This window comes from Cicer arietinum, chromosome 6, assembly GCF_000331145.2.
Source record: "Cicer arietinum cultivar CDC Frontier isolate Library 1 chromosome 6, Cicar.CDCFrontier_v2.0, whole genome shotgun sequence".
Lineage (NCBI taxonomy): Eukaryota > Viridiplantae > Streptophyta > Magnoliopsida > Fabales > Fabaceae > Cicer > Cicer arietinum.
Genome location: NC_021165.2, coordinates 25,177,521 through 25,231,800, shown reverse-complemented (window position 1 = coordinate 25,231,800; position 54,280 = coordinate 25,177,521). Strand labels below are relative to the sequence as shown.

Below are 54,280 nucleotides of genomic sequence, written 5' to 3'. Positions count from 1 at the left end.
TCCCTACACAACCAAGTACAAAAGGTATGTTTTGCTTGGTTTGTCTAAAACAAGAAAAAGACGTGCCCTTAGCATTACGAAACTAGAAAGGATTAACATGAAAAGTAGAAAATAAATTTAAAAATAAAATTTCCTAAACATATATCTAATCATTATTTCTTTAATTTTTTTTACTTTATTCATTCTGAACTGGATACCTCACTCCAGCTGCCAAAGCACGTTGCTGTTCAATCTGCCATCAACAAATATTATTAAAAATATAATGAGAGGATGTATCATAAATTGACTCAATTAATAGTTAGTAATAATATTAATAGTATATGATATATAGGTTGCTAGCTAGCTTAATTAGGTTGAGTGCAACTTTACTTGAAACAGTTCGTGCAATTTGTTCTTGAGATAGCAATATTCATGTTCCAGCATTTCCAACGCTCGAAAGCATCTGCAATTGGTTGGGCACAGATTAACAATAGTTAGAGCTCATTTTTTCTGTGCACCACTTTATAAATAGTTTAGTATGGTCGAATATTTTAAAATCATCACAAAGTTTAATAATAATTAATAATATTTTTTAAATGTAAAAATTTATTATTTTTTTATTTTTATGAATAAAATTATAATTTAAATTACTATGTGATATTTGTTTTTATTTTATTTTAATAAAATCGATACTATTTAAGTTACTATCGTAATTATAAAAATAAAAATAAAAATAATAATTTACATCTACTTTGAGAAACAACGTTTATAATCGTTAAAATTTTAAATATTTTTTAAAATTAATATACAATAGAGTATAATCTATCTTAGAATATGCAGTAGTTAAAATATTATTATTTTTACATTATTTTTAATATGTTCCTAGTGATGCACATCCAAACAAAGAATATTCTTTTAACTGAAGGAACACTATTTTTAAATGAAATTCTGACACTTTTTTAAGATTGAGTAAAATAAATCTGAATCTAAGTATTTGAAGTAGTGGTAAATTATACACTAAACCATATATATTTACTTTTCAAAAATAAACAGGACTATCACACATGCATTTTTTCATGCTACAAGAGTAGAAGTACTTCTAGATTTCTTATCAATTAAGTATGCATATCGACAACGAAACGAAAGGTAAACTCATGCTCCCATGAAATATGATTCACTTTCCTTCCTACAACAATTAACCTATTTGTGAAAAAAAATTAAAATAATTTATCATTTCAATTTACAAAATAATATCAATTACATTTTTATAATTGTACCTCTACTTAACAATCCATAAATAATAAATAGAACAGTAAAACTATATTATTTCGTCTACTTCATTTAAACATGCCTAAATTCATTTAGAGGACGGTGATTAACTGCACAAAATTTAAAATAAATAAAAAATAAAAAAAGATTTACTTATGTGATTAATAGATATAGTAAAAAAAAATTAAAAAAAAAAAAGCACGAAAATAGAGAGAGGTAGGCACCCACCCGGCACGGTTGTTCTGTTCAGTAGCGACACGAAAAGCAACGCAAACGTTACTCATTCTCTTTGCACCAATGCTTGAGCTGCTTCCCATAAACTGATTCAAATGTATCCCCATTTTCTTATAATCCAAATATTCCCTCTCCATTCTTTATCTCCAAAAATATTAATCCATCATTTTCATTAGACAAAAAAAAAAATGTAAGAAAATTAATTGATTCAACTATTATTACTTACAGCAATGTTCTTAGATTCCTAAGAAGCTTCTCGGATTCGTGGAAATAAATGTTGACAACCTCGGAAACAAAGTTTGGTGATGTTTCATCTTGTAGTTGCTGGAGATGCAAGAATTGCTCATCCAACACTCCCTATATCAACAAATTAAAAAAAAAACTATATATTATAATAAATATAAATATAAAAATAAAAATATTATACATTTTTTAATAAATTATATCTATACATATAACTAACCAACATTTGTTCGCCAAAAATGTTTCTTTTTTCCTTTTGTTTCTGCCCATGTAGTTTTTTAAGAATACATACAATTTTTCCTCTTATCTTACATTTAGAACCATTCTTTGTTCTTTTTTTTTCTTTTTTTTTTTAGTCATTATAAACGAAAAAAAAACATCGGTTCACTACTTTATTTTAGTATGATAGATTGAAGAAATTTAATTTAATGAGAAAAAAAATGTACCTGGTGGAAGAGGAAGGAGAGGAGGTGGTTCATATCGGCCCACAAGAGGTCTGGACCCAAACCAAGTAACCAAAGAGGGAGACCCGTTTTGGCTGAGTAAGTTAAAAATGAATGTAACTAAGTTTGAGAGTTAGAAATAAAAGTGTGAAAGATTTATTGATTAAGAAGCAAGAACTATTGTATAATGTATAGTAGTGGTGGTGATGGAAATGGGACCACGAATGAACTAGAACTACAGTGTGTGTACTTAATACAACTGTGGAAACTCAAACTCAAACTCAATCGCTTACACTACAAACTTTCGTTGTCATTACTATTTACTAGTAGTGTACTTTTTTTGTGTTGTCGCGGGAATATCACTAGTATTTAAAGGATTGGACCATTCATTATTCTTCTTCCTTTTCTATTCAATGTATAGTCCCACACCCCGTCTTCTAGCTCACCCTAGACTATGATTTTGGTAAAAAGTAGCCAATGGGAAATACATTTAAAATTTTGTTTTTTTTTGTTTGAAAAAAAAAATTATATATTAAACATGGATGAATTCTAGACAAAAATACATGTTTAACTCTTTAGGTTTAACTCAATTTTTATTTACGATATTTAAGTTTTTTTTTTTTATTTAGTTATTTAAGTTACATTCAATTTGCACTATTTGTCATTAAGATTTATTACATTACGTCTGTGATTCTTTAAATTTGAAAATTTTCTCGAATTACTATCATGAAATGTTAAGATCTAATTGAAATATCGGAACAAATTAATTATCCAAGTTACTTTGCACGTGAAGAAAATTACATCCATTAATTATGTTGATCGACCTTTATTACATTGTTTTTAAGATTATATATGTGTTTAAATTGGTGTAGATAAAATCAAGAAATATAGACAATTTATAAGACTTGGTGAATGTTTTCTAATGATTAGTATGAAAGACATATTGTTGCAGTATTTAGTAGAGTTTCTAATGACTAGAATATTTCAATTGAGATAAAAGACTAATGGTGTAAACATAATGTAACTTAAAAGACTAATTCGGAAAAGAAAAAAAAACTTAAAGGACATAAGTGAAAATTGAGTAAAACTTAAAGGACTATAGGTGTATTTTTGCCTAAATTCTAACATGGACTATATTCCACCATGGATCAACTTTAAAAAATGTTTAAAACTTCAACAATCACAAACATCGTCTCTTAGAAAAAGACATCAATGGTCGCCTTTATTTTTTATGACTGAGTTAGTAACTTAAATAATACTCGTTTGATAAAATACAAAAAAACAAATATGTATTTCATATTAAATCGACATTAGTTAAGTCACCGTCTTATTCATAAAGACGATGAGGCTCACAAAGTATTATTTTTGAATAATATTGTCAATTGTCGTTAGAATTTTCGATGATTTTGAAGTACTGGTCTACGACAGACCATTTATAAAGGTGATCCACCAAAGGATCGCCTTAAACATAACTCATTCTTGTAAAATTGGCTTAAAATGAGAGAGGTGTTTCTCTTTATAAACATCTTTCATACTTAATCTTTATTTAGTGTAAGATTTGATTTTTTTTTTCAATACACTATCTCACGCCCACGACTTATACTTTTGGTGTGTAGATATAAATGATGGGCAACATAATGATTAGACTTTGATAATATATTAGAGTTTTTTTTTATATTCAATCTAACCCATTCCAACAAAATTGACTGGTGAGGTGAATGATGTTTATCTTCATAAATATATTTTTCCAATAAAAGATGTTAGTAAACAATATATAATATCAATTTGACAAATGTGTTAAACAATACCCAGTAATAATGGAATATGGTTGTCTTGACGGAAATTATATCTTAATTTACCATGAACAAAGTTAATTTTACATAGATGAATAATCGGATGGAGTAATTTTTACAACACAAAATAAATTACAAAAGTTAATTAATTAACAATTATAAAAGACAACAAAGACTTAAATCATCTCATCTACATTATCATGATCTCGAATTCTCTAATATACAACTAAGTTTATTCATCATAACATTAAAATTACATAAGAGATTTAACACAATTTCTTAACTCAAAACTCCTTTTACCCTGTAAAATCTCTAAGCAATTCCTTAAATGGTTAATTTATTAGTTAAAACATGAAAAACAACTATTTATAATGAAACAATAATTATATTTCAATATTCTAAAAGTAAACATGTATGCTTATAACTAAAAGTCTCAATTTCAGCTATTACTACTCATCTCTCAATAGTGAAGCAATTCCAAAATTAGATCTATAATAATCATTAAATTTAAGAAGAGTACTAAACAAATAGTTAAGTTAAAATAAACATCAATTGAATAAATCAAATGAGAGTTGAATAACATAATAGATTTAAAGAGGTTCATTTAATCCTAATTTAAGGAATCATCTACTCATATTAAACGAAATAGAAATATTGATAAAGAAAATATTACACAAATGAAGACCCATTGAATCTTCAATCACTTGTTTCCAAAGATGAATCTTCAAATGTTGATGTTTCACAATGTTTTTGTTGACTTTACCAAAAAGGGACGTATAAATAACACTTATTGCCTTACGAGGCAGTCTAATTGTCAGACGTGCTCCGGTAGAACATCTGTGTAGTTTTGTATTTCATAGTTTGGCGATCCAACTCTCACATCAGAAAATGTTAAGAAACATGACATCAATGGATGAAAAAGACATAAATTCTAGGCTTAATTGCAGTTTTGGTCTCCCTATTTTAGCTGAATCGCGAAAGTAGTCCCCCCATTTTGTTTCTCTCCAGTTCTGGTCCCACAAACATAATTTTGGTCAAAAACTTGATGAAATTTCATTTTTTAAAGTTGTACTACACCATTTATAATCATAGATTTCAGGTACAATTGTTGCAAATGAGATTTTGAGGCATGATGTGACTTAAATAAATGCAAAAAAAATGAAATTTCATCAAGTTTTGAACCAAAATTATGTTTGAGGGACCAAAACTAGGGAGAAACAAAATGGGGGGACTACTTTCGCGAATCAGCTAAAATAGGGGGACCAAAACTGTAATTAAGCCTAAATTCTAAAAGTGTATTATAGTTATCATAGTAAAATAATACAATGGGTAAAAATGATACAAAGTGATTACATCAAGCCTATTTATAAGCATTCTTAAACTAGAAACTAAACATTTATTTCTAACAAACTTCTATCTTTCTAATACTTTATCGCACACGTCACTTCCTACTTGAAACGAGCAATAGAAAAATATACCAAATAAATAGGATACAATGAGAAATATCGAAATACATCAACCAAAGACAACTATTAGTGCTTTAAAATCAATAAACACAAATTATCAAAACCAATAAAGCCTCCAATCATTTACATTCTTATTAACCTTTAAGTTTTGTTGTTCATTTTCATGCAATTTCTCTGCTTTCAGGTATTTAATTTGTATACTTTTTAGTCTTTAATTTGTATACTTTTCAATTCATTTACATTTTCAAGTCATTTAGAGTTATTTACTCTTCAAGTCTGTAATTTTCAACATTTACTTTTGTTGCAATCTTATCAATTCATGTCCATTCAAAGTTTCTTGCAATATATTTTCAGCAATTTAAGATTCTCACCTTTATGATTCTTGCATTTAAATCATGTTTCATTTTACTCATAAATATCTTTTATATATATATATATATATATATATATATATATATATATTAATTTAAGCTCATATCATTTCATTAATAATAAATTGTTCAATACATGTAGAGAAATCAATAAAAATTTGTATACTAGCTAAAGATGGGACCACCCTTACTAGTGGATAAGCTACATCATTTGCTTGTCTTCAAACAAACTCAACATGAGAGTTTGGAAAATAATTGGCGAATAAATAACAACAGTCATGAAATATGGTGTCAAGCTCTGAAAGATCGTAGTTGCTACTATGAAACTTATCTACAACCAATTTGGAGTCCATCTCAAAATCGACATTCTCTAGTTGTAGCTCATAGACTCAATGCAAATCCGTCAAAAGACCAACCGCTACTGCTATTTCATAAACACAAAAAGGAGACAACCATTATGTATTGGTAAACTCAAAATGTCCATCTTTGTCACGAATACAAAGGTCAATTCCTACCATGTTAAGATTAGATGAAAACACAACATCAACATTACATTTCAGTCTCCCTATTAGCAAATGGTACCAATGAGCAGTCAGGTTTGAGATATGCACTTGAACTAGTCCGGTGTAGATTTGTTGCACATGCTTCCATTCATACAACATATTGTTATTTTCATATGCTAGTTCTCAATTAGACTATTGTGTTGCTTCTGCTTCCACAAACTCTTGAGCATGGGAGCGAAGCTAGAAGCAACATTTGTACTTATTTTTGTAGCACTGTAAAAATTACAACAAGTGTATTTTTTGTGCACGACGCGACATAAATGATAACAGTCCACAACTTGATTTTCCGCCAACATCAAATGCTATTAGGACCCTAAAAAAATAAGTAATAAATATGCTCTGCAGAACTATCACAAGAGTTGTAGTTGGCTACACAACCAACACCACACTCATTCAACTGGACCTTCGACCTTTAAGTGAGAAATATCAATCTCCTTATTTACACATAAATAGTAGGCACTCTACACCAAATACAAATCATTTTGCTTCGGTTTCCAAACTTATGTCCTCCTTCATAGAAGCAAACAGAGGAGTATTAGTAATGCGATTAGTTATGACATCATCAAGCAGAGAATACACAACATGGTGATCCCATTGTTTTGAATTGGGTAGCATTATTTTGGATTACCTACAAATTGGCTATATGGGTTGAGACATGGTATGACTTTGATAATAAAGACTCGTCACTAAGTTAATTTTCCTCCAAAATCGGAATTGTAGTTGTATCTTTTGTAACATATGTTTGTATCTTTTGCGTTTTTAGCTAATTATTTTCATGTGTGTGACATGTTGTCGAGAAATGAAAAATTAAGCAATTTTCAAATTACTTTATACAACAAATAAAACTAATAATAAGATGTATATTCCACCAACCAATGGTGGTCTGAGTGTTGCAAACATCACGACAATGCCAATTTTCAGTAATGTTGACCATGCAGTTGCAAATGCGCCAACAACTGGAACATTGTTATCAATATGTCATTTTCTTCTGGGACGATGAATTCAACCAATGACAAAGATAACAGTCAACTTCAAAGCATATCGGCACAAAGAATGGCCAAGAAAATTATGATCATCCAGCAAACTGTAATACAACAAGGGACACCAAGTATGCCTTTTGCCGCTAATACCTCTTGGACAACTCATGCAAACCAAATGCACATCTACTTGTAAATAGGACAATACCTCTTGGATTGCTCATGGAAAGTTATTTTTAAACTAACACAATTTTATTACCATCATTCATATTATTATTATTAGTATTAATTATTATATTGTGTACCTTGCCAATTGTCATTCTCAATTCTTTTTAATTTCCATCCATGTTGCATGCTGCAATTATAAGTGTACACTGGATTGATTTTATTTTTTTAAAGCCAATACTATTTATTTATTACCTTTATATATATTATTAGTATATAAGACTTATAAATCCTAATTGTTTATTGTATTCAATTATAATTTATACTTCTTTCTTTGTAAATAACAAGAATGTTGACTGAAGTAAGCATAAAAAACAAAAGTCTTATTGAATTTGTTCCAGACTTCAAGTTGTGGTAGAAGTAAGACTTCAATATTTACTACTTCGAAACCATAATTTTTTGGCTTTTATATTTGTATTACTTTAGTAAAGCCTTTCTTAAAACTCTTCAAAATCTTTTAGAAACTCAATTGAAAATGCTCAAATTTTAGGTTTTGTAAGTTAAAATAAATATAATATCACAACAGTATATGTGAATTTGCAATAAACTAGTAAAGAAATGCATAAAATAGGTGTAGTCCATTTACAAGTGTTTCAAAGTTAGTAATAATATTATCACTTAATTTGTTCAAGATGGTTTAAGGGGATTTGGTTGAAAAAACATGATGCCAGCACAATGGAGTGAGCAACATGATTTCATCTTAATTTGTTTGGGTTTGTCTATGTAAGACTTCTATTACAAGGCTTTGAGGAGGTTGATGTCATGATTGGATGAATTTAAGAAGTGTTCCAACATTAAACTGCTTATTATTATTACGTTATTTTTATATTTTTTTATTATTATTAATTTTTTTTTAATGTTATTTTTTAAAAGCATTATTTTGTATTTCCTTTATTTTCATTATTCTACTTAGTATAAGTGTAATATATTTTACTTATCATTTTTATTTTGTCGAGCAAATGTTTTCTTCCTAAGAAAGAACTGAACCCATTTCATCTACTCATATGACTAATAATGAGGCCAACGAACATGTGCCTATAGATTCAACTCAATTAGAAGTTAACACACAAGCAAATGAAAATGACAACGCTCCAGAAAAATAAGGTCCAATTGTTGGGAGACAGAGAAAAAAAAACATCACTTGTTTGGAATAATTTTGATGAAGTTGAAATCCCTAAAGGTGTAAAGAAAGTTGTTTGCAGATACTATAAACTAAAGGTGTCTATTGGAGGACCAAGAGCTACCATAAGTCATTTGCAAAGACACACTAGAGGTTTGCGATCAAAATAAATTGCAAACGGCTGCTGAAACAAGACAAGTCATCATTCCATTTCAGCCATCGAAGTTAAGTAACCTTTTTATTAGTCCTAGTGTTAGATATTCTAATGAAAAGATTATATAAATAATTGCAGCTGTTATCATGGTTCACAAATATCCTTTCATTGATGTCAAGGACAACATTTGGATGTATGCAAACCTAGGGTTTTCATAAGGTTATTCATAAAAATGCAAGAAGGGATTGTTTGGCATTATTTGAGATTGAGAAGAAAATTTTGAAGAAACTTTTAAAAAGTGTGAGCAATATTAGTTTAACTATAGATATGTGGAAATCTAGCCATCAAGTAGTTGAATATATGATTATCACATGATATTTCATTGATGTAGGATAAAATCTTCAAATAAGAGTTTTGAGTTTTGTGAAAGTATCTCCTCTAAGGTGTGGTATTGATGTGGATGATGCTATATACAAATGTTTGAAAGCTTAGGGGATTGAAAATAAAGTTTATCCGTATTTGTTGATAAAACTTCTTACAATGATTCATGTTTAAGATGTCTCAAAGATAATTTATCTCTAAGCAGTAAATTAATCTTTGGTGGCTCTTTTTTTCATGTTCAATGTTGTGCACATATTGAATTTGTTAGTGCAAGACGGACTTAGTAAAATTAAGGATATCAGTTTCAATATTCGTGAAAGTGGCAAAAATGTTAACTACAACGATGCAAGATTAAAGGCATTTTGTAACGTGGTTGAGCAGAAGCGCTTGAAAGAAAGGAAACTCGTCATTGATTGTCCAACAATATGGAATTCAACCTTTAATATGTTGTCAACTTCTTTGAAATTTAAGATTGCCGTTGAAACCTACAAAGAAAGAAAGCCTCATTATGATCATGTCCTTTCACTTGAAGAATGGAACAAAATTGAGAAAGTTTGTAAGTTATTAGAAGTAGTTAATCATGCAACTCATTTGATCTCAAGTAGTTTATCAACTATTAATTTTTATACTTTATTAGATCACTTTATTTCTCTTTGAAGTGTTTAATATCACTACTATTTTAAATGTAGGTAGTAAGTATTCGACTGCAAATTTGTATTTAACAGAAGTTTGGAAGGTTAAACAAATACTTGATAAGGTTGTTGAAGATGAAGATCTCTTTATGAAAGAAATGGTAGGTCCGATGAAAATAAAGTTTGACAAATATTGAGGGAAGTGTAAGTTGTTCATGAGAATATAAAGAAGGTCAGAAATTCATTGGAAGAATTATATGATGAGTATGTAGTTCTATGTTTCGAAGGGTCTCTGTCTCGTAATGTTAATTTGGATAGTAGTAACTTATCATCGTCCCAAGAGAATGCAACAATCATCACTGAATTTGACGAAATTATAAGCATTTCACGTAAAAATGAAATTGTTCCTCTAATAAAATTATAATTACAAAATTATCTTGATGAAGATATTTACGTTCCTAACACTAAATCTTTTAGTGCTTTGGGCTGGTGGTGGAACAACAACATGAAATATAAGATCTTGGCTAAGATGGCTACTGATGTACTAGCTATTCCAATCTCAATGGTGACATCTAAGTCCACATTTAGTGCTGAAGGTAGAGTTATTGATGAATTTAGTTCTAAATTAAATGAAGAATCTGTTGAAGCTCTCATTTGTGGTGGTGATTGGTTCTGTCATAAGTATAATGTGAAGAAAAAAATCAAAGGTAAATATTTTTTATTTGATATGATATTTTATCAAGTAGTATTTATTCTTTTTTTTTTTTTTAGAATTTGTTCATCTAATTATGTAGTATGTTTTAGTCGAATGTCTAACATATATATATATATATATATATATATATAAATAAGAGATACAAATTATTTTGTACATTTGATATCATTTGTTTTCCTTCCATGGACTCTGAATGTATTTTGTTGGTTGATTTGTGTACAAGGAGTTGTTCAAATTTCGTTATAGAGGATGACAACATATTTTGTTTATTGTTAATTATGGAGTTTATTTTGTTTTATTTGTAATTTTTTGAATGACTTTTTGCAATATGCTAATTATGAGGTTCATTTTATTTCTTTGTTATTTTTTGAAGGTTGTTGAAGACTTGCTGGTTATAATTTTATTAGTTTTCTTTATATTTATTATTTTATTAGTTTTTCTTATATATAAAGGTTTAGTTTAAACTATTTAAAAAAATGTAAAATATTACTATTTAAATGTTTTAACGTAAAATATACTTTTATATATGCTTTCAAACCGGACATACTTTTAAAAAAAGTCAGGCAAAATATATATATATATATATATATATATATATATATATATATATATGTGATAAATTGCAACTCAAACTCAAACTTAAAAATTAATCGTAGACGAGACTCAAACTTTTCAAACTCTAATCTATTTTTACCCCTAATGATAACACGACCGACATATGTGGGTATCCACCCAAACGAGTCTCGATTTGAGTCGAAAAAATTCGTTTTGATTGAATGCAAGTTTTTTCAAATCCGTCAAGGATTGAGACAAATTTGGAGATGTTCAAATTACTAGATACATTTATTATTTTTTTATTAATACTATTAATTTATTTTGATAAGAAATATTTTTTAAATGTCTACACATAAAATTGATAAATTAAATTCTTTACCAATTTTTTTAATACATGTGATAAAAACAATAAAAAACTTATAATTAAGAAGAGAAGCAGCTAGTACATTGCATTTCTTAATTTGTAACTCTTTTTTTAGTCTTTCTTTTCCTTGTTGCGTTTTCAGGTTCCATTAGTGCGACAAAACATTAATACTAAGCAAATAAATTAACATAGGGCGTGCGAGGGTTTTGAATTATCGAGGTGAGTTGTGGGTTATCTACCGGACCATCCTACATGGCCCCCACAGGCGTATTGAAATTGTAGGTGTACCTGCTGTTCCAGTTCCCGGTTACTTAGCATGCGCCTGCTCTTTGCAGGTTGGTGCGGCGTTACATCGTACCACCATCCGACAGCCTCCTGCAGCCGGTAACCTGTCAGTCACCACCACCCTCTCCCCCATTAAAAATTGAAATGCACATCACTACACTGATGTAAAGGTAAGTTTAATTAAATGTTCAATTTTTACATTCTACTCCTAATTATGTCTCCAAATATAATATTTCAGGGGATCTTGAATCCATGGAATGCACGAGAAGATAATTACTTATATTTTTAAATGTAAAATTGTGAGATCTTTTATTATTTATTTATTATAAAAACAATTAAGCAAAAACGAAAATATTCACGAACAAAAGGGATTAAAACGAACAAATAAAAACCACATAATCAAGACATACACAAAAATGAGTAACATGCATCAACCAAATAAATAAACATGTATTAAACACAATTAATTGATGATTTTTCTTTCTTGAAGTTTCAAATGAAAAAGATCATAGAGTAAGCAAATTGTTTGCAAGAGCTAAAAGAAGAAAAAAAACGGAAATTGCCAAATAGGAAATACGATAATATTGATTACTTTGAAAGTAAATGAATGGAATAAGTAGAAATTGAGAATATAACTGACATATTAAATTGATTTGCAATATGGAAACGTACATTGGCCAATATTACATGTATTTAGTGGAATAATGTGAAACGATAAATAAATTTAAAAAAAAAAATCATTTTAATTGAAAAACTAACTAGAAGAATTCGAAAAGACAAAAATATTAATTTATTTTGAAATTAAATTAATAGTTAAATTACAATATTTAATTTTTTAACAAATATAGTTAAATATAGTTGATTAAATTAATTATATTTTTGGAGCAAAAACAATTATATATATATATTATATTATATAAATAAAGAACTTTTAAAATTATATATATACTTTTTAAAAAACAATTATCAACTTCATTTATTAAAGTATCTTTATTAATAGTTGTAATTGTAAGATTATCTGAGATCTAATCGATTCACTCCCACTTTAATTTGATTCACACAACTTATGGAGTTAGTTTTTGACAATTAAAAAACAATTATTTGAATTAAGATGTATTATTTTTTGACCAACTAACTCATGTGTTCTTTATATATTGATCTAAATCTTCATTATAATTAAGAACACTTTTACATATATACCATTTTAATGAGTCAATGTCAAAATATAGATTAAAAACTTTTTCTAATTGAAGTCTTGTTTGTGTGTGAATTTTTGAGTGAGAAGCAACAAGAATGAAGTGTCTCTTATTGGAGTGATTGTTCTGGACATGAGCGATCGAAGAGATATTGTTTGACGTCGCATTGCAGGTATGAAGAGTGATATTCTTCATTGTCTAGAGTTGGATTTACTTTAGGTGCCATCTTACAAGATTTGAAGAAATTGTCTCCATCTTGAAAATATTGGTTAAAATTTTATTTGAAGAGTGTTTCAAGAAATTTGCTTCTAGGTGTTTACAAAAGAAGTTGGTGTACAAGTTTTGTAACGATTTCTAACAAATCTCATAAATATTCTATTAAATAAAGAAATAAACCCACATTTGTTTGAATAAGGATTAGATGTACTCTACATGTAACGACAAAGTAGAAAAACTAATAAAAAAGAATTATGGTGTGATTTTCTCTTTCTCTTAACTCTTTATATTGTGTTTTATGTTCTTTATAATTTTAATTTTTCAAAAGCGTAAAATCTGTTTTCTGATTTTTGAATTATATAAATGTTAATGACTTCCAAAATTCTATTATATGACATTTCCTTGATTTGATTAATTGAATTAGAAAAAACTATTTTGAACTCAACAGTTGTGAATTATGCCCAATATTGAACTTTTTGTTTACTTTGATCTTATATCGTTAGTAATATCAATTAAGTCATTCTAGTTCATATTTGATTTAATCATTTTCATTATAATTGATTCAATCAAAGTTTTTTTTTTTTTTATAAAATTTTCTTTTCAATTTAGATCAGTTTTTATTTTATTTTATAAATAATCATAATGCAAAAGCATCACATGTTAGAAATGACATCCTAGCTATGTTAAATTTGGAAGGGTTAATTGCAATACCAAATTGATTTTAAAAGGCCGTGTTTTCATTATTCAAATTAACAATTTATTCTATGACGTTTCATATATTCCATTCTTCTTTTAGAGTCCATTGAGACATTTCGACTATCAATAGTAGTTACTAGAGTAGTTAACAACACATTTGTTAACTTATATAATTTAGCTAATAAATATTCTATATTCAAGGGAGAAAAAGGTAGTAAATGAAGTTTATGTTATTTACAAGTTTGGTAGAAAGAAGTATGTGCAATTTAATTTTCATATTATATTAAAGTAAAAATACTTAAAAAAATCATTTCATGATATATTGTCACATTGTTAATGAGATATGTATGACTTATCATACTTATTAATAAAGTAGTATTCATGAATTAATACAAATTCGTTTCGGTAAAATAAAATCGACTCATAAGTCTGATACATAAACTCATACGATTTTATTTCATATTAAAATAATATTAAAAGTAATATATACATAACATGTATACTTATATATTAATAAGAAAGTAAATCAGTTTAATATTCTCGATACATAATTGATTTAACACAAAACTGCTTAGTGTTAATAATAGATGAAGATATAAAAATAGGTTAAATTACATTCGTGGTCCCTTAACTTAATTTCAGGTAACGTTTTAGTCTTTTATCTTTTTTTTTTTTTTTTCTTCCGACTTGGTCCTTTATTTTAATTTTAAGTGACAATTTGATATTTTATGTTTTAAAATTTCAACAATGTTATCCTTTTTTATACAAAAATACAAAAAAAAAATCAATCAAAACTCATAAAATTAATTATATTCTTCAATATAATACAAATTTCATCAAATTCGTAAAGCAAATTTTCAAATAAACTCATATTTTCATACTTTATTTGATATTTTTAAGAATAAAGGACTAAATCGGGAAAAAAAAAAGATAAATGACTAAAATATTACCTAAAATTAAGTTAAGGACCACGAATATAATTTAGTTTATACAAATAATTAGAAGATTATAATCAAGATTAAGTAATTACTATAAAAAAAATATAAGAAAAAGAAAACTTAACTGGTTCCACACTCCAGCTAGCAAATGAGTGTGATGATGCATCAAAGTCAGGGCTGAGAACAGACGTAAGGTAACAATCCGTTGAACTGAACAACGCTCTGTCTTTCGTCACTGAATGGTGTGGGGGTGCTGAAAAAGTTTAGACCACGGTTGCCACGTGCTGGATTATGGGTAATTATAACCTCTTTGAGCAACTCATTTTAAATTATTTAATCAATTATAAATATATTTTAAAATTTTATAAAAGTTTGTAAAATTAATCTATTCAATTATTATTTTTTATTTGTTTAATTATTTATAATAAGTTATTAAATATAATAATTCATATTAGACTTATTTTTAAGAGCCTACAAACTCTCACCTATATAAGGGAACACATAAAATAAAAGGGTGAGAGTACTAAATGTTGATTATATAATTATACAATAATAAATATTAAAAATAAAATGAAATGTGACTTTTTTAGGAGATCATATTTATTTTAATAACTTTTAATTATGACTATTCATGTATAATTAATATTTATTCCTTTCACTCTTTATTTATTTAAAATGTAATATTTAGAATTTAAGAAAAAAATATCTTACATATATACTCTCATTTAACTGTAAATATTATATAAAAAAATATTTGGTTTAACTGTAAATATTCTCATTTATACTCTCATTTAACTGTAAATATTAACTGTAAACATTATTGGTCAAATTTGGTTGAATATAAAAAAATTATAATAGTTAAAAATAATTCTCTTTTATAAATTAAGTTTTTAAATTTTTGTAAATATTAATCACATTAATCCAATTCAAAACAATTATTATACATTAGTTTGATTCAGTTAGTATTGCTTAGAAAATATTGAAAAAACAAAATCTAACCATATAGTTTTGAATTGATTTTTATTTTTATTTTTCATTCTAAAAGCTGAATCACGTTTACCCAATCGATTAAATTGATGAATAGTTTTAAAATTTTAATTAATTAAATCATGTTACCTCATACGCCAAACCAATTAAAATTGATAAATAATTTTAAAATTTTAATCAATTAAATTTAGTTAATTAATTAAATATATTATAATTCAAATCAAATTATTTGAATTCACCATAATCATGCACAATAGTATATATGTTAATACAGTAAATAAGAAACGCATTATATTAAAAAATATATATAAGAAAACAATATTGAAATAATAGAAGAGAAAAGGAATGCAAATTGACATTTTAAACTTGAAAGTTAGACATATAAAATTTTGAAGGAATTATATTTCATAGTATATAAATAGTAGATGAAAATGATGATAAAAATTGGACAAAAATAAAGAGAGAAAATAAAAGAGGATCAACAAGCATGTCGCTTCAACGAGTTCCCTTAGTCTTATCAAAATGTTGTTGCTAATGCTATAAGTAGACAACCATTTTCTACTAGATAAGTGGGTTATTCCAATTTGGTTCTATGAAATAATTTCATTCCTTATTCCTCGCACGATTTCATGAGGTGGCTTGCTCCATGGTACTGATAATATCAAAATGTAATTAAACTATAGAAGACTCTTGGTTGACTTTCTAGATCGGATTACTACTAAACTAAAAACTTACAGTTCAATTTTAAATCGATCAACTTTGATATCAAAAATTTAACGCCTAAAGTTTAACCATGAATCTTGAAAATAAATTGTACACAATGCAGATGAAACTGAAACTTTCAATTTAAATTTTATAAGTGAAACTGAAAATAAGTTTAACTTAAAATACTAAAATAGCAACAAACTTTTAAACAACTTTAAAGTGAGACTTAAACAAACTATAAATTTTAATTTAGACTAAGACGTGACCTGGTTACAACTCATGACATTAAAAGACTGGTGTACAATCTAGATACTACTTAGAATTTCATTTTTACTTGTTACCTAAAAAATATCACCCTAACATAATGAACATAAAAATCATTAACATAGATTGAACACACAAAAAATTACATATGTTTTGCAGCAATGCTGTTGCGCTAAGCATAAAAAATGCTATCGACAAACAATACTTCAATTTAATAAAATATTCATTCTTTGTAAGCTATACTCAAATACCTATTCTACCTCTAGCCTCAATTCTTTCAAATAATTTAAACCACTAGATGTAAGTAATTTAATGACTTAAACTCTAACTAACAAATAAGTCATAAAGACGACATTGATTTTATCCAATGTCCTCTACTTGAGTAATCTCTTTTGATAAGATTAGACATATATAAGTCTGTAAATGGTGTCTCACTCACCTTCGCTTACACTCGCTCCTCGTGTTTAGACATATATATAATCACATTTATTAATGGTCACCCTCTAGCTAAGAATGAATACATTTAATACTCTAGCATACATTCAACCTTGCAAAACCTTATAATTGTCCGCCATATAACATAAAACATATCTCAATCATGTAAAAAAATGCACTCTTAAGTACAAGACACTATAGTAACCATACAATATAAAAAGGAATACCAAAGAAAATGATTAGAAGAGATTTTATCCAAAATAGCCTTAAATTCATGTTATCAGCAAACATGCATCAATTTGACAATTTAATTAAAACATCAAACGATGTTCGATTTGAGTAATTGACCATCCGTTGGAATGCCAAAGTTGTCTACTTTACAAATATAATTTGATTTTTTTAAGGTAAATATACATTAAGTTCAATTTATTAAAAGAAGACATGAATATGCAAAAGCACGAAAAACAAATATTACATAACTTCTTGCTTGAATTTCTCTGAATATAATTAGTGAAATTCAATTATCTAAATATCTATTATGAAGAGAATTTTATTTACTTTTTAATGATTTGAGAATAATTGCAATACAATACCAGTGAAAAAAATTATAAACAAAATACTAACAAAGTGTCTATGTAGGATTTAAGGATTAAATTTTCCTCTTATCTCTTTTATCCAAATTAGTTACTTATCATTGCATACAAAACTCATTCATATCAAATTTTAAATTCAATATTATATACTTATCACTATATCAAATATGACCAAGACTAATATACTCAAAAGTTACACACAAGCATCAAATCAAATAGAAACTACTCATGATATATATTTTTCCAAAATTAAAATCGATTTTCTTTTCATGCCACAAAATAAAAAATTTATCCTAACATGCAAGAAAAGGAAAAAAAATAAATAACTCATACTACTCAAACATTCAATTAATTTAAACCCCTAAAATAACGTAGAGAGATTTTAAGAAATTTTTTATGTTAACTTAAAGAAATTAGAAGGAGATAAGAGTGTGATAAATTATCTTGAGTTTTTCTCCTTTATCTTTCTCTTATTAGAACTCTAACTTATACTCTTTCATATTCATCTTGGTCATCCACCTATGAACTATTTCTTCTTCCTCTCTATCTCAATGCTCTCCCCTGGCTCTCTCACCCTTCATCTTTTCTCCTTCCTTCCTTTTTTTTTTTTTTTTTTTTATCTCATGCTCTCCTCTTCTCTCTTCCTTTTCTCACTTTTTCTTTTCTTTCCTTTGTCGTCTTCTTCTGTTTTCACATGTTTGCTACACACACTCACTAAGAATTTTCTTGTTTCTATTTTTAATTTCCATTTATATTCTATTTTCTTTTAATTCATTTATTGGAAGGTTGATAAGCACACCCCTCCTCCTAAGTGAATTGCACCTCTTATTAAGTCATCAAAAATATTTTAGTAGTTACTAGTCACTCAAGCTTCTACTCATTTAAATCAATTATACCTTATCCTAAATTATATAAGATATAAAACTAGTTATTTATATTAGTATAATTATTCTACTAACTATAAAAGTAGTCCTAAGGAGCATAAAAAAAATATACTAGAGTTTATTAAACATTTACCATTCAAATTTTCAATGAGTTATGTTATCACTAAATTACTGTTGAATGTAATGTTATAAGGAATTAGTACATTCATCTAATTTTAATAATAATAATAATAATAATAGTAATAATAATAAAAATATATTGATAATAATTTAGACATAAAAACTTGATTGGACTAACTGATTCGATCGGTTTAACCAAGAATCGGATATGTGTCTAGTCATTCTACTTTATAACTGAATAGTTCTAGAAATCGAGAAGAAAACCATTAAATTGGGTAAAAAACAAACAAAATCGGCAGTTTAGCCGGTTACGCAGGTTAGACCGGATTTTTCTATATTTTCACTTTTTTAATAAAAAATTTAAACTAATTTAAAAATAAGAGAATTGTACTGGGCACCCCCCACTTTTACCTCCCACCCTCCCAACCATAAGTAAAAGACCATACTGCCCCTTATTTCAACTATAAAACCCTAAAAAAAATACACTTTCCTTTTTTCACCCATTTATTCGAAACTCTGAAAAATCCGATTCTCCCACCCTACCAAAAATTCGAACCTTTCACACATCCGAAGTGAAAAAGTAAGGAGATTTCGAACCTTTCGTTGAATGTCAAAGCTTCGAAGCATGTTTTTTTTCAGAACTTTCCAGACCTTCGAAACTTTCGTTGAATATGAAAGTTTTGAAACATGTTTTTTTTCCAGAAATATTCAACCTTTCGAAACTTTCGTTGAACTTGAAACTTTCGAAGTACAAAAGTTTCGAAGGTTTCGTTGAACATGAAATTTTCGAAATGTAAAAGGTTCGAACATTCTGAAAGATTCGAAAAAACACATTTCGGAACTTTGAGATTCATGCAAAGTTTCGAAAATATTTGAAAGTTTGGTTTCCAGTGAAAGTTTCGAAATGCTTTTTTGGGTTTTTTTAAAATTTTTTTCATTTGTATTTAATATTGGTATATTGATATATTGCAGTGCCTTTGGTCAAATTATTCGTAACTTCATAGGTGACAGAGGTGATGGTGTAGAGAGAATTCCACCAACAACATCAAACAGACGACGCAAATCATCCAATTAGGCAGCGTCGTCGAAGACAACGGGAGGTCCAGGACGATGATGTTGACTCCACCGAGCATGCACATATGGAGGAGGATGTCCCTCAGCCGCCACAGATGGAGCAGGCCGCTGATGATATTCATGATACTTCTGCACATCCTGATGCTGATGAATCGGATGATGCTGATGAGTCGGATGATGCTGCTGATAATGATGATCAGGATCAGCAGACCGGATTTCCCGAAGGACCGACGGTGACATCTCTGTTGACACAGTACAAGCATCACGTGGCTCGGAGGTTATAGGAAGGAGAGGTATTAAATTAATTTATTTTATATTTAATTATTTGTGTTTAAGTTTATTAAATTAAATGAGTGTTTATATAAATGTTTAATTATATTTATTTTACATTTATAATTAATTATATATTAATATAAATGTTTAATTATATATATTTTTAAGTTTAAGTTTATTTAATTAATTATATATTAATATAAATGTTTAATTATATTTATTTTTAAGTTTAAGTTTATTTAATTAATTGTTTATTTATGTTTAAGTTTATTAAATTAATTGTATGTTTATATGAATGTTTAATTATATTTATTTTACATTTGTAATTAATTATATATTAATATAAATGTTTAATTATATATATTTTTAAGTTTAAGTTTATTTAATTATTTATATATTAATATAAATGTTTAATTATATTTATTTTTATGTTTAAGTTTAATTAATCTCAATTGTTCTGTAATTACTCGCAGGATCGTGGATCACTAAAGGTAATTACTCACGGATTGAAACTGAAGAAGTTTGCGGAAGTTCCTATGCCAGCTCCTGTAGAGCATTGGATTCAGGAATTTGGGCTGATGCATCTATCTTTAGGCTACCTCACAATGGCTGATGCTGGTCTGATATCTGCATTTGTTGAAAGATGGCACAGAGAGACCAGCTCATTTCATCTGTCATTTGGAGAGATGACTATCACCTTAGACGATGTCGCGACTCTCCTACACATCTCACCGCATGATAAATTTTTTGATGCACCTTTGAATATGAATACTAATAATGTTGCAAGAGCTGCACATGAGTACTTAGGTGCAACATGAGAGGAAGCATGTGCTGAGATTAGTTATAACAAATGTGCCCAATATAGATTGCAATGGTGGCGTGATTTGTATAGCCGTCTCATTCAAACTAACCAGTTTGAGTGTGCGGCTAGAACGTATTTGTTGCATTTAGTTGGCTACACTATTTTCGCCGATAAAACACATACGTGTGTTGAGGCGAAATACATTACTCTTTTTATTGATTTACATCGTTGTCGAGACTACTCGTGGGCTTCCGCGGCATTGGTTTTCCTTTAGAACGTATTTGTTGCATTTAGTTGGCTGCACTATTTTCGCCGATAAAACACATACGCGTGTTGAGGCGAAATACATTACTCTTTTTATTGATTTATATCATTGTCGAGACTACTCGTGGGCTTCAACGGCATTAGTTTTCCTTTATGACAACTTGGGAGATGGAGCTGTCCACGACACTCGACAGCTAGGAGGTTACATGAGCCTACTACAGGTATATCATTTATATTAAGTTGTGTCATTTATTTATTTAATTATTAATTTAATTATTATGTTGTTATTTTATTATGTTAATTATGTTGCAGTGTTGGATTTACGAGCACTTCCCTAGGATCTGTAAGCGGGGTGATAGAGGAGTGGTTCCTGCGCATCTTCCAAGAGCATGTAGGTGGACTGCAAAACATGTTGTTGAAGGTGGATTGATGGCATATCGTCGGAGACTTGATGGGTTGTTGCTCGAGGGTGTAGTGTTTAAACCATATGATGATGATCGAGCTAATCATCCGTTTGTAACGATGTCGATGTTTTCTGGATATCTTCGATGTGGTGGAGTCTCAGTCCCATATTTTCCAGAGCGATGTCTTCGACAGTTTGGTCGTATTCAGTGCATTCCGCGTGACGTTCCTCCGATGCCGGACAGTATAGATTGGGTCTGGCAGATTACTATGAGATCATCTGTAGAGACCTTTCGGAGACTATATCATGTTGCGACTTTTCCTGGAGAGGTCACTGCAGACTACTATGCATGGTACATTAGTGTTTTACATCCTCTGATTCTCCCTCCATCCACTGTTGCACCTTCGAGTCCACATACTACTGTTGCTGGCCATGCTGGTCCATCATCGTCTGCACATGCTGGTAGAGACCGTAGAGATTGTAGAGACCGTAGAGCAGTTGAGCTTGCACATAGGGCCTTAGATATGGTAAGACCATTTAGTGAGATTCATGAAATATTGAGTGAATTATGTCGCTTGTATGACGATTAGTTATTGTGTTATGTATGACTGAATATTTAATCATTATGTTTTATATTGAGATATTTTGAGTTTATCGAATGTGTTATTTTGAGATTATCGTAAATGACAACGTAAATGATCGAATCGTATATTGAGAATTGTGTTTTTATATTTTGAAACGTAAATGACAACGTAAATGATAACACGTAATGATAACGTAAATGATAACATGTAATGAAATACAATATATTAAATTATAATATTCATTTCATGAAATACAAAATATATTCTAATCTTCATTTAATGAAATACAAGATGATTTGCTAAATGATGGATCAATGTGTTCCCATTGTTTCATACGTGCTGCACAAGCTATTTCTCATGTCTTTGCATATTTTATTTCTCAAGTTCATGGAATTTCTACCAAACAAAAAGAAGAAGAAGGATGATGTGTTCTTCCTGTCATATATACCACCTTGACAGTAGTTGAGACGTCAAGCTAATGACTTTAAAGAAGCGCTTATTGGGAGGCAACCCAATTTTATATCCTTTGCACCGTATTTATTTATTGCATTTCAGATTTATTTTACTCCATTTAGTTCCAATTTTAGTCTCTAATTGCTAGTTCTCTTAGTTTTGATGTTTGGTATGAGCAAGGAATCAAAAAGATGCGTTCAGAAGCGATCGTACGACTCCAAGTGACACAAGGCACGCCCGAGCGCGCCCAAGCGCAAGCCAAGCGCGTTTTTTAGGATTTACTACTGTCAACGCGCGCCCGAGCGCGCCCAAGCGCAAGCCAAGCGCTTTTTCCCAGCATTTGTCACTGTCAATACGCGCCCAAGCGCTCCCAAGCACGCCCAAGCGCTTTGCACGGCTAAAAGTCCTTCAAAACCCCTATCTTCTCATTCAACACTCCCCTTCTTCAGTATCACTCTCCAAACCCTCCTCCATCATCATCAAAGGTCAGTGTCCACTTCTTCATTATCACCATCCAAACCCTCCTCCATTATCTCAAGTAAGTTTTCCTCCCCTATCCAACATTCATTCATCCTCAAGACCTAATGGCAACCCAACAAAAAAACAAAACAAACTAAGGTCGCAAGTACATCCTTCGCTCAACAGACACCAGGAGGCATGTTTTATGATGATCTATTTGCACATCACCAGTATACTGGCGACCATAGCGGAACAGGAGCGAATGATCTAAACGAGAATCCTTGAACTACTAAACTAAAAGAAGTTTTCTTTCCTTTTTTTTCTTTCTGTTGATTGTCATGTTTCTTTCTGTTTTCTCGTTTTCTTTGTTTAATGTCAGTGTACGTTGACTTTCTTTTCTTCATGTTTTTTTCCTTTCACTAAATGTGTACTATGATGAAACAGTCGTACTGACTTGCACTTAATCTTAAAATTTCAGTTTGTGATTTCGCAAGTTAAATTTTATTTCTTAGATTATGTTATTGCTCAAGTCGACAAGCCTTCCTAATGCATGCGTTCTTGATTACTAAATGGTTGTAGAAGGCTAATATGCCATCAATTTTTCAAAAATACAATTTTAACTTTTCAGAAGCATGTTGTCTTTATTTTGATTGTTCATACTCTCTCTTATTATCCTAGCTGTGAGCTTTTGAGCCTGAACACTTAAATTATTTGTTGTGTGATTATCCAGACATGTGTTATCCCTCTAGAACTTGCACTAATTCTGACTTGCATCACATGTAATTTATGCATACATTGAGGCAATTTTATTGGTCGTTTGAGCCTTTCTAACTACCCGATGAAAATTTTACCCTTTGCTAGCCCTTTTGAGCCTTGCCCTTTTATTTCGGTTACTAGCCACATTATAAGCCAAACACCTGACTTTAATTAAATGACCTTACTTGGAGTTTGGTAGAAAAAAATTCTTGTCATGATAAAATTCTATGTTTGGAGTTGCTCATGGGATAACAACTTTTTAAGTTTGGGGTGGTGATTCTCACAAAAATAAATAAATAAATAAAAAAGAAAAAAAAAAGAAGAAGAAAAAAAAAAGAAAGAAAAAAAATCAGTTTGTGTACTTTGGAAAATAATATATTCGTGGTTGTTTTGTCATTGTTTGAGAATCTCCATAATGAAAAGGTGAAAAAAAAAATGGTAGAATAAGGTGGAAATGTATACCTAACTCCAAGTAGTAAAGCCTATTATCCTAAAATGTCCTACCCCTACCTAAGCCCCATTACAACCCGAAATTCCTCTAAAAATGTATGTGTTTACTGCATTGTGATTGCTAACTAGAATTTTTTCAAGTTTATGGTAGCGTGATGCATGTTCTAGGATTTGAGTGATAAATTCATAAACCTTTCTAAACACTTGAGAGAAATTTTGGTGAGATTGTGTGAAGAAAGAGTTGAATTTGATGAATGAATGCCAATGTGTACAAATCTTGTTATCTGTATTTTTGAAAACAACCATAGAGCAAGATGAATGTTTTGCAGTAGCAAGAATTTTGAAATTTGAGTTTGATGTAATTTGAGAAATTGAATTTAAGTGTGCATTTAACAGAACCAAATATGAAATTAATTGTTGCTTGGGGACAAGCAATAGATTAAGTTTGGAGTTGTGATGACTCTTCATCATATGCATATTTTCCCACTATTTTAGTCTTATTTATCCTCAATCATTAGTTAAATTAAGGATTTATTTGATATATTTTGTTGATTTTTGTTCTTTGAGTTGATAAAATGTTTTGTGTTTTTATTTTTTTGATTAAGTAGGAATTTATCGTAATTTTACATTGCGTTTTGTTTTAGTGCAGTGCTGAATTTTGGTGAGAAATCAACATGACATATGTAGAGTATTTCATCCATATCTGGAGTTGTAGATGTTCCATTGGAGTCAAACCAAGTGCAAATGAAAGCTAAGATGCATAGCTACCACTTTTATGAAGACACCAGAACCAAATTCAGACTCGAAAGAGGATAAAAATGCAATATACGCCGGACAATAGATGCTGAGTGCCCGAGCGCGCCCAAGCGCAAGCCAAGCGCTTTTTCCATCATCTACTACTGCCCAAACGCGCTGGAGCGCGTTTTTCCGCGCCTGGGCGCGCGACCCGTACCAGCAACCATAAAAACACAGATTTTTACTGTTTTAGGGATCTTTTTCACAATTGGGAAGTTGGGAGACTTGTGCCCTAGCATAGAAACTCAAAGACGGTCGTTTCTAACATCATTGGAGCAGTTTTATCAAGAATCATTCATGAATCCTTCTTGTAATTCTTCTCTAATCTCTATCTCTTTTATTTCTGTCATGAGTAACTAAACCCTATTTGTTAGGGATGAGTGTAACAAGATGAAACCCTTATTTTCATGATTTGATTTCTAGTTATATGAATGAGTTTATTGAATTATTTTTCTCATCTCTGTGCTTAATGCTTTTTATTGCTTGATCAACATTAAAATGTTCTACGCTTTGTATTTTGAAACGGAAGTGGACTTTACGAATGCTTGAGATGAGCAATTCATGAATTTGTAGTCTAGACATAGGGGCAGGTCATGAAACCAATTAAATTAGTTGCAAAACAATAATTTACAAGAGAATTTCTATACGGTAATGCTTAATTCTAATCTTAAAACTACTAAGGAATTAGGGGTTACTTTGGAATTAAAGGTTCTGCCACTAAGACATTAGGGCAAGAATAATAAAGAGAATTCGGTAATAATTCAATAAAGGAATTCAATAACTAGGATCAAATTAGACACCAAGGTTGGATTCGAAGTGAAACTCATCCCTGACATTTTTCTCATTACAAAGGATCAATTTTATTATTGTTGTTAATTTTAAATATTATCTCAATCAACTTGGAAACTTTTTGTTCAATTTTAGTAATTAAATATAATTCAATAGTAAAACGCAATCCTTGAGTTCGACACTCGGTATTACCGTTTTAATATTACTTGCAACGACTCAGTACACTTGCTGAAACGCTATCAAAGAGATACCACACAACGATATATCCTGGTTCACCCAACCCGGGTTACGTCTAGTCCTCACAACTGTGAGATTTTCCACTAAGTGTTTAAAACAAAGAACCTTATTGGTTTTACAACACCTAGTTCAGATCAACCTTGATCTGCTACAAAGTTAGAACATTTCTACCTAGAAAGGAGTTCAATCAAGTCACCTATCAACCTTGATAGAATTTCTTACAATCTACCCAAACTATAATAAACTCTTATAGTTTGAGTTTTACAATAATGATGAGATTGCTTTGTTAGAATCTAAGAAGCCTCAACACTTGTTTGAGTTCTGATTCTTTGATAGAAAAATACACGAGAATGATTCTAGGAATCGAATGGGAAAAATCAGAATTGATTCAATGTATGTGTGTGAGAAAAATTCAAGTATGATTGAAATGAGTAATGAATTTTCTTAGTACTTGAAGCTCTAATTTTTCCTTGAGCTTGGCCTTCCTTTTATAGACTTTTTAGAGCATTTAATATTGGTCAAAAGATCTGTTGGTAGTGCTCTGTTAGATTTGACCAAAACCAATAAATTTGAATAAAAATATTTGAGCCTTTAAACATAATTTGAAGTTTGTTGACTGGGCTGGTTTCTTTGTTCTTGATCAGATTTATCTTGTGTTTAATGATCCTTGAAGCTTCATATGTAATTATTGATGTTACAACTTCATTTGGAGCCTTGATTCTATCCAAAACAGTTTGGTGAATGATTATAAATATCTACAGAAGTAAGGAGATCAATGCTGAAATTCTATAGAAACGAAGATTGATAATCAATCTGGAGACTGGTATGACCATTCTGGAGAAAGATGTTTGCTGCTGAAGAGCAAGTATAACAAGCTGGAGAATATTTATCAGTCTACAGGCTGATGTTGGGCTGATGTTGCAGTGTTGTCCATATTAATCAGAATGTTGTCAAGAATGTTCAGAACTGTCTGATCTTGCTAATTTGTGATCTTCTCTCTTTGTGATTCGAATGCCTTCTTTGCCTAGAATGGTTCCTACTTGTTCCTTGCCAAGTACTGATAACATTATCATGAAATTCAGAGGCATAATCTTCTTTGAACTAATGGAGATTGATTGATTTTGAAGCTGTGACGATCATTCCACTGCTATCCAGATTGATGAGAATGTTGTCAAGAATGTTCAAAGCTATCTGGTCTTGCTAATCTGTGATCTTCTCTCTTTCTGATTCGAGTAGTTTCTTTGAATCTACTCATCTCAATTTGTTCCTTGTCAAGTGCTGATGATATAGATGTAAAATCTAGAAGCTAAAACTTCTTTTAACTAGTGGAGATTGATTGGTTTTGGAGCTGTGATGATCATTCTGAAACTGGAGAACATTCTCCGTTTTCCAGATTTTGTTAAGAATGTTCTCAATTCTTGTTTGTTCAGTTTCTTGCATTTTTATGTTGATTTCTTTGCTTTGTTTAAATCCTATCTTTGAATTAATACACTCAAAAGCAAAAGTTAAATTAACATAACATTTAGAATCATAATTAACATTTTTAATTAACTTTTTGTTTGTTTTCATCAAAACATTAAATTGATATTTTGTCTCAACATGATGTCCTTTACATATATTAGTTTCAATTCAGTTTAATTTATGTTTTCAAGCTAACTATTGATTTAAACTATAAACTGATTTTTAGTAAAAATTCTTGCAATCTTCAGGATTCACATATCCTGAAGTTGATTGGGTTTGTGGAGCATCTTAACAATCTTTATATTCTCAAAAGAGTTCTTATTGTTCTATCAATTGATGTTTCTTTATATAACATTACTGCTTCTTTATATAACATTACTGTTTCTTGTTATTCCTTTGATATATAGCACTAAAGATTAGGTCATCGCTCTGTTTCTGTATTTCAATAAATAAGAATTTCATTTAGGTATATTTTCTATGCTTCCTTTTCCCTTAAGTTCTAGTCAATCTTTACACGCTTTTGATTTAATCCATACTGAAATTTGGGGTCCTATAAGTGACATTTCAATTGATGGTTATAAATATTTTTTAACAATTGTTGATGATCACACAAGGTTTACTTGTATTTTTCTTATGCAATCCAAGCCAAAAGCTAGGCCTAAACTGCAAAACTTCTTAAATTTTGCTTCAACACAATTTTATGCAAAAGTAAAAATCATACGAAGTAATAATGGTGCTGAGTCTAATATGTCTCAGTTGTATTCTGACTTGGGAATCTTGTATCAAACTTCTTCTGTCGAGATTTCTCAACAAAATTGCATTGTTAAGAGAAAACATAGACATTAATTGAATGTAACTAGAACTTTACTTTTTCATTCAAAACTTCCTAATTCTTTTTTGTCTTTTTCATTATTCTATGTTGCTTTTCTCATTAATAGATTAATTACCCATGTTTTGAAATTTAAAACACCTTTTGAATTGTTTTATAACATGCCACCCACTTTTATTGATTTAAAGGTTTTTGGTTGTGTATCTTTTGCCTCTACCTTACTTAATCAAAAGATTCAAACTAGACTCTCGTGCTCAAAAATGTATTTTCTTGGTTTTAAGTTAGGTACTAAAGGCTCTATTTTATTTGATTTGCATACTCGTGATGTTTTTACTTCAAGAAATGATGTTTTTTATGCACATATATTTCCTTATACCTATTTTCATTCTTCTACTACTAATATTTCTTCTTATGATTTTAATGATTATGATTCTTTGAGTTTTGATGATGCTTTCCTTTATAGGAATGCTAGTCATCATGCAAGACACTCATGTGTTCCACATTCTTCTATCCATAATAATGTTAGTCTTAGTGATTCTCCTATCCACAATAATATGGACATTTTATCTTCCACCAACCATGTCTTCTCCAGTGCAAACCCTTCTCACATAAGAAAATATTCAAGACCTAAAAAACACCCTGCTTACTTGTAGGATTTTCAATGCAATGTTGTTGTAATAGATACAATTCTCAACCCCTTAATTCAATTTCTTTTGTTTTGTCTTACAATAATTTATCTGCTTCACAATTTACCTTTGTTGATTCCATTTCCTCTGTTCAAGAACCTACTACTTATAAGTAGGCTTCTAAACATCCATGTTGGGTTATTACAATGGAATCTAAAATTGCAGTACTCAATCATAATAAAACTTAGATTTTAACACATCTCCCTCATGGTAAGAAACCCATTAGATGCAAATGAGTATATAAGGTAAAGTATAAGTCGATGGTTCCATAGAACGATATAAAGCGTGTTTAGTAGCTAAGGGTTTTAATCAAATCAAATGTATTGATTATTTTGACACATATACTCATGTTGCAAAACTCATTACGGTAAGATTACTCATCTTTATTGCATCATCTCAACATTGGTATATTCATCAACTAGATGTTTATAATCCATTCTTACATGGTAATTTAGATGAAAATTTTACATGCAATTACCTCAAGTATCTCTAACTCTAATCCTAACCATGTATGCAAATTATTAAAATCTTTGTATGGTTTAAAATAGTCTAGTCATCAGTGGTTTGTCAAATTATCCTCTACTTTACATTTTGTAGTCAATTGTCAGTCTACATCTAATCATTCATTTTTTTATTAAGGCATACAATAATACATTTACCGCCTTATTGATTTATGTTGATGACATTATTGTTGTAGGTAATGATGTTGCAGAAATTCAATTAATAAAAGATTTCCTTCACAAATATTTCAAAATCAAGGACTATTGCATATTTCACAAAGAAAATGCACTTTAGATATCCTACACGAAGCTAGCCTCCTTGCTTCCAAACCAACAAACATTCTAATGCAGAAAAATATAAAGTTTTCAAAGGATGCATGCCAATTACTCCCAAGCCGACTGCATATAGGAGACTTGTTGGAAAACTAATCTACCTCACCAACACTCGTCATGATATAAGTTTTTCAGTTCAACAACTAAGTCAATGTATGACAACTCCTACTTCTCAGCATCATCAGGCTACCATCCAAGTTCTTCGATACCTCAAATTATCTTCAGCACAAGGCATATTATATCCTTCTTCTTCTCCACTTCAATTCGAGACTTTATTTGATTCAGATTGGGCAAGCTGTCCAAATACACATAAGTCAATTTCAAGTTTTTGTATCTTCTTAGGTGACTCTCTTATTTCGTGGAAATCAAAGAAACGAGCAACCTGTAGTACCCTAATTTTGTCCAATTTATTTAAAAATAAATAAAAAAGGAAATATATATTAAAAAAGGAAGTAAATATATTTACAATAAGTAGGCTCATCAATTTACAATGCCAAATCAAGTTATAATTTTTAAATTACAATTACAATCAAATTGCAACCATAAATATGAAATCAAATTAAATTACAATAATTTTTAATTTGTTGCTGTTGTTGCCTCTCTGTTTCTGATGCAGTGTTTGGCTATGTTTTGTTGCTGCCTTTCTGTTTCAAATGCAGTGTCATTGACATTTGCTTTGTAACTAATTAGAGAAACATAAAAACATAATTTATAAGTCAGTATTTGTACACATTATGCAGAACTAAATGACAAATTTTTGAGTTTAAAAAAAAGAAACTAAAAGACAAATGAATAAGCTCAGCAAATCAACAGATCAAAACAAATAATCTAAATTTATGAAGGCATCAGTGGTGCAGGAAAATACAGACGATGACCAAAGAAATTAAAACATCAAACAAGGATTTGGAAAGCTCAAACTCAAACAGTGGCACAGACCAGAAAACAACTAAACAAATAAAAAAAACTCTATAAATACATCCCCATTTTGTTTATAAAGGAGGATCCGAGATTAACTCTACTAAAAAAAATATACATACAAAGAAGGAGAAAGAAAGAAATTAGAGAGGACAATAACATACAGAAAACAACACACAACAAACGCAAATGTATTTTTTAGATAATAAATATGTTTCTTCATCTTCACTGTACAATAATTTTTTTAGTTCAAAAAGGGTTAGATTTTTTTCATTTGCAAAATCAAACATAATGGGAAAAACATAGAAAATATAAAATCAAAGATTAGAACCTGTGACATGTTGCCGTTGTCAAAACCATCGACGTTGTGGTCGCTGTGGCCGCCATCCCCGTTGGCGCGGTGGCCGCCGTTTGCACCAAGGTCATCGTCGGCGTTGTGGTTGTCGTTACAACTTTCTTGTTCCTCTTCTTTTTCCTCTGTTTTTTAGCTGATGCGTACATTCATATTTCCTCCTTCTTTCAAAATAGAGATTGGAACAAGGAAAGAGAAAGATGTTGCTTTGCTTTGAAAACCCATGCGGCTGCCCCTCCTTCTAACTAGGGTTTCATTTTGTTTGTTTTGGACCTTTTTTTTAAGTTAGTTTGGGCTTGGGTTCTAAACAAAAAAAAACAAGAATTTGTTCAAACTCAACCCATTTAAAACTATTTATTTTTTACAAAAATGGCTAGTTTTCCTTCATAACTAAATGTTAATTTTATCATAAAAAATCCAGATAAATATTATGTTGACGATTAATTAGATGTGAATTTTTTTCTTTTTAATTTTTGAGTTATTAGAACACAAGTAGTACAATTTGATAGTTCTAAAACTCTCTTTATTTTATTTTATTTTATTTTATTCTACTTATTTAGTTATTCACTCATTTATTTTAATGAACTAATCTAAAATCGACTTATTTATTAGATGTAACTCTTTTTTAATCTTTGAGTTGTTATGACACAAGTGGTACAACTTGATAGCTTTAAAACTCTCTTTATTTATTTATTTATTTATTTTATTTTATTTTATTTTATTTTATTTTATTCTACTTATTTAGTCATTCACTCATTTATTTTAATGAACTAATCTAAAATCGACTTATTTATTAGATGCAACTCTTTTTTAATCTTTGAGTTGTTATGACACAAGTGGTACAACTTGATAGCTTTAAAACTCTCTTTATTTATTTATTTTATTTTATTTTATTCTACTTATTTAGTCTTTCACTCATTTATTTTAATGAACTAATCTAAAATCGACTTATTTATTAGATGTAACTCTTTTTTAATCTTTGAGTTGTTATGACACAAGTGGTACAACTTGATAGCTCTAAAACTCTCTTTATTTTATTTATTTATTTATTTATTTTATTTTATTTTACTTATTTTATTCTATTTATTTATTCATTCATTTATTTACTTTAATTAACTAATTTAAAATCGATTTATTTATTAGATGTAACTCTTTTTTATCTTTGAATTGTTAAAACACAAGTTGTACTATTTGGTGATTTTGAAACTCAATTTAAAAATCAAGAGTAATAAAATATATTTTTTTAGAGGATTAAATTAGATGTGATATCTTCTTTATTCCTTGAGTTTTGGGACACAAATTGTACAACTTGATCGTCCTAAAACTCATATTATAAAATATTTACTCAAATTAAACTCTTATTTTTTCTATTTTTGTCAAAACATATTTTTATCACAAAATAAATTTTCTTTAAAACACACTCAACACATCCGTATTTTTTTTAATCAAGAACTACGTAGCTTTGATTTCTCCATCGCACCGGGAGATACGTAGGAGCAAGATCACATTCTTGTCAAGCACATAAATAAAAATTTCTTTTTTTGTCCTTTATTTGTTAAGTACATATTTATTTCGAAATCATATTTTAAATATAGTAATAATTGTTATTTATATTTAATAATAAAGAAAAATAAATATACTTAAGTTAATATTAATTTTGCACAATTAATTATAGGTAACCGTATTTTAACGGATGTCGTAGGGTGCTAGTACATTCCCTACGCATAATCGACTCCCGAACTCAAAATTTGGTTTCAAAGACCACATTTTTTTTATTTTTACTATTTAAGGGTTTCCCAATATTTCCCCCTATTTTAAAATAAATTTTGGTGGCGACTCCATCTCAAGATCTTCGAACAAAGCTGAATATATGGCCATGGCCTCCACTGTTTGTGAGATTAAATGACTTACATATCTTCTCAATGATCTTCAAGTTCCGTACATCAAATCAGCTTTTCTATATTGTGATAGTCAATCAACAAGATATATTGCCTCCAATTCTTCATTCCACGATGGCACAAAATACATTGAGTTCGACTGCCCCATCGTTCGCAAGAAACTTCAGCATCAACTATTTCATCTCCTTCCAATATCTTTTTCTCTTCAATTGACATATTTATTTACCAAAACTTTGGATCCAAAACCATTTCACACTTTTTTTCCTAGTATTAGTCACTATAGGTTATCATTAGTTTGTTAATTGTTAGCTATATTTCATTATAGTTAGCTATATATTGTACCTTACTCTCAGTTTGAATTCTATAAATATAAATTCACTCTCTTGTATTTTGATTCATTCCAATAATAATAATCTAGAAGTTATTCAATAAACTCTTGTCTTGATTACCAAGTAATACACATAGTTGACACCTCATGACCTTAAATAAAAAAGTTAAAATTAAAGACAATTATTAAGGAGAAGCTTATAACATTCTCTTGTCCTTTCAATTAGCCATCAATTGTACTTTACGTGAGTGCAGTTTGAATCAACAATGAAGTCGTTGTGCAAGCCATCAATATGGGTCAATGCATTATACCAATGAATTATTCACAATGTGGTGCCATTAACAAGCCGACCATAAAGAGGTGTATGTGGCAGAGAAGTTTAGACGAGGTATGGGGGAGGGTGGACAAAGATGAATTTGGAGGAGAAAATTGTTTTAATGGGGGAGGAGATGACAAGGAAATGTAAGGATCTTTTGACATTGTTTTGCAGAAAAATACTTTAGACACTTGTACTTGGTTTCATTTGAATCGCATAAGTTATTCGGTTAAAGAAACATAATATTTTACATCAAGAAGATATTCTTGGAGATTGTCCAACATAAAACTTATCATTTGTAATAAATTAGTCATGTTGAAGGATTTTTATTTGTGTGACGTTTACTTGTGGTTGCATGGTAGAGGAATGGATTCAACATTTATTTTTTTAATGTGCGTAAAAGGATCAAAACTTATACAATGGTTGAGAGTTTAGTAATTAGTAGTACATAGATACATTTTTCAATGGACCATGCATTGCAATTAGCTGATTTTGTTATATGAAAATTGTTTGGTTAACAATTGTGTGGTTAAAATGAAAATTTCAAAATAACGTTATATTGGAATTGTTAAAAAAATTAAATATTTAATTTAGTTTTGATTCAAATGTAAACCGGCAAATTTAGTTATGATAGTTATAAATTGTATAGGTGCTTTTTTATTTGATTTTTTGAAAAAAAAAATGACGTGGTGCCAATTCAATTATGTAAGAAGATAAATTAATTGTTGGCTTAAATGTATTTTTATATATTTATTTTGTTCAAAATGAATTTTAGTCCATTCATTTACAAAGCATTTTTTTTTAATTTTTTCTATTAACTAATTTTTTGAAAATCTACACCTAATTGCTCCAATTAAAAAAAAATTACTAAAAGATTCAACTTTTCAAACTTAATAGACGATCTTAAGGTCAATATGCAATGTGCTGAAGGAAAAAATTGATTTAGGTAATCCTTTTAAGTTACAATTGATTTTAGGTTAAAATCCTAATATTTCACATCTTATTGAATTTTTTATGTGTTGCGTATATTCCAATTGCTCCAATATATATATAAGGAGCATCACACACACACAATTTTCACATGATGTTTATGTGTTTATCTCTTCAATCCAAAATCTTAAACCCTAAACACAACACCCTACCCTATACCGAATACCCAATTACCCTAACCATAACCATAACCATAACCATAACCCTAAACCATGTAAAAATAACCCTAAACCCTAAACCTAACAATAAACCATAAACCCTAACCCTAACTTAAACCATAAACCCTAACCCTAACCTAAACCATAAACTCCATATACATGTTATATACATGTTATGTCATTCTAAATTTGTAACAATTAGTCAGAGTTATTTGATTTGTGTTTTAAAAATAAATACAAAATCATTTGTGTATATGACACACGACTTTCGTAAAATATTTTATCGTACCATAAGTTTATAACTTCATTAACAAGATTTTAACTTTTCTTTTAAGTTTAATTTAACATTTATTTTTATTGCATGATAATTTAATTACGAATGCTTTGACGTTATAATATTATGTTTTAATTATATCTATTATAAATTATTAACAATATAATATTATAATTTAATTTAATATTTATACAAAATATTTAAACAAAAAATGTATTTATATAATTATCAAATTTAATCAATTAATTAAAATAATATATCATAATTATTCATACAATATTTAACTATATATTTCAAAGAATAAATTTGGTCCTATTTATTAAAAAAAAAATCTAGCCAGCCCATAAGCCTATGTTGATCGAGCACTTATTTCCACCCTTAATAAAACGGTTTTTTTAATTATATTAATAAAAAAATTAAATACTATAATACCACTCTTTTTAAATATAAAGAGTATTAAATAATTAATAAAATTTAAATTTATTATTTAATTAAAATAATAATAATTAAATAATAAATAATATATTTATTATTATGAATCATGTTAAAAACAAGTAATAATCATTAAACATCTATATTTATGTCTACTAAATACTACATTACTAATAAAATTAAATATATATATATATATATATATTTAATATTAAAAAAAAAACTGTATATGAGAAATCGGTTTTCCCCCCGCCGATTTTCCTTCGCTATATTAAAAAATAAAATATTTAATATTGAGAAGTGGATTTTATGAGTACCAATTTTTCACCTTGCAATATTTTTTCTTTTTTAACATGTAAAATAGTATATAACTTAAAAAGAGTGATAATACAGTATTTAATTTTTCTTTTAAAAAGAGTGATAAAACCAACTCAAGGGTCCCACTCACCAACCCACTGACCCTTTCTCTTTTCTTTACCCCCTTTCCATTTCCATCGCAGAAACAATACACGCTCAGAGGTTCCCCCAAATTTCTGTACGCAACACCAAATCATACTTCCAAACTCCCAACGGCAAAATCTTCAAGAAGGTGACAACAACAACGATCTTCAAGAAGGTGAGATCCTCGACGAACACGATTCTTCCGCTATCGTCCATCAACCTCAACCCCTCGAGAATTCTTGGACCTTCTGGTTCGATAACCCTTCTGCCAAATCAAAAAAACCAGTTTGGGGTACTTCTTTCGCCACTGTTGAAGAGTTTTGGAGGTAAAGTTTTGTATATATTATTGCAGAATTTGCCTATGGTGAAAGACAAGGAACAAGAAAAGAAGGACAGGAAGAAGAGTGGGTGCCCTGAGATAAAAGACTACAAGTTCGGTCATGTAAATTATGAAGATTCTCATTTCAATGTTGGTTTGCCTGTATTTACCATTCATGGAAATCATGACGATCCGGCTGTCGTGGTATGAGTCATGTGCACCTATGATGTTAGTTGTATCTATAATTTGTTTGAGTTCTTGTTTTTTTTTCCCTTCCTGTATGGTTGTCATGTTTGTTTTGCTTTAAGTTATTCTGTTATATAGTCGGAGCACAAAATGTTTGACAGGGTGCTAATCAACTTTCTTATCGGTGGAGTCTTTATACTAGGATATAGAATTTGGCTTCTCTGAGGTGAGGGATTTGTTCACTTTAGGTGGGAAAATTGTGGTATTATAACCGTCATTGATTATAACTCGTTCAGGCTATATGAAAATCCAATGGCCTTGGCTTGGTTTGTTCATTGCCGCATTTAAACTCGGTCAATCAAGAAGAAAGATGATACGAAGAAATAATGTTTCAGGACTTTCTTTGTGTTTGTTGGAAATTATTGGTCCTTTTGAAAGTTGGCATTTTCTAACATTTGACATGATCCATGCTCGGTAACTTTGTTTACAAATTTTAACTATGTCTAGAGTATTCGGAGTAGCATTGAGAAATGTGTTGTTTATACATAGTTGCATAAGCATGGGTTTTTACATTATGCCTAGATTGTATGTAATGTTGAAAGTTTGATGATCTTGATTTATTTATTTTGCTTGTTGGATTTCTGACAGAAGATCTCTGAATAGGTGGGTTTATACTAGGAATAATAGAAGGGGGAACAAGGGATTTAGAACCTTAGCAACAACTATTAATAAAAATATAAATAATCATGATAGCAGAATAATAACTGCTTTCAGTTTTGTTGGAATTTGTAGTTTTGTACAGTGTAGTTACAGACCCTATGAAGAGATTGCAGAGAAAAAAGAAGAGGAAGCTGCAAATCTCATGAAGGAAGAGGAAGAGCATATGAAACTTCAGAAACATGAAACCTTGCAATTGCTCAAGAAAAAGGAAAAAACTGAAAACATGATCAAGGAAACAAAATTAAACCGTTAGAAGAACAAAATTGTCATGAAATCATACTCACTGTATACGTACCCTCTTCTTGTTCATACTTTACGGAGAAACAATACATTCTACATTTTCGGCGTTTGCTGTGTTTTTGACCTTGATACGTTCTTTGAGTCATTGCTGTATTTGTGTCATTGAGTTTAGGTATTTTTTTTCTTCCACCTTCACATAGTTTCTCCTATTGTATGAAATCTTTGTATTTGGTGCTAGATTTTGATTATTGTAATTGTTTTGTTATTAGTTTTGTTTATTGTTTCAAGATTTTTGCACATATAATATTGTGACCAAGAAGTTAAGAAATTTATTGTGTAATGACTATTGGTGCAAGTTTTGAATAAGATTGTTAATTGTTGTATCTTTTATTCTGTTTAAATTTTGTTTAGCCACTCTATGGTTTTGTTGTGTGTTTTTAATTTCCTTCTGTGTATGAATGATTGTTCTTGTTAATGGTTTGTTACAATGTAGAATTGTTAATTTATTGTTTATAATATTTGTTGTGGATTGAATTTTTAATTCTTGCAGATTTGGTGAACAATTTGGGTACAATCTCAAGTTGAAGGCTCTAGGCAATTTAAAAGTTGAATTGGTGTTTGAGCAGAGATTGTAGTGTCTATGGTTATGAGAAAGGTATGGACTCAACTGTTTTGAGAAATCTTAAAAGTTGAATTTGTTGTTGTAAGATTGTTGATGTAATTCAATTTTTTAGGCTAGAAGCAATTTGGTTTCATTACTTCGAGAACAACTAGGCCATATCACTCCACATGGAAATTAATGTTTTTTTTCTAGCTCTTGAGTGATAAATATACTTTTGACAAATTGAATGATGTGTTTGTATCAATTTTAATGCTTGAATGTTTTGAGTATGATTGCTTGATTTTTTTTGTCTGTGTTTTTCTCGTGGATGAGAATGAAAGTCATAGAAATGGAAGTGCATAGTGGTAGGGTGTTGACTATATTGTATGTTTTTTTTTACCTTTTGCTGCAAATTGGGTGTGTTGTGGAAGGTGGGGAATAAATTTGGGGGAAATTGAGTATGTTTTTAGCTTATGTAATTTTTACCTTTTCTAATTTGTATTTACTTTAATGATTTGCATAAAAAATATTGATAAGCCATTATCCGAGTATTCATGCATCATTTGTTTATTGGTGTTGTGTTTGCAAGACCGTTTGCTGAAAATGTGATTGTAATGTTAATGCCTTTGTTGAATTAGAGTACTCTTAGACACTACTTAATTATAATAATGTTCATTAATTTGAAATATTTTGTTTTATTTATATTGTTGTGATTAAATCATAGATTTAGTGTTAATATTCTATTTGAGTTGTTTATTACCACTATCAAATCGGGGAATTAGTTTGATTTTTGCATGTTTCAATTTTGAGAGATTGATCTTGTTTAAGTTTAATTAGTTTGATGTTAATATGTGTGAAAAAGTGCAGTTAAATTTAATATATATACTTATATGTTTTTTCAGGCAACACATAGGATTGCCAAGAGATAAAAGACGTTCTTCTAAGTCTAGTTGTCAGTCTAATGATGAAACAAGATCATTAAGGACTATCTAGATGATGATTTATGAACTAAGTTTAATGTTGTTTTGCATTTTTAGTCATTCTATTAATGTTTTGGTTTTCTAATATTTAAATTAATTTACTTATTGTTTTGATTAAGTTCAATGTATGATTGTTACTTTTGAATATATTATATGAATTAGATTTATTTATAATTTTATATTTGTGTATTAGTTATATAAATGAGATTTATAAGTATTTTTTATTTTAATTATATTTTAATAAGAAATAAAAAACTTAAATTTGTGACGGTTTAAAACGTTGCCAAAAGTACATAGAGGCGGTTAGAATTGTTGCAAATATTTGCGGCATTTGGAACAATACCTTGTTTAACTGACACAAAACAGTCTCGTGATGTACAAACGTGCGACGATTGGGGAACTGTCGTAAACATCAATTCAATATAATTTGAAGATGTGTTGTGTACTTGTGTTTAAATTATTTGGGCAATCATCTCCATTTATTAATCTTAGGTTTTGAGTTATATTGTTAATTTGGATAGGAAAACCAATTTGAAGATTAGAAAAGCAGTGGAAAAGACTTGGGATTACCTAACTCCAGATAAGCCATTTGAATTTAAAGGTTCATATTTTTATTGATTGGCTTATGACTTTTTAGAATCATCATTCATTAACTTCTTTAAATTTATTGTGATTCTACATTGAACATTTGTTTTGTAATTCACAACTATACTTGATGAACCTACCAACTAAATTTTTATTTTAGATTCTTCGATTTTTCTTTGAAGCATTAGTGGTAAATATAATTGTTCTTGCATCAACATTGTTTGACTCATCATTATTATGAAATGCTTATAGGCTTATAACTTTACTTTATTTGAATTTGAACACTTGTTCTATTACTTATAAAAGATTAAAAATGTATTTGTTATTTAGATGTTGGAGAAAACAACTGATGGAAGTGAAGGATGTCAGAGACAAAAATGTATTTATACTTGATAACAGATAAGTGACAACTAATAAATGGTAGTTGATAAGTGATAACTGAAAAGTGGTTCGTGTGATAAGTAGTAGCTGATAAGTGACAATGATAGCTGATAAGTGATAATGATAACTGATAAGTGGTAAGTGATAAGTGATAGTTGATAAGTGATAAGTGATAACTAATAAGTGATATGTGGTAGTTAATAAATGATAAGTGATAACTAATAAGTGATAGGTGATAACTCATAGTTGATAAGTGATAAGTGTTAGTTGATAACTAAGAGGTAGCTGATAAGTGATAAGTGGTAACTGATAAGTGATAAGTGATAAGTTGTAGCTGATAAGTGATAATTGATAAGTGATACGTGGTAGCTGATAAGTGATAAGTGCTCGGTGATAACTAAGAGGTGATAAGTGATACCTGATAGGTAGTAAGTGATAAGTGGTAGTTGATAAGTGATAGTTGATAAGTGATAAGTGATAGTTGATACGTGATAAGTGATAAGTGGTAGCTGATAAGTGATAGTTGATAAGTGGTAGTTGATAAATGATAAGTGCTAGTTGATAACTAAGAGGTGGTGATAAGTTGTAGTTGATAAGTGGTAGTTGATAAGTGATAAGTGGTAGTTGATAAGTGATAAGTGGTAGTTGATACGTGATAAGTGGTAACTGACTAGTGATAACTGATAAGTGATAAGAGCTAGTTGATAAGTGATAGCTGAAAAGTGGTTCGTGTGATAAGTAGTAGCTGATAAGTGATAATGATAGTTGACAAAAGTGGTAAGTGATAAGTGATAGTTGATAAGTGATAAGTGATAGGTGGTAGCTAATAAATGATAAGTGATAACTAATAAGTGATAGGTGATAACTAATAAGTAATGAGTGATAAGTGATAAACGCTAAACCCTAAACCCTAAACTCTAAACCCTAACCCTAACCCTAACCCTAACCCTAAACCCTAACCCTAAACCTAAACCCTAAACCTAAACCCTAACCCTAAACCCTAACCCTAACCCTAACCCTAACCCTAACCCTAACCCTAACCCTAACCCTAACCCTAACCCTAACCCTAACCCTAAACCCTAAACCCTAACCCTAAACCCCAAACCCTAAACCCTAACCCATAACCCTAACCCTGAACCCTAACCCTAAACCCTAACCTTGAACCCTAACCCTAAACCCTAAACCCTAACCCTAAACCCTAACCCTAAACGCTAACCCTAAACCCAAAACCCTAACCCTAACCCTAAAACCTAAATCCTAACCCTAAACCCTAACCCTAAACCTTAAACCCTAACCCTTAAACCCTAACCCTAACCCTAACCCCTAAATCCTAACTATAAACCTCTAAACCTAATCCCCAAACCCTAATCCATAATCCCTAAACCCTAAACCCTAACCCTAACCCCTAAACCCTAAACTCTAACCCTAAACCCTAAACGCAAAACTCTAATCCCAACCCTAAACCCTAAACCTAACCCTAACCTTAAACCCTGACCCTAAACCCTAAACACTAAACCCTAACCCCTAAACCTTAACCCTAAATCCTAATTTTAAACCCTAAACCTTAGCCCTAACTTTAACTTTAACCCTAACTGTAACTCTGAACCCTAAACTTAAATCTAACCCTAAACACTAAACCCTAACCCTAAACCCTAACCACTAAACCCTAACACTAGATCCTAATCCTAAACCTTAACCCTAACCGTAACTCTGAAACCTAAACCTAAATCTAACCCTAAACCCTAACCTTAACCCAACCCTACCCCCTAACCTTAAATTTATATCCTAAACCCTAAACCCTTAACCCGAACTCTACCGTAAACCCTAAACCATATACCGTAACCCCTAAATCATATACCCTAAGCCTTAACCCTAATTCTAAACCATAACCTTAAACCTAAATCGTAAACCCTATACCCTAATCATATACCGTAACCCTAAACCCTAACTAACCCTAAACCATGTACCCAAAACCCTAATCCGATATCCTAACCCTAAATCCCAAACCTTAAACCTTAAACCTTAAACCTTAAACCTTAAACCTTAAACCTTAAACCTTAAACCTTAAACCTTAAACCTTAAACCTTAAACCTTAAACCTTAAACCTTAAACCTTAAACCTTAAACCTTAAACCTTAAACCTTAAACCTAAACCTAAACCATAAACCATAAACCCAAACCTAAACCTTAAACCATAAACTCAAACCATATACCCTAGTCCTAAATTCTATATCCTAAACCCTATACCGTAATCCTAAACCTTAACTCTAACCCTAACTAACCCTAAACCATGTACCCAAAACCCTAATCTGATATCCTAACATTAAACCTAAACCTAAACCTTAAACCATAAACTCAAACCATATACCCTAATCCTAAATTATATACTCTAAACTCTAAATTGTCCTACTTTTCAAACCTAACAGCTAGTCACAAGGTCAGTATTCCAATAGAAGGTCGCATCCCCAGGATGTGACCATGTACTGACATTATTTTTTTTTATTAAATCAGTTATTGATTATTTAATAAATTAAAATATTTAAAAAAAATCAAAATACTATTAATAAAATACATTAATATATAATAATAATAATAATAATAACAATAATAATAATATTAATAAATAATAATAATAATAATCAATAATAATAATAATAATAATAATAATAATAATAATAATAAAGTAAATTATATTATAAATTTTAAAGAAATTACATTAAAATGAAAAAAAAAATATACATCAATTTTGAGTAGATGTGTCGGCAGTGTTATATCATTTTAACAATTCCTCCTATTTTGTAGATAAATTTAAATTATTTTAAAAATTGTATGTTGTTTTGCACATAAATTTCCAAACTGATTTTCATTTATCATCAATGCCATGTCGACCTCACGGTATCGAGTCCAAAATATGATAAAACTGATATAACTACTAATTTATTAATATTTACTCATAAAAAAAATATGTTTCAGTTATTAATAATGATATTGAATATATCATTATTATTTATTGTGAAGTAAAATTAAATGAAAAATAATAGCTTTAAGGATAATTGAATTTTTCAATTAATTTAAGTATTAGTGTGTATTTATTTGTTGAAACTTGAAACATTTTGTTTAAGATACACTTCTCCAGCTCAAAATCTAATAAAACTAATATAGCCACTAATTTATTAATATTTACTTATAAAAACATATGTTTTAGTTAATGATATTGAATATGTCATTATTATTTTTTTGCAAAGAAAAATTAAAAGTAAAATAGTAGCTTTTAGTATAATTGAATTTGCCAATTAATTTTAGTATTAGTGTGTATTTATTTGTTGAAAATTGAAACATTTTGTTTAAGTGAAACTTCATTTACAATTATTTATCACATAACTTTATCAAACTATGAAAAAAAAATTAAAAATTGCAATATTTTGTATTAAAGAGTAGAATGTCGTTGATCAATTTTTTTTTTAATTATAATTAAAAATATAATAAGTTTAAATTATTTTAAAAGTCTATATTTTATCATGGTTGAGTGAGATGCGTGATGAATTTGGATCCTTTAATATTAAATTGATTAAACATGAAAGATGTCACGTTTGAAGGTCGTATCAAATTTGTAGATGAAAATATTTGTTTAAAAAATATTTGAGGACATAAGCTACGTTTTGTTAACACGACATAAACTACAAATTTATATAGAGATTACTAAATGTGTGACGAAATTCTAATAAAATGAAAGAAAGTTGTAAATATTTGAATTCTTTCTTACATATAAATCCAATTTTTCAAACTTAAAATATATACAATTGAAATGTGTCGAGATACTTCAATTTCAATTTGTTTTAGTTTTTACAAAATTTTCTGATAATTTTAGAGATATAACATTTCGTTGAAAATTTATTAATTTTTTGTTGTTGCAATTTAAGCGATACTTTATTTGTATTTATATGTAATGAATTACAACGAAAAGATATGTATTTAGAAGTAATGAATTACCATGAATACATATTTGAATTAAGTTATAGTTTGGTGTTGAGGAACACTCAAGAGTTTCCATGAGGTTTTGAGTCCAAAATTAGATAAAACTAATACAAATACTAATATAGTAACATTTATTTATAAAAGAAATATATTTAGAGTTAAAAATAAGTTTTTATGAAAGAAGATTAAAAATAAAATAATAACATAAAAAATACTTGAATGTTTAAATTAAATTAAGTAATGGTATATATTTGTTTGTGGAACTTGAAACGTATTGTTTAAAGTAAATTTCAATTATTTATCAAATAAATTTATAAAAAAAATGTTTATTAACTATTATAAAAATCAAAATTGCAAGATTTTGTATATTTTATCATGGTTAAGTGAGATAATAATGTATTGAGCTCTAATATTTAATGGAACATTACTTTTGAAGGTCATATCAAATTGGTAAACTATAATAGATTTTTTAATTATTTGAGGACATAAACTATAATTTTTTGAATGACATAAGCTACAAAATAATATAAAGAATACCAAATGTGTAATAAAAATCTAAAGAATACCAAATGTCTTAAAACACAAAATGACACACACACACACACGCATATATATATATATAGAGGTGTTTTGTCTAGTTGTTGTGATAAGTTATAGTTCATTCCATAGGCGTAGAGAAATTTACTGATTGAGTCGCAATTTTTTTAAGAAATGAGTATCACGGGATAGATTTGTATTTGCAAATGATAACTGATATATTTAGGATAAGATAATTAATAGGACATATTTTATTACCAACAAATATGTAAAGTTAGAAATGAAGGAAAAGTGAAAGTTGATTGTTACGAGAATATGATAGGTTTATTTTCATGAGGAGCTTTTGTGTGTGGGTTTTCAACATGTTACAAATGATAACTAATATATTTAGGATGAGATAATTAATAGAACATATTTTATCACCAACAAATATGTAAAGTTAGAAATTGAGGAAAAATAAAAGTTGATTGTAGTGAGAAGATGGTAGGTTTATTTTTATGAGGAGCTTTTGTGTGTGAGTTTTTAACCTATGTATATGATGTGTAAGATGCAAAAGCTAAATTAAGAAATTGAAGATGTAAGATGAATTATAGAAACTTTATGAAAGGTGCCACATAAGAATATAAACAATGTGGCGCAAATGCTATGATGAGGGACACAAGGATGAAGTGTCATTCAATTGATTTGCAAGTCTATGGTAATATATTCTATAGATAGACAAAAAACTAATTTTAGAAATAAATGAACTAAAAATTTATTTTTATAAAATAAATGGACCAAAAACACTTTTAACTCTTAATCTTTTATTTTTTCATTTTTAGGAAGAGATAAATTAATAGAGTAGTTCATAGTTTGGCTAAAATATATATATTAGATACTAGCTAGCCTCATGCATACTACTCTATTCCCATTGTATTTCATCACTTATTCTCTAAGAAATGAAATTTGAAACGCATGATCACCTATATTATATAGTACAGAGTACAATTTAATTTGTGTCACCAACAAGTGTTGGACTTTGAAGAATGCACTAAACTTTTACGATGTATTTGGATCATCTTTCATGAAAATTGTTCTAATCACATCAAATTTTATATTCTTTTTTTAAACCTGAATCAAACCGCACTTTAATACTTTTTTTTTATTAGTACAAGACATTACATTAATTTACTATTTTTTACTTCTAATTTTTTTAATAATACTTATTTATTTAATTTAATATATTTTTAATAATATTTAATGTTTCAAACATAATCGTTTTTCCACATTATTAATTTTTAATATATTAAATATTATATTTTGCTTCAAACTTAAGATTAGTATGTCCATGTGGTTGTTATAGAGTAATTGGAAGGTCTTGTAATTGGACAAGGGAAACCGCTAATGCAGGGAAGGAAGGTCTATGTTGGAATCTAAAACATGGTAGTTTAATAATATTCAACATAGTTTTATATTTTTCATGTATACTAATCTTAGTATATGTTTTCATTAACTTGCTTTTAACTTTTAAATTAATTCAAATATAACACTTACAAAATTCAGCAAAAAGAAAATGTAACACTTGCAAAGAGTTGTACTTCTCTTATACATACAGCATCAAATTGATGACATCTCAATACAAAAAAGACAAAGTAAATTGTATATTATATTTGCTGATTCAGTATATTATATTTAATCTATACACACTACACAAACAAACCCCCAATAAAAGGGAGAAAAAAAAAGGGAAAATGGGTGTTAATGTCATGATTTTTTCTACTATTCTGAAGATATATTAAGTTGGTTACTCATCTCATAAAGACACGAGTTTAACTCTTAATCCGATCGTTGGGATTTCTTTGATGGATAATCTACAAATACCTCTGCCATTACTTAAAATTCTATAAGCTTTCAAGTCTGTCCTAACATCGATGAGTTCGGAAATTTAACTCATCTAAATTTGTACTCATAAAAAACAATATATAATTAAATCAATGGAATCCCCTTGTACCTCTTGATTGATAAAGTTCCAACCTACTTTTGGCTTCTGGTAAAATTGCTTCAATCCTTGATTCAGCCATTAAATGTCCTTGCTTTGTGCACCATTCAAGTACTATTAACACCTCCTCTTGTCCAAGAGTCTCACTTTTAGGAACATGCAAGGATACAAAACACAAAAGAAGTAAAGAAGGGATTTGCACCATTTGTTCTCCAAAGTAAACTAGTTGAATTAAGTGCTTAGCACCACCTGCTTCTATAATAGCATTACAATGAGTCTCATGTAGATAGTTGTCAGTTTCTGCAAATTTAATCAATGCATTTGCTGCTTCCATTGAAATATGTGGTTCTCTTTCATCAAGAAGCTTAACCAATGGTCCAATGAATCTTGTTTCAGTTGCTCTAAATGTCCTTGCTAAGTTACCAACAGCTTTAACACAAGGTATGAGAAAATCGTCGGAATCGCCTTTTCCGACAACTTTAAAAAACTGTTCCACCACAGCTTTTGCAGCAGGTGAAGTTGGTTTGAAAGCTGATCGTCTCAATTCTGCATGTTCTTCAGCTACAGATGTTATTTCCATTAAAGCCATTGCTGAATAATGTTGTACATCATGAGTACCCTTGTTGGAAATGATGATGCCTTTAATGAAAAATGCATTGGAAATAATGATGGCATTTATGAGAGCTAGTGTTGTTATGAATTGAAAAAATTGAGAAGTCCCACATTGGAGGGATACCACACACTAGTAGGGTATATAAGGTGGAGGTAACGAACTTGGGATGGTGGAGGATACCACACACACGCGTGCGCCGCCGCCGACCGCCCGGCTTGGCCAGCAATACTGCTAAACAGGTTTGGGATGCTTTAAAGAAGAAATATGATATTCGTCAGAAATGACGATTTTCGTAGTGATAGAGGAACAAAGTATGATTCCGGCTTATTTATTGAGTTGAATTGTACATGAAACAACTGCACCATATTCACCTGAAATGAATGGTAAAGCTGAAAGAAAGAATAGAACTCTTACTGAATTAGTTGTTGCTATTATGCTTAATTCTAGTGCTGCATCTCATTGGTGGGGGGAAATTATTTTGATTGTTTGCTATGTTTTGAATAGAGTTCCTAATTCTAAAAGCAAAACATCTCCTTATGAGATAATGAAGAATAGACAACCCAACTTGTCTTATCTTCGAACATGGGGTTGTCTGGCTTATGTCAGAATCCCCGATCCCAAGAGAATTAAACTCGCTAGTAGAGCCTATGAATGTGCATTCATTGGGTATGCAGTAAACAGCAAAACGTATAGGTTTTATGACCTAAATGCATTCATTGGGTGCTAATATCACTTGCAGCTATTCATAACATGGTGATACACCAGATGGATGTTAAAACAGCCTTTTTAAATGGTGACCTGGAAGAAGAAATTTACATGGAACAACCTGAAGGTTTTGTAATTCATGGACAAGAAGACAAGGTCTGTAAGTTAGATAAGTCTCTGTATGGTCTTAAACAAGCTCCTAAGCAATGGCATGAAAAATTTGATAACTTGATTATGTCGAATGAGTTTAAAGTGAATGAAAGTGACAAATGTATTTACTACAAATATGAAAATGGCATTTGCACTATCTTATGTCTCTATGTAGACGACTTACTCATATTTGGTTCAAACATTCATGCTGTAAATAATGTGAAATCAATGTTGAGCAACAACTTTGATATGAAAGACCTCGGAGAAGCGAGTGTAATCCTCGGAATCAAGATTACTAGGTCAGAAAAGGGAATTTCTTTGGATCAATCTCACTATATTGAAAAGATCCTAAAGAAATATGATTACTTTGACTGTAAACCTGTATGCACACCATATGATCCAAGTGTGAAAATTTTCAAGAACTCAGGTGAAGGTGTTAGACAAACTGAATATGCGAGCATCATTGGCAGCCTCAGGTATGCCACTGATTGTACTAGACCCGACATTGCCTATGTCGTGGGATTGTTGTGCAGGTTTACTAGCAGACCTAGTATGGAGCATTGGCACGCTATCGAAAGAGTCATGAGATACCTTAAAAGAACCATGAGTCTCAGATTACATTATCAAAGATTTTCTACCGTCCTTGAAGGATACAATGATGCTGATTGGAACACTTTATCAGATGGCTCCAAGGCAACCAGTGGCTATGTTTTCAGCATAGCCGGTGGTGCTGTATCTTGGAAATCGAAGAAAAATACGATATTGGCTCAGTCCACTATGGAGTCTGAAATGATAGCACTAGCTAATGCGAGTGAATAAGCAAGCTGGTTGAGATGCTTGCTAGCAGAGATCCCTTTATAGGATAAGCCGTTACCAGCTGTGTTGATCCACTGCGATAGTACCGCGGCTATTGCAAAAATTGAGAATCGTTATTATAACGGTAAGAGACGACAAATACGTCGTAAGCATAACACAGTTAGAGAATTACTTTCTAAAGGAGCTGTTATTGTGGATCATGTACGCACCGATGAAAATTTAGCTGATCCTTTGACGAAAGGATTAACTAGAGAGAAAGTCCAAAATACATCCAAAAGGATGGGACTATTGCATATAGATCAATGAGTCACTTATGATGGTAACCCGACCTAAAAGACTGGAGATCCCAAGAATTAGGTTCAATGGGCAATAACAAGTCATAGTGATATGAGATGAACATGCTATGTTTTATATAAGAAGCATGATTCCTGAAGCGATAAAAGGATGAGATAATAGAAACTCTTAATGAGATCTATACTCTATGTGGAGTGGGGTACTTAGCTACAGGAGTACTCTTGATAGACTCACCTACGTGAATGTGGAAGTGGGGGCCGCTTCCTATGGAATTTCGAGGCAGAATTCCTAGAGCGTTCACTAGACTGGGATACACGTGCATGGCCCTAAATGCACGAGCTTTTAAGAATACACCTAATGAAAAGGTTGTGTGTGGGTTTGATGTCAGAGATAGAGTTCAAGACTACGAGTCACTCTTGTTGAATCTGAATCTTACTCGCTATGCAAAGGTTCAAGTCGAAAGACACATTTGTTTATGCACAATTTTATAGAAGCGTCTGACGCTATTCAAAAACATATTTTTTAAATTCAAGTGGGGGATTGTTGGAAATGATGATGCCTTTAATGAAAAATGCATTGGAAATAATGATGGCATTTATGAGAGCTAGTGTTGTTATGAATTGAAAAAATTGAGAAGTCCCACATTGGAGGGATACCACACACTAGTAGGGTATATAAGGTGGAGGTAATGAACTTGGGATGGGCCCCAAGGGGCACCCCAATTTTGTGAAGGAGGGAGAACGCAAGCAATATTGACCACCACACACGCGCGCGCGCCGCCGCCGTCCGGCCCGGCTTAGCTTTGTGGTGTATTATTATTTTGCCTGAAAATTACGTAAATGAAACGTTAATTACGTAAATGCCTTCCACCTAGTCATATCTGATCCAGTCTTCCTCCCTGAATTTGTGCGTCTGATTTGCCCGGTCAAAACCCTAATCTTTGCTCTCACGTTTCCTAGCTGTCCAGTCAAAAGTCAGAGTCAACTTCCTGAGTTTGGGGCGCACGTTTTGGGAGCTTGGAGCGCACGTTTCTGAGAGCACTACTTGGAGCGCACGTTTTGGTGATCCATGGATTTCTCAGATCCAATTGCGATTTTCCTCTATAAATAGAGGGTTCTCCTCAGTTGGAAAATCACACCAAAAGCTCTCCGCAAAGCATAAAAGAGCTGTTGATTCTGTAATCGTATGACAAATAGTAACATTTCCTCTACATAATTGCCACAAAGCTCTAGCAGCCATTGCTTTCATTTGTGCCTTTGTACCAGAATCTTCATATTCTCTACCTTTGATACTTGTCCCAGCTATGGATACATTTGCGGTATGGGAATTCGAATTCACATTATTGTTGTTGTGCTTTACAATTGCATTGTTGTCTTCTTTAGAATCCTTATTATTTCCCTTAATAGCAAGTTTGTTAGCAATGACATTATGCATTTGTGAAGATGTTTGACTACCAGGATGAGCAACAGCAACCTTGTTATTAATATTATAATCATCTTCATGAATACCTTTGTTGTTGTTACTATCAAGAAGACTATTGTTGTTGTTGTCGTTGTTAGTAGCCATTAAAATAGAATGAATAGAAGACATGTTTTGTTTATTTGGAATAGTGTACTTACTATGTTCTTGAATGGTTTCAAAAGCAAGATGGCTAACAAGTAAACGAATAGCATTGTTTTGTGCAAAATGATCTTGACATTTAGGGTGATGAGCAGCAAGTTCTGAAATAGCCCAAGCGACAACAATTTGAACTTTCATGTGACCTTCTTTAAGAACTTTAGCAAAACCAGAACAAACACCACAATTAACAACGTGTTCAACGCTTTCAGGGTCTTTACCAAGTAATCCAATAGCTCTAGCAGCGTTTTCCTGACCATCCAATCTACCTTCTTTAAGAAGTTTAAGAAGAGGAGGAACACCACCTTCTTCGAGAATTAGTTTACCATAACGATCATCGTCACGTGCTAATGAAACCAATGAAGCTGCAGCATCAGAATGTTCTTCAATAGAACAACCAGAGAGCAAAATAGCGACTTGTTCCCAAATGAGACAAAGAATAGGTTCATTAGCAGCAATAGGAGGAAGACCAAGATATTCATCATCACGTTCTTCAGCGGAAGCTGAAACTGTTGGATTTTGAGTTTCAAAAACTATTTAAAAATCACAATTTATGCCACCGAGAGTATTACTGGGTTGAGTCACGGACTATGTCGCTCTCTTTAAGACGTTTCGAGGCACTACCCAAAATTGTGCAAGGCAGACTATCAACCACGAAGTCTTCAGGATAAAACAGCCCAAATACTCTGTATCGGAGTTCTACTGCAATGTAGAAAACCGTTCTAGAATTACACCCTCAATATGGCAGTTAAAGTTATTCTCAATATGACAATTAAAGTCACTCTCAATATGGTACTATGACCATTCATAACTACGGCATAATAACCGCTCTAAAAACAAAGTGACTACGGCATAACAACCGCTCTAAAAACAAAAGGACTACGGCATAACAACCGCTCAAAAAACCGAAATGACTACGGCATAACAACTGCTCTAAAACCGAAGAGACTACGGCATAACAACCGCTCTAAAACCGAAGGGACTGCGGCATAATAACCGCTCAAAAAAACCGAAGGGACTGCGGCATAATAACCGCTCTAAAAACCGAAGGGACTGCGACATAATAACCGCTCTAAAACCGAAGGGACATAAAGAAAAGGGAGAAGTGGCTCGAAAATTAGGCGAGCAGAATATGAGAGGGAGAAAAGAGAAAGTTGGGAAAAGCATCCAACTTTGGTGTACTTTTCACAATAGCTTGAAACTCATTATATAGTGATGGAAGCAAAGTCACATATGTTTTCTAAACAATGTGGGACTTTAGTATGTATAGAATTGAAACTTGATAGTTTTTCAAAGTGGGATTTCAAAAATTATTTCTTTCCAATGTGGGACTTGAATTTTAAAAAACATGTTTCTTTCCACTTAAATTTACAAAAAATATTTCTTTCCAATGTGGGACTTCAACACATTTTTAAATTCACACTATAACATACTTATGTTCCAACAATCCCCCACTTGAATTAAAAAAAATGTTTTTGAAATAGCATCAAATAATTCTATAAGATCGTGCATAAACAAAGGTGTCTCTCGACTTGAACCTTTGCATAGTAAGTAAGATTCAGATTCAACAAGAGTGACTCGTAGTCTTGAACTTTATCTCTGACATCAAACCCACACACAACCTTTTCATAGGGTGTATTCTCAAAAGCCCGTGCATTAATGGCCCTGCACGTGTATCCCAGTATAGTGAACGTTCTAGGAATTCTGCCTCGAAATTCCATAGGAAGCGGCCCCACTTCAACATTCACATAGGTGAGTCTATCAAGAGTACTCATGTAGCTAGGTACTCCCTCCACATAGAGTATAGATCTCATTAAGAGTTCCTATTACCTCATCCTATCATCGCTTCAGGAGTCATGTTTCTCTAATTTATAATAACATGTTCATCTCATATCACTTCACGACTTGTTATTATCCATTGAACCTAATTCTTGGGATCTCCAGTCTTTTAGGTCGGGTTACCATCATGAGTGACTCTATAGGCATTAGTCTCATCTTTTTACCTAATTCTTGTGATCTCCAGTCTTTTAGGTTGGGTTACCATCATGAGTGACTCTATAGGCATTAGTTTCATCCTTTTGGATGTACTTATGACTTTCTCTGCAGCTAATCCTTTCGTCAAAGGATTTGCTAGATTCTTATCAGTGCATACATGATCCACTATAACAACTCATTTAAAAAATAACTTTCTAAAAGTGTTGTGCTTACGACGAATTTGTCGTCTGTTATCGTTGTAATAACGATTCTCAATCTTCGCAACAGCCGCTGTATAATTGCAGTGGATCAACGCATCTGTCATAGATTTTTTCCATATAGGGATCTCAACTAGCAAACATTTCAACCAGCTTGCTTCTTCACTAGTAGTAGCTAGTGCTATCAGACTCCATAGTGGACTGAACCAATATCGTCTGTTCTTCGATTTCCAAGATACAACACCACTCGCTATATTAAAATATAGTTATCGATTGCTTTGGAGTCATCTGATAAGACGTTCCAATTAGCATCATTGTATCCTTCAAGGATAGTAGGAAATCTTCGATAATGTAATCCGAGACTCATGGTTCTTTTAAGGTATCTCATGACTCTTTTGATAGCGTGTCAATGCTCCATACTAGGTCTACTAGTAAACCTGCACAATAATCCCATGGCACAGGCAATGTCAGGTCTAGTACAATCAGTGGCATACCTGAGGCTGCCAATGATGCTCGCGTATTCAGTTTGTCTAACATCTTCCCCAGTGTAATTGAAAAGTTTCACACTTAGATCATATGGTGTGAAAGCAGGTTTATAGTCAAAGTATTTATATTTCTTTAGGATTGTTTCAACTTAGTGAGACTAATCCAAAGAAATTCCATTTTCTGACCTAGTAATCTTGATTTCAAGGATTACATTCTCTTCTCTGAGGTCTTTCATATCAAAGTTGTTACACAACAATGATTTCACAATATTAACAACATGAATGTTTGAATCAAATATGAGTAAGTCGTCTACATAGAGACATAAGATAGTGCAAATGCCATTTTCATATTTGTAGTAAATACATTTGTCACTTTCATTCACTTTCATTCACTTTAAACTCATTCGATATAATAAAGCTATCAAACTTTTCATGCCATTGCTTAGGAGCTTGTTTAAGACCATACAGAGACTTATCTAACTTACAGACCTTGTCTTCTTGTCAATGAATTACAAAACCTTCAGGTTGTTCCATGTAGATTTCTTCTTCCAGGTCACCATTTAAAAAGGCTGTTTTAATATCCATCTGGTGTATCACCAGGTTATGAATAGCCGCAAGTGATATAAGCACCCTAATGGATGTTAGTCTAGTGACTGGTGAGAAAGTGTCGAAGAAATCTATATTCTCTCTTTGTCTAAAACCTTTGGCTACAAGGCGAGCCTTGTATTTATCAACAGATCCATCGGGTTTCAGTTTCTTTTTCAAGATCCATTTACAACCTATTGGTTTGCAACCAGGAGGCAAGTCTACCAAATGCCAGGTCTTGTTAGATTCTAGAGAATCCATCTCATC

The 54,280-nt window shown here is 30.4% G+C and overlaps 2 protein-coding genes across 2 annotated transcripts; both read right to left on the bottom strand.

Moving 5' to 3' along the window:
• Positions 1–6: 6 nt before the first annotated feature.
• On the bottom strand, positions 7–2,501 carry LOC101495038 (pseudo histidine-containing phosphotransfer protein 6-like). Its single transcript, XM_027335682.2, has 5 exons — positions 2,172–2,501; positions 1,709–1,839; positions 1,477–1,620; positions 370–442; positions 7–232 (listed from the first exon to the last, which is right to left on the bottom strand). Exons 1-5 carry the CDS (start codon positions 2,202–2,204, stop codon positions 176–178), a joined length of 438 nt encoding a protein of 145 aa, XP_027191483.1. The 5' UTR covers positions 2,205–2,501; the 3' UTR covers positions 7–175.
• Positions 2,502–46,548: 44,047 nt separating this feature from the next.
• LOC101505159 (uncharacterized) lies at positions 46,549–53,050 on the bottom strand. Its single transcript, XM_004506921.1, has 3 exons — positions 52,960–53,050; positions 50,271–51,260; positions 46,549–47,195 (listed from the first exon to the last, which is right to left on the bottom strand). The coding sequence occupies exons 1-3, from the start codon at positions 53,048–53,050 to the stop codon at positions 46,549–46,551; spliced, it is 1,728 nt and encodes a 575-aa protein (XP_004506978.1).
• Positions 53,051–54,280: the final 1,230 nt, after the last annotated feature.

What these genes read in the sequence shown, in the direction of transcription:
- LOC101495038 (XM_027335682.2), bottom strand. Translation starts at nt 2,204, where the DNA reads ATGAACCACCTCCTCTCCTTCCTCTTCCACCAG. An exon ending in TCTCCTTCCTCTTCCACCAG is followed by an intron (nt 1,840 to 2,171) that starts GTACATTTTTTT and finishes TTGTTGATATAG; the next exon opens with GGAGTGTTGGATGAGCAATT. An exon ending in GAACAGAACAACCGTGCCGG is followed by an intron (nt 443 to 1,476) that starts GTGGGTGCCTAC and finishes AACCAATTGCAG; the next exon opens with ATGCTTTCGAGCGTTGGAAA.
- LOC101505159 (XM_004506921.1), bottom strand. Translation starts at nt 53,050, where the DNA reads ATGACAGATGCGTTGATCCACTGCAATTATACAGCGGCTGTTGCGAAG. An exon ending in TAACAGACGACAAATTCGTC is followed by an intron (nt 51,261 to 52,959) that starts GTAAGCACAACA and finishes AAAATCCAACAG; the next exon opens with TTTCAGCTTCCGCTGAAGAA. An exon ending in CTTTGCGGAGAGCTTTTGGT is followed by an intron (nt 47,196 to 50,270) that starts GTGATTTTCCAA and finishes TTTTCATTAAAG; the next exon opens with GCATCATCATTTCCAACAAG.